A 60,948-nucleotide genomic window follows, 5' to 3' on the forward strand; every position below is an offset into this window, starting at 1 on the left:
GTGTGAGGGTGTGCAGCTCTGTGTGTCTCTCTCTGTGTGAGGGTGTGCAGCTCTCTGTGTCTCTCTCTGTGTGAGGGTGTGCAGCTCTGTGTGTCTCTCCCTGTGTGAGGGTGTGCAGCTCTGTGTGTCCCTCTCTGTGTGAGGGTGTGCAGCTCTGTGTGTGTCTCTCTGTGTGAGGGTGTGCAGCTCTGTGTGTCTCTCTCTGTGTGAGGGTGTGCAGCTCTGTGTGTCTCTCTCTGTGTGAGGGTGTGCAGCTCCGTGTGTCTCTCTCTGTGTGAGGGTGTGCAGCTCTGTGTGTGTCTCTCTGTGTGAGGGTGTGCAGCTCTCTGTGTGTCTCTCTCTGTGTGAGGGTGTGCAGCTGTGTGTGTCTCTCTCTGTGTGAGGGTGTGCAGCTCTGTGTGTCTCTCTCTCTGTGTGAGGGTGTGCAGCTCTGTGTGTCTCTCTGTGTGAGGGTGTGCAGCTCCGTGTGTCTCTCTCTGTGTGAGGGTGTGCAGCTCTGTGTGTCTCTCTCTGTGTGAGGGTGTGCAGCTCTGTGTGTCTCTCTGTGTGTGAGGGTGTGCAGCTCTGTGTGTCTCTGTCTGTGTGAGGGTGTGCAGCTCTGTGTGTCTCTCTCCCTGTGTGAGGGTGTGCAGCTCTGTGTGTCTCTCTGTGTGTGAGGGTGTGCAGCTCTGTGTGTCTCTGTCTGTGTGAGGGTGTGCAGCTCTGTGTGTCTCTCTCCCTGTGTGAGGGTGTGCAGCTCTGTGTGTCTCTCTGTGTGTGAGGGTGTGCAGCTCTGTGTGTCTCTGTCTGTGTGAGGGTGTGCAGCTCTGTGTGTCCCTCTCTGTGTGATGGTGTGCAGCTCTGTGTGTCCCTCTCTGTGTGAGGGTGTGCAGCTCCGTGTGTCTCTCTCTGTGTGAGGGTGTGCAGCTGTGTGTCTCTCTGTGTGAGGGTGTGCAGCTCTGTGTGTCCCTCTCTGTGTGATGGTGTGCAGCTCTGTGTGTCCCTCTCTGTGTGAGGGTGTGCAGCTCCGTGTGTCTCTCTCTGTGTGAGGGTGTGCAGCTCTGTGTCTCTCCCTGTGTGAGGGTGTGCAGCTCTGTGTGTCTCTCCCTGTGTGAGGGTGTGCAGCTCTGTGTGTCTCTCTCTGTGTGAGGGTGTGCAGCTCTGTGTGTCTCTCCCTGTGTGAGGGTGTGCAGCTCTGTGTGTCTCTCTCTGTGTGAGGGTGTGCAGCTCTGTGTGTCTCTCCCTGTGTGAGGGTGTGCAGCTCTGTGTGTCTCTCCCTGTGTGAGGGTGTGCAGCTCTGTGTGTCTCTCTCTGTGTGAGGGTGTGCAGCTCTGTGTGTGTCTCTGTGTGAGGGTGTGCAGCTCTGTGTGTCTCTCTCTGTGTGAGGGTGTGCAGCTCTGTGTCTCTCTCTGTGTGAGGGTGTGCAGCTCTGTGTGTGTCTCTGTGTGAGGGTGCGCAGCTGTGTGTGTGTCTCTCCGTGTGAGGGTGTGCAGCTCTGTGTGTCTCTCTCTGTGTGAGGGTGTGCAGCTCTGTGTGTCTCTCTCTGTGTGAGGGTGTGCAGCTCTGTGTGTCTCTCTGTGTGTGAGGGTGTGCAGCTCTGTGTGTCTCTCTCTGTGTGAGGGTGTGCAGCTCTGTGTGTGTCTCTGTGTGAGGGTGTGCAGCTTTGTGTGTCTCTCCCTGTGTGAGGGTGTGCAGCCCTGTGTGTCTCTCTCTGTGTGAGGGTGTGCAGCTCTGTGTGTGTCTCTGTGTGAGGGTGTGCAGCTCTGTGTGTGTCTCTGTGTGAGGGTGTGCAGCTCTGTGTGTCTCTCTCTGTGTGAGGGTGTGCAGCTCTGTGTGTGTCTCTCTGTGTGAGGGTGTGCAGCTCTGTGTGTCTCTCTCTGTGTGAGGGTGTGCAGCTCTGTGCGTCTCTCTCTGTGTGAGGGTGTGCAGCTCTGTGTGTCTCTGTGTGAGGGTGTGCAGCTCTGTGTGTCTCTCTCTCTGTGAGGGTGTGCAGCTCTGTGTGTCTCTCTCTGTGGGAGGGTGTGCTGCACTGTGTGTCCCTCTCTGTGTGAGGGTGTGCAGCTCTGTGTGTCCCTCTCTGTGTGAGGGTGTGCAGCTCTGTGTGTGTCTCTCTGTGTGAGGGTGTGCAGCTCTGTGTGTCGCTCTCTGTGTGAGGGTGTGCAGCTCTGTGTGTCCCTCTCTGTGTGAGGGTGTGCAGCTCTGTGTGTCTCTCTCTCTGTGTGAGGGTGTGCAGCTCTGTGTGTCTCTCTCTGTGTGAGGGTGTGCAGCTCTGTGTGTCTCTCTGTGTGAGGGTGTGCAGCTCTGTGTGTCTCTCTGTGTGTGAGGGTGTGCAGCTCTGTGTGTCTCTCTCTGTGTGAGGGTGTGCAGCTCTGTGTGTCTCTCTCTTTGTGAGGGTGTGCAGCTCTGTGTGTCTCTCTCTGTGTGAGGGTGTGCAGCTCTGTGTGTCCCTCTCTGTGTGAGGGTGTGCAGCTCTCTGTGTGTCTCTCTCTGTGTGAGGGTGTGCAGCTCTGTGTGTCTCTCTCTGTGTGAGGGTGTGCAGCTCTGTGTGTCCCTCTCTGTGTGAGGGTGTGCAGCTCTGTGTGTCTCTCTCTCTGTGTGAGGGTGTGCAGCTCTGTGTGTCTCTCTCTGTGTGAGGGTCTGCAGCTCTGTGTGTCCCTCTCTGTGTGAGGGTCTGCAGCTCTGTGTGTCTCTCCCTGTGTGAGGGTGTGCTGCACTGTGTGTCTCTCTCTGTGTGAGGGTGTGCAGCTCTGTGTGTCTCTCTCTGTGTGAGGGTCTGCAGCTCCGTGTGTCTGTCTCTGTGTGAGGGTGTGCAGGTCTGTGTGTCTCTCTCTGTGTGAGGGTCTGCAGCTCCGTGTGTCTGTCTCTGTGTGAGGGTGTGCAGGTCTGTGTGTCTCTCTCTCTCTGTGAGGGTGTGCAGCTGTGTGTGTCTCTCTCTGTGTGAGGTGTGCAGCTCTGTGTGTCTCTCTGTGTGTGAGGGTGTGCAGCTCCGTGTGTCTCTCTCTGTGTGAGGGTGAGCAGCTCTGTGTGTCTCTCTCTGTGTGAGGGTGTGCAGCTCTGTGTGTCTCCCTCTGTGTGAGGGTGAGCAGCTCTCTGTGTGTCTCTCTGTGCGAGGGTCTCTGTGTGTCTCTCTCTGTGTGAGGGTGTGCAGCTCTGTGTGTCTCTCTCTGTGTGAGGGTGTGCAGCTCTGTGTGTCTCTCTGTGTGTGAGGGTCTCTGTGTGTCTCTCTCTGTGTGAGGGTGTGCAGCTGTGTGTGTCTCTCTCTGTGTGAGGGTGTGCAGCTCTGTGTGTCTCTCTCTGCGTGAGGGTGTGCAGCTCTGTGTGTCCCTCTCTGTGTGAGGGTGTGCAGCTCTGTGTGTCTCTCTCTGTGTGAGGGTGTGCAGCTCTCTGTGTCTCTCTCTGTGTGAGGGTGTGCAGCTCCGTGTGTCTCTCTCTGTGAGGGTGTGCAGCTCTGTGTGTCGCTCTCTGTGTGAGGGTGTGCAGCTCTGTGTGTCTCTCTGTGTGAGGGTGTGCAGCTGTGTGTGTCTCCCTCTGTGTGAGGGTGTGCAGCTCTGTGTGTCTCTCTGTGTGAGGGTCTGCAGCTCTGTGTGTTCCTCTCTGTGTGAGGGTGTGCAGCTCTGTGTGTCTCTCTCTGTGTGAGGGTGTGCAGCTCTGTGTGTCTCTCTCTGTGAGGGTGTGCAGCTGTGTGTCTCTCTCTCTGTGTGAGGGTGTGCAGCTATGTGTGTCTCTCTCTGTGTGAGGGTGTGCAGCTGTGTCTCTCTCTCTGTGTGAGGGTGTGCTGCTCTGTGTGTCTCTCTCTGTGTGAGGGTGTGCAGCTCTGTGTGTCCCTCTCTGTGTGAGGGTGTGCAGCTGTGTGTGTCTCTCTGTGTGAGGGTCTGCAGCTCTGTGTGTCCCTCTCTGTGTGAGGGTGTGTAGCTCTGTGTGTCTCTCTCTGTGTGAGGGTGTGCAGCTGTGTGTGTCTCTCTCTGTGTGAGGGTGTGCAGCTCTGTGTGTCTCTCTGTGTGAGGGTCTGCAGCTCTGTGTGTCCCTCTCTGTGTGAGGGTGTGCAGCTCTGTGTGTCTCTCTCTGTGTGAGGGTGTGCTGCTGTATCTCTCTCTGTGTGTGAGGGTGTGCAGCTGTGTGTCTCTCTCTCTGTGTGAGGGTGTGCAGCTGTGTGTGTCTCTCTCTGTGTGAGGGTGTGCAGCTCTGTGTGTCTCTCTCTGTGTGAGGGTGTGCAGCACTGTGTGTCTCTCTCTGTGTGAGGGTGTGCTGCACTGTGTGTCCCTATCTGTGTGTGAGGGTGTGCAGCTCTGTGTGAGGGTGTGCAGCTGTGTGTGTCCCTCTGTGTGAGGGTGTGCAGCTGTGTGTGTCCCGCTCTGTGTGAGGGTGTGCAGCTGTGTGTGTCTCTCTCTGTGTGAGGGTGTGCAGCTCTCTGTGTCTCTCTCTCTGTGTGAGGGTCTGCAGCTCCGTGTGTCTCTCTGTGTGAGGGTGTGCAGCTCTGTGTGTCCCTCTCTGTGTGAGGGTGCGCAGCTGTGTGTGTCTCTCTGTGTGAGGGTCTGCAGCTGTGTGTGTCCCTCTCTGTGTGAGGGTGTGTAGCTCTGTGTGTCTCTCTCTGTGTGAGGGTGTGCAGCTGTGTGTGTCTCTCTCTGTGTGAGGGTGTGCAGCTCTGTGTGTCTCTCTGTGTGAGGGTCTGCAGCTCTGTGTGTCCCTCTCTGTGTGAGGGTGTGCAGCTCTGTGTGTCTCTCTCTGTGTGAGGGTGTGCAGCTGTGTCTCTCTCTGTGTGTGAGGGTGTGCAGCTGTGTGTCTCTCTCTGTGTGTGAGGGTGTGCAGCTGTGTGTGTCTCTCTCTGTGTGAGGGTGTGCAGCTCTGTGTGTCTCTCTCTGTGTGAGGGTGTGCAGCACTGTGTGTCTCTCTCTGTGTGAGGGTGTGCTGCACTGTGTGTCCCTATCTGTGTGTGAGGGTGTGCAGCTCTGTGTGAGGGTGTGCAGCTGTGTGTCCCCCTCTGTGTGAGGGTGTGCAGCTGTGTGTGTCTCTCTCTGTGTGAGGGTGTGCAGCTGTGTGTGTCTCTCTCTGTGTGAGGGTGTGCAGCTCTCTGTGTGTCTCTCTGTGTGAGGGTGTGCAGCTCTCTGTGTGTCTCTCTCTGTGTGAGGGTGTGCAGCTCTCTGTGTGTCTCTCTCTGTGTGAGGCTGTGCAGCTGTGTGTGTCTCTCTCTGTGTGAGGGTGTGCAGCTCTCTGTGTGTCTCTCTGTGTGAGGGTGTGCAGCTCTCTGTGTGTCTCTCTCTCTGAGGGTGTGCAGCTCTCTGTGTCTCTCTGTGTGAGGGTGTGCAGCTGTGTGTGTCTCAACCTGTGTGAGGGTGTGCAGCTGTGTGTGTCTCTCTCTGTGTGAGGGTGTGCAGCTCTGTGTGTCTCTCTCTGTGTGAGGGTGTGCAGCTCTCTGTGTGTCTCTCTCTGTGTGAGGGTGTGCAGCTCTCTGTGTGTCTCTCTCTGTGTGAGGGTGTGCAGCTCTCTGTGTGTCTCTCTCTGTGTGAGGGTGTGCAGCTCTCTGTGTCTCTCTCTCTGTGTGAGGGTGTGCAGCTCTCTGTGTGTCTCTCTCTGTGTGAGGGTGTGCAGCTCTCTGTGTGTCTCTCTCTGCGTGAGGGTGTGCAGCTCTCTGTGTGTCTCTCTCTGCGTGAGGGTGTGCAGCTCTCTGTGTGTCTCTCTCTGTGTGAGGGTGTGCAGCTCTCTGTGTGTCTCTCTCTGTGTGAGGGTGTGCAGCTCTCTGTGTGTCTCTCTCTGTGTGAGGGTGTGCAGCTCTGTGTGTCTCTCTCTGTGTGAGGGTGTGCAGCTCTCTGTGTGTCTCTCTCTGTGTGAGGGTGTGCAGCTGTGTGTCCGTCTCCTGTTCTGAGGTCCGGTCTGTGAATCAGGACAGGTGGTGTTCGCCAGCTGACCAGGCGTCGCTGCTCCGCTCTCTAATTGGTCCATGCCTTCACGTACGGAGTAGCCAATTGCAGAGCGCTATTAGGTGGGCGGGGCTGAGATGGGCGGGGTGACCTGGCAGGGGCGGGGCGCGGCGCTTCCGCCTCTGAGTTCCGGGAGTTGGGGAGTGGGGCGGTAGTTGTTGCTGAAGACATTGTAGCCGTGGCGGCTGTGTAGCAGAAATAACGTTTCCGCAGGTCACAGTAACACGGGGCCGGCCTCATCACCGGTGTTAGCCGTGGGTGGCAAGATTTTATCTTGGTTCAGAAGGTTGTGGGTTCAAGTCCCACTCAGCAGACTGGAGCACAAAATCCAAGACCACACCACAGTGCCGTACTGAGGGAGTGTGTCCTGTCAGAGGTGCTGTACTGAGGGAGTGTGTACTGTCAGAGGTGCTGTACTGAGGGGGTGTTGTACTGTCAGAGGTGCTGTACTGAGGGAGTGTGTACTGTCAGAGGTGCTGTACTGAGGGAGTGTGTACTGTCAGGTGCTGTACTGAGGGAGTGTGTACTGTCAGAGGTGCTGTACTGAGGGAGTGTGTACTGTCAGGTGCTGTACTGAGGGAGTGTGTACTGTCAGAGGTGCTGTACTGAGGGAGTGCTGTACTGTCAGAGGTGCTGTACTGAGGGAGTGTGTACTGTCAGAGGTGCTGTACTGAGGGAGTGTGTACTGTCAGAGGTGCTGTACTGAGGGGGTGTTGTCCTGTCAGAGGTGCTGTACTGTCAGAGGTGCTGTACTGAGGGAGTGTGTACTGTCAGAGGTGCTGTACTGAGGGAGTGTGTACTGTCAGAGGTGCTGTACTGAGGGGGTGTTCTACTGTCAGAGGTGCTGTACTGAGGGGGTGTTGTACTGTCAGAGGTGCTGTACTGAGGGAGTGCTGTACTGTCAGAGGTGCTGTACTGAGGGAGTGTGTACTGTCAGAGGTGCTGTACTGAGGGGGTGTTCTACTGTCAGAGGTGCTGTACTGAGGGGGTGTTGTACTGTCAGAGGTGCTGTACTGAGGGAGTGCTGTACTGTCAGAGGTGCTGTACTGAGGGGGTGTTGTACTGTCAGAGGTGCTGTACTGAGGGGGTGCTGTACTGTCAGAGGTGCTGTACTGAGGGGGTGCTGTACTGTCAGAGGTGCTGTACCGAGGGAGTGTGTACTGTCAGGGGTGCTGTACTGTCAGAGGTGCTGTACTGAGGGAGTGCTGTACTGTCAGAGGTGCCATACTGAGGGAGTGCTGTACTGTCAGAGGTGCTGTACTGAGGGAGTGCTGTACTGAGGGAGTGCTGTACTGAGGGAGTGCTGTACTGAGGGGGTGCCGTACTGTCAGAGGTGCTGTACTGAGGGGGTGCCGTACTGAGGGAGTACTGTTCTGTCAGAGGTACTATATTTTGGATGAGAGAAGGTCTGTCCTCAGATGGATGCCAAATATCCCAGGACATTTTTGGACTAAAAGATGGTGAGTACTCTCCAGTTTCCATGTTGTTGCTTACCAATCAACCAACATCATTAATTTTTGAAAAAAATTTAGAATACCCAATTCATTTTTTGCAATTAAGGGGCAATTTAGCGTGGCCAATCCACCTACCCTGCATACCTTTGCGTTGTGGGGACGAAACCCACGCAAACACGGGGAGAATGTGCAAACTCCACACGGACAGTGACCCAGAGCCAGAATCGAACCTGGGACCTTGGCGGCATGAGGCAGCAGTGCCTTTTTAAAAAAAAATTAAATTTAGAGTACCCAATTCATATTTTATTCCAATTAAGGGGCAATTTATTGTGGCCAATCCACTTACCCAGCACATTTTTGGGTTGTGGGTGCAAAACCCATATAAACACGAGGAGAATGTGCAAACTTCACTGAGACAGTGACCCAGAGCCGGGATCGAACCTGGGACGTCAGCGCCGTGAGGCAGCAATGCTAACCACTGCGCCGTTGTGCTCCCCAAGGCAGCAGTGCTAACCGCTGTGACAGTGCTGCCTGAACCAACATCATTAAAATGGGGGCAGCACTGCAGCACTCTTGAACTGTCTGCACGTTCTCCCCGTGTCTCTCCATGCTTCGGTTTTCTCCCACAAGCCCTGAAAGACGTGTTTGTTAGGTGAATTGGACATTCTGAATTCTCCCTCTGTGTACCCGAACAGGCGGCGTAGTGTGGCGACTATGGGATTTTCACAGTAACTTCATTGCAGTGTTAATGTAAGCCTACTTGTGACACTAATAACGTTTTTAGATTATTATCGTTGAACACAAAAATCAAGACTGACATTTTGGAGCAGGGCAGATTAGGTACTGCGCGGCAGGTTAGGTACCGCACTATCAGCGGTGCTGTGTTTGCATGAATTTTTAAAAAATTTACAGTACCTAATTATTTTGTTTTCCCCAATTAAGGGCCAATCCACCTAACCTACACATCTTTGGGTTGTGGGGGTGAAACTCATGCAGACATTGGGAGAATGTGCAAACTCCACACAGACAATGACTCAGGGCCAGGATCGAACCCGGGTCCTCAGCGCCGTAGGCAGCAGAGCACCACCATGCCGCCCTGTATTTTGGATGAAATGTTAAACCAAGACCTATCTGCCTCCGATAGATTAAAAAAATGCCATGGCACTATTTTGAAGAAGAACCGCAAGTTATCTCCAGTGTCCTAACCAATAATTATCTCTTGACCAACATCGCTAAAACAGGTGATCTGGTCACCAGCAATTGTTTGTGGGAGCTTGCTATGCACAAAATGTCTGCCATATTTCCTACGTAATAACTATGACTACACTTCAAATATCACTTAATTGGTTGTGATGCTTTGGGATGTTCTATGGTTATGAAAGGTATTATATAAATTCAAATGTTTTTGTTTCTCCACCCCTACCCAAGAATTGATCTGGTTCATGTTTACACAAGTGGATGCAGAGGTGCAGACAGGAAACATTTTCAACCTAAGCTGGTGAATCCTATGGCTGTGAGAATGAAGCTGACCTCATTAGGGATCCGGCAGAAAGCTTTTGCCTACTCCATGACAACACTCGGATCCAGCTTAATTAACAGCCTGTTTAGCTTCTATTACGTGAAGCTCTTTTTAAATCGGTACAGGATTTCTGAAGGAATGTTCCACCAGGCACAAGTGAGTTTTTATTTTCTGATATGTCTCCATTTTCCATGCCTGAGGCAGTGCAGTGTGTGGTTTGTTGACATTCAAATACACCTTCTGTCATTGTTACCTGTCAGTCTGCGGTGGCCATTTCTGAGGCACTTCAATTTCTTCCAAATCACGTAATCGAATGGGCTTCCAGAACGATGGCTCACAGAATGGGAGGGAAAAATACCACGTCTGTCACCCTGTGTAGCTCTCGTGTTCTTGCAATTAGCTCCAGACAGGTGTTAACAAGGGCAATGACCGGTTTGCAAATTTCGCACCTAGGCAATGAATTGGGAATTTTGCATCAGAGCAAAACACTATTTTCTAAACAAATTTTATATGGGGCACAGTTATTTATTTAATTATTTTACAAATTTAGAGTACCCAATTCTTTCTTTTCCAATTAAGGGGTAATTTAGCATGACCAATCCACCTGCACTGCACATCTTTTTGGGTTGTAGGGGTGAGAACCAGGCAGACACTGAGGGAACGTGCAAACTCCACACAGTGTCCCGAGGCAGGGATCGAACCCAGGTCCTCAGTGTGTAGGCAGCAACGCTAACCACTGCGCCGCCCTATGAAAGGCACATTTATAATCAGAATGGCTGTGTTTTAATATTCCCATGTTGTAGTTGAATGGGTTGACCACTTGGGCCAGTTATTTAGAAACTGGTGTTGAAAAGTGAGATCTGTGGATATCAGCTGAGGCTAGTCAGTGATGATGAGTCTGCCACACTCAGTGGCTAGACTTTTAAACACTGTTGTAATGGCAGGTGGATTATAATCTGATACATCTTTATGAATCACTGATCAGTGCTATGATCATAAAATGTCCTTTGAGCCTGTGCCAGCTCTTTGAAGGAACGAGTCAATTAGTCCCACTGTCCTTTCCCTATAGTTCAGCAAATTCTCTTTTGCACAAATATTTACCCACCCCTCTTTCTGAAAGTTATTGATGAATTTGCTCCACTATCCTTTCAGGCAGCACCTTTCAGATCACCATAACGTGTCACTGGATAAGTATTTTACTTTTCTTTTTAGATTGTCTTCATGCTATGGAATGCTTTCAACGATCCACTTTTTGGGTATCTTCAAGATAATGCCAAGGTTCCATGCTGTGCCAAGCGGCATCTCTCCATATTGTACGGTGCTCCATTTTATGCCATTGCCTTTCTCCTACCCTGGTTCCCATGGCGTGACTACCAGGAAGGTGACTGGCTATGCGGGGTGCAGCTGGTCATTGCTCTATGCGCGTATGATGGGATGTTGACCTTTGTCCTCTTGGCACAGTGTGCGCTCTTTGCTGAGATCTCAACCAAGCATGAGAACCGACTGCAGCTCATCAAATACAACCAAGTGGCTTCATTGGTCGGATCTTCAAGCGTCCTTTTCTGTGGCCTTATCTCAGACAACATGGAAAATATTTTCAACTTCCAGGTATTTGCCCTCTGTGTTGCCATGCTGGCTTTTGGCTGCATGTACTACACGGGCATGAACTGTGTCAGTCAGTATGAGCACGTGGAGAAACTGGAAAAGGACAAGATGGAGGATGCCTCTAATCTCTCCTGGACTTCTGTCTTCTACCTGACCAAACAGATTGTCATGCAGAAGAACTTTCTGCTTTTCATCGTCATGAACTTTTTCCAGGTTTTCCACCTGGCATTCCTGAACAACTTCATGCTGATCTTTGCAGATCATCTGATTCCACCGTATCTGCTTCCAGCGTTTGTAAAGAGCATAATGTATGGAGCTGGATTCATTTGTCCCCAGGTAATCAGAGCAGTTCTAACAGAAAACTTTTTTTGTGCGTGAATGTTCTTCTCTTCTTGCCTCGTTCTCCTGATGTTTCATTGCAGTTGTGTGGGTGAGGCACTCGTAGAACTGACATGCCCCCCCGTGTCTGCGTGGATTTCACCCCCACAATCCAAAGGTGTGCAGGGTAGGTAGCTTGGCCATGCTAAATTGCCCTTTAATTGTGAAAAAAGTATTGGGTACACTAAATTTAAAAAATGAACTGACATACCCAAATGGCTTCTCTTCATGAGATACCAGGGAGATGGGTGGGATAACTCACCAGGTCGTAAACCCATGTCCGGAAACTTTGCTGTCAATTGATATCAACGAGTAATATCGATCGGAGCATTAAATCAGCATTCCCCCTGATCCCATGGGTGTTCACCCAGTGAGTTAGGGTAAATTTACCCTCTGGGTGTTGGAAAGCAATCAACCCCGGGAAGCACGGTAGCACAGTGGTTAGCGCAATTGCTTCACAGCTCCAGGGTCCCAGGTTCGATTCCCGGCTGGGTCACTGTCTGTGCGGAGTCTGCACCTTCTCCCCGTGTGTGCGTGGGTTTCCTCTGGGTGCTCCGGTTTCCTCCCACAGTCCAAAGATGTGCAGGTTAGATGGATTGGCCATGATAAATTGCCCTTAGTGTCCAAAATTGCCCTTAGTGTTGGTTGAGTGGGGTTCTGGGTTATGGGGATAGGGTGGGGGTGTGGACTTGGGTAGGGTGCTCTTTCCAAGAGCCGGTGCAGACTCGATTGGCCGAATGGCCTCCTTCTGCACTGTAAATTCTATGAAATCTATGAAACCATGGGAAATCTGAGGGCTTTGGTTGTTACTAATCATTTTTTTTTAAATAAATAAATTTAGAGTACCCAATACATTTTTTCCAATTAAGGGGCAAGTTAGCGTGGCCAATCCATCTAACCTGCACATCTTTGGGTTGTGGGGGCAAAATCTGCGCAAATACGGGGAGAATGTACAAACTCCACACTGACAGTGACCCGGGGCTGGGATTGAACCTGGGACCTCAATGCCGTAGGCAGCAGTGTTTTTTTTTTCTTTATTTTTAAATTTTAGAGTGCCCAATTCATTTTTTCCAATTAACGGGCAATTTAGCGTGGCCAATCCACCTACTTGCACATCATTGGGTTGTGGGGGCGAAACCCACGCAAACACTGGGAGAATGTGCAAACTCCACACGGACAGTGACCCAGAGCCAAGATCGAACCTGGTACCTTGGCGCCGTGAGGCAACAGGGCTAACCCAGTGCGCCACCATGCTGCCCTTGCAGTGTTAACCACTGTGCTGCCCTTGATATAAATACGATTAGTGTGTGGTGTGTGTGGATGTTGTATGTCCATATATATTGACTTGTATGCCATTAATAGCTGGACATTCGGCTGTTTTGCAATTTTCTCTATCCCAATTACTGGATACGTTTTCTCTTCTCCCAGCTTTTAATTCTCAGTAGCCAATCACTGTTGAGGAAGCTTGGCTATTACAAAATCATCTTGTCTGTCTTCTATGCGGAACTATTGAGTGCAACAGTCATGCTGGTATTGGGCCCGAGTCACCACTATGTGCTGTCTATGTTCCTTGTTGCAAACATGTAAGTAATTAATTTCACATCTATCTGTGTCTGCATGTGCCTGTGTCTGTTCGTGCGCACCTGTGTGTCATCTGCCTTATTTGTCGCTTCATGCTTTAGAACCATGCTTCGGGATGGGTGGATTCAGTTCTTCTTCAATCTGAGAGCATTGTACTGTTCCTGCTCTGAGTCTATTGTGGTTGGAATTGAAAGGAATATGCTGATAACAGTGAGAAAGTACAGAGATGGAGCCAAACCTGCAAACTGACTAGAGGCTGGCCCGTTCTAGGATACTGTCTGGTAACCTTGGGTCAATGGTGTCCTTCTGGATTGCTGTACAAAATGCATCAGATGCTCCATGGAGCTTCCACATACCCCCAGGCACGGGCCAGCGGAGGTCAGCCCCGGGGGGCGGTGGGGAGAAGGCCACACCCTGGATGGGGAGCCATCCCCTGTGTGGGGTGGTGGGGAGGGGGGTCAGGAGCCCAGCATGAATGTGGGGGAAAGGGGAGCATGATCTGACTGTAGAATGTTTCGTATGAATATTTTAATCTAATCCACCATGTTATCATTTTCTCTATTAGGGTAATGGTATCTGCTACATTCAGCCTTTTTAACTTGCCCCTGGCTGATATTATTGATGCTGACCTTCTGAATTATAAACGCAGGTAAGGCTGTGCAACACTCACTGGTTTCTCTTTAAAAAAATATATATTTTGATTCCAAACATTGCAAAAATCTTACATGCACATAAAAAAATCACTCCTATTATACAAACAGTTTGTCATTTTTTTTGTTTTAACCTGGCCACAAACAGGTCCATGAAGATGACAATGAACGGCTTCACCTGGGGTAAAACCCTTCCTCCGACCCTTTGATGGCACGCTTAATCTTTTCCAATCTCAGGAATTCTGATCAGTCCCCTAAACGGACCTAAACTCTAGGTCGCACCGCTGACCTCCGTTCAAGCAGGATCTTTCGACGGGCTATCAGAGCGGCGACGGCCAAGATATCGGCCCTCCTTCCCTCCAGAAGCTTCGGCAAGTCCGACATCCCAAAATTCGACACCCGTGCACACAGCTTCCGCCTAACCCCCACGATTTCCGACATGATCTCAAAAAACGAGAACCAGAACTCCAAGCTATTTTGGGTGGGACCAGAACATGTGTGGATGGTTCACCGGCCCCCTTAGACACCATTCACACCTGTCCGCTACAACCGGGAATGACCCACTCATGCACGCTTTACTTTGTATTGTATTGGCTGGGCAGCACGTAACGGTGGTTAGTGCTGCTGCCTCACTGCACTGAGGACCCGGGTTCGACCCGGCTCCCGGGCACTATCTGTGTGGAGTTTGCTCATTCTCCCTGTGTCTTCGTGGATCTCACCCCCACAACCCAAAGATGTGCAGGGTAGGTGGATTAGCCACACTAAATTGCCCCTTGATTGGAATTTTAAAAAAAAATTGTATCGGGCTCAGCCTGGCGCAAGAGGAAGTGGCATTCAGCCTACACAAAATCTCACTCCAGACCCCTCCCTTCATCCCAGGCCTAATTCCTCTTCCCACGTCCCCTATATTTCTTCCCTGTCTCCAGCAACCACCTATATATGTCAGATACCTTCCAATGATGGTTTCATAGAATCAGTTTTGTTATCTCTTTCATCTTAGTTTTCCACTATCTTCCATGGTGTTTGGTACCAATGCTTTGTTTACTAAGCCAGCGCAGTCACTGGCTCCAATGCTAGTAGTGACCATTCTTAACCAGTTTGACTATGAAAAGCTGAAGGACAACTTTACACATTCCGAGCAGAGGTAAGAATGTGTAAGATTAACTGAATGAGTTACTATTGTAATTGCTGAAAGCTTCAATCTTTGATCTCAACTTTTCTTTTTCAATATCAGTTTCTTTCATCTTTGTTTCTTCAAGACTGCATCTGGCCTCTGGCTTCATGTAGCAAATTGAGGCAATTATCTACAAACTCTTCATTATTATTAAACTCACTATTTTGTCTCAACTGTCTGTACAGATCAAATTCTACTTTTTCAACTCCATTTCTTTCAGTAGCAGTACTGGACACACAATGGCTATAAAATTTCCATCTTTATATTCCGCACCCTTCTATCTGTGTAACTCCTGCTATCTCCAACCTCCTCCAATTCTGGCCTCATGCCCATCCCCCACCCTTCTGTCATCCCATCATTGATGATCATTCCTTCACTTAAAAACCACTTCTTCGACAAAGCCTTCAGCCTATCCTAAAGTAGTTTCCTTTTGACTTGGTGTCAGCTTTTTTGTCTGACTACCCTTGGGATGTTTAATATGTTAAAGGCATTGTCTCAACACAGATTACTGATGTAGTTTGAGAGTTCAATTCTGACCTTCTCCTTTTACTTTGCAGTGCTCTGCAGGACCTGCACGGGGCCATGTTTTACCTGGTTTGTCTGACTCCAATATGCATTGCAGTTCTGCAGATTCTGGCGTGGACCCCATACTCCATTCGGGATAGCCACACTGATGTTGCAAAATATATAGAATCCTAAAGACCAACACTCAACTCGCTCGAGCCAAGTGCCATAAATGAAGATCTTAAAGCCTTTAACTTAATCTTTCAGACTGGAGATCATAATGTTAGGTGTTGTGATTCAGAAGTGGTAGGATATTTTTAGGTATTTTTTTCTTATTTATTCATGGAGTATGGGAGTTGCTGGCAAGGCCACAATTTATTGTCCATCTGGAATTGCTCTTGAAGGTGGTCAGCTGCGTTTCCTGAACTCTTGCAGTTGGTACACCCACAGCTTTGTCAGGGAGGGGTTCCTGGATTTTTCCCCAGTGACAATGAAGGAATAGCAATGGGATGGTGTGTGTCTTGGAGCTGAGTTTGGAGGTGATGGTGTTTCCCAAGCGTAGACTATTCTTGTCTTGAGCGGTTGGGGTTGTTGGTTTTGGAAGGTACTCTTTGAGCCTTGGCAGTTTGCTTCCATGCATTTTGTAGATTGTACACGTTGCTGCCACTGTGTGCCAATGGGAGCATGAATGTTTGAGCTGGTGGATGGACCCAGAACAAACAGGCTGCTTTGTCCTGGATGATGTTGGGATTCTCGAGTGTTATTGCAACTGCCTGAAGAATACAATCATGATGTACAATGTTTTTCCTGGAGCTTTCAACCCACTTGACTAAAACATAATGATTAGGGAATGACCAAATAAAAGACATGGGGCGAGATTCTCTGACCCCCCGCCGGGTCGAGAGAATCGCCGGGGGCTGGCATGAATCCCGCCCCCGCCGGGTGCCGAATTCTCCGGCACTGGATATTCGGCGGGGGCGGGAATCAGCACACACACCCCCCCCAGCTGGCGGGGCACCAAAGGCCTTTTCCGCCTGCTGGCGGGGCGGAAATTCGTCCGGCGCGGGCCTAGCCCCTTAAGGTTGGGGCTCGGCCCCCCAAGATGCGGAGCATTCCTCACCTTTGGGGCGGCGCGATGCCCGACTGATTTGCGCCGTTTTGGGCGCCAGTCGGCGGACATCGCGCCGATACCGGAGAATTTCGCCCATGGTTTCTGAATTAAGGTGCTTAATCTAACTAGGAACTATTATGTACCATGTAAGATTTTATATGGAAATTTGTTTTGATATGTTTCTGGTCCAGACATTCTTCACACACACATACACACACTCATTAGGATTCAAAGAATTGCTTTATTTCCAACAAAATTTTCCTGATGTTTCCCGAATGCAGATTGACACATGGTCCTGTGCTGTGCCAAACATATTCCTGTACTGCTCAATATGTGTAAACCATCTCTAATGTGCTCAGCATACAGCCTTTGCTGAGGGATCTTCATAATCTTTCTGATGCCAAATCTTATGTTAAAATTACACTCTATGCTAATCAGACATATATTTTTGAAAACTCATCATTTTGTTAAACTACACAAAATAGACCAGAATTGTTGATAGGAATTGTGGTAGGAAAGAAAGGCAACTGAGGAATAAGAGGCTGTTCCTTCAGGTCAGGTCTGGATTAGAATTGCCAGATTAATAATAGCTCCTACATGTGTCTCTAAAGTATGAATTTGAAACTACTGAGAATGAGTTAAAATGGACACACTCTTTGGATAAGCTACATTTGTCATTTTGAGCCATTTTGGTCCAATGTAATGATTAAACTGCTTTGTTTACCATACATGCTCCATGTTAGTGATTATGTTGATTACCTTGCATTACTTCAATCTACAGATTTCTGTGTTGAAATTGGCGGGAAACATTGTGACTCTTAGCTATACAACTGAGGAATTCTAACCTTGTGACAGGTTATTGGGTGAGTTAGGGACATTGCACAACTTACCACAAGAAAATGCTCGCCTCCAACGAAACAGTGAAATTAAAGCCACAAATCGCACTCTCTCAAACTGATTCATATGTGCAGAAAAGCAATAGAGATGGTTGGAAGAAATATTTAGATTGGGAGGAGGTTTGTGTGGAATACAAACACTGACATAAGCAAGGTGGGTAGTTCAGCTTATTTGTGTGCTGCCGATTCCACGCAGCTTATGGCCACTTGCATTGGTAGCAATTAATACAGACGGGGGGGGGGGGGGTTTCATTTAAACCAGTAGGTTTCCAAAAGTAAATCCTATGAGGATTGGCCACGCTAAATTGCCCCTTAATTGGAAAAAATGAATTGGGTACTCTAAATTTAAAAAAAATGACAATCTTATTAAATTAGAAAATAGTGAATATAACTCCTCCTTTATTCAAAAAGTGGGGAGACAGAAAGCAGCAGGAAACTACAGGATCGTTAGCTTAACATCTGTCAAGAGGGAAAATATAACCAATTCTTAAATAGGTTTTAGCAGGCCACTTGGGAGAATTCAGGGTAATCAGGCAGAGTCAACATGGTTTTGTGAAAGGGAAATCATGTTTAACCAATTTATTGCAGCTCTTTAAAGAAGTAATGTATGCTGTGGATAGAGGGAAAATTGATGGATATACTGAATTTAATTTCCAGAAGGCATTTGATAAGTGCCACGTCAAAGGTTATTGTGAAAAATAAAAGCTTGTGGTGTAGGGGGTGGCATGGATAGAAGGAAATAGAGCAGGCATAAATGGGTCTTTTTCTGTTTGGTAAGATGTAACATGGTGTGCCATGGGGATCGGTTCCCGGGCTTCAGCTTTTTGCAATTTTTATTAATGATTTGGATGAAGGAACAAAGGTATGGGCTGGGATTCTCCCCTACCCGGTGGGGGGTCGGAGAATCCCGCCCATGGTTGCTGAATTTGCAGATGACAATAGCATGTAGGATAGTAAGATGTGAAGACTATACAAGAGGGTTACAAAGGGATATAGATAAGTTAAGTGATTAGGCAAAGATCTGGCAAATGGAGTATAATGTGGGAAAAAGGGAAATTGTCCATTTTGGCAGGAAAAATAATTATCAGGAAAAAAAGTGATGAAAAATTAAAGAGCTCTTAAGGTGCAGAGAGACCTGGGTGTCTTCATGTATGAATCACAAATGGCTAGTATGCAGGTACAACAAGTAATTAGGGAAACTAATATAATGTTATTTATTGTGAGGGGCATTTAATACAAAAGTAGGGAGGTTAGGCTTCAGTCATATAGGACATTGATCATCTTATTTAAGAAAGAATGCAAAATGTATTGGAAGCAGTTAGAGAAAGTTTGCTAAACCTAAATTGGGCAGGTTGTCCTATGAGGAAAGGTTGGACAGGCTAAGCTTCTATCTGCTGTAGTTTTGAAGACTAAGAGGTAGGCGGCATGGTTAAAGCCCAAAGAAAGATTGTTCCCATTAACCACTCATACATAGACTGTGAGATACAGATTGAAGGTTTTGGGCAACAGATTTTGGGGGGGGGGGGGGGGGGGGAGATTTGAGGAATAACTTTTTAACTCCGTGACTGGTAATGACCTGAACCTTGCAGCCTACGCAGTTGGTGGAAGCGGAAACCGAATTATTTCAAAAGCAAATTGGATGAATAAGCAGTGGTTACCACTGCTGCCTCATAGTGCCGAGGACCCAGGTTCAATCCCGGCCCTAGGTCACTGTCCGTGTGGAGTTTCTCCAGTGTCTGAGTGGGTCTCACCCCCACAACCCCAAGATGTGCAGGGTAGGTGAATTGGCCATGCTCCTTAATTGGAAAAACATTGAATTGGGGTTTTGACAGGTTCATTGTGGAGGGGATGTTTCTTCTTGTGGGGGAAACTAGTACTCGGCCACTTTTTAAATCTAAGGGGTTATTCATTTAACGCAGGGAACATTGGAATTGAACTGGGGTTCCTTGAGCTGTGACGCAGCAGTGCTAACCACTGTGCTGCCCCTCTTAGTATTTTATATACCTCGATCAGATCCCCTCTCATACCCGCTGGAGTTTAGAGGAATAAGCCCAAAGAAAGATTGTTCCCATTAACCACTCATACATAGACTGTGAGATAAAGATTGAAGGTTTTGGGCAACAGATGGGGGGGGGGGGCGGCGGCGAGATTTGAGGAATAACTTTTTAACTCCGTGACTGGTAATGACCTGAACCTTGCAGCCTACGCAGTTGGTGGAAGCGGAAACAGAATTATTTCAAAAGCAAATTGGATGAATATTTCAGGGGAATAAACGTGCAGAGCTCTGGGGATAGAACGGGGAATGGACTGACTGGATTTCTCTAGAGGGAGCTGCCATTGGCTTGATGGACCAAATGACCTCCTGTCTGTTATAACTCTATTGAACAGATTACAGAACATGGAAGATGACTGAGAGTGTGAGGAACAGAATCAATATAAATTTTAAATCTGGAATTGGATGCACACTTAATAAGGAAAGGGCTGCAGAGTTGTGGAGAACAGGGCTAGTGGAGCTAACTGGATGCTCTTTCAAATAACCAGTACATGCAGCTCTTGCTCATGTATTTGCTTTGTTTGGCCCTTGTTCCGCACTGTAACTAATCACTATTTGTCAATGTACTTTGTCGATTATTATTTTTGTCTACTGTGTACCTTCCTTTGGCCTTGGAAAGATACTTTTCACTGTACTTCGGTACATGTGACAATAAATCAATCACAATGGGCTGATGATTTTAAAAAAAATTTAGAGTACCCAATTCATTTGTTTCCAATTAAGGGGCAATTTAGCGTGTTCAATCCACCTACCTTGCACACCTTTGGGTCGTGGGGGCGAAACCCACGTAAACACGGGGAGAATGTGCAAACTCCACACGGACAGTGACCCAGAGCCGGGATCGAACCTGGGACCTCGGCGTTGTGAGACAGCAGGGCTAACCCACTGCGCCACCATGCTGCCCTCTCAATGGGCTGATAACCAGTCATGATGGATTTTATAGTGCCACCCATAATTGAGGCCCGTGGGCCCAGAGCCTTTTGTTGACACGATACCCTCTATCCTGTATTTCTGAAACAGCATCTCAAAGTCTTATTGGGAGTAGCACAGGTACATGTGTATTACACTCTCCTCCTGAAGGGCCCACTCCCCCACCCTTGTCCACTCCCCATCTTTTGCCCCATTCCACCCCCCATTGCACCTTCCCTCCCCTTGACCCCTTTCCTCCCCTCCCCTCGCCCCCTTCCCTTCCCTCCCCTCGCCCCCTTCCCTCCCCTCCCCTCGCCCCCTTCCCTCCCCTTGCCCCTTCCCCCTTTCCCTCACCCCTTGCCCCTTTCCCTCCCCCCTTCCCTCACCTTGCCCCCTCCCTTCCCCATGCCCCCTTCCCTCCCCTTCCTTCCCCTTGCCGCCTCTTCCCCGCCCCTTGCCGAGAGTTGGTCATTTCTGTACTGTGATTTCTAAATAACGAACAGGTCGTAAAACAGCATTATTCTGGCATCGAGTTTGAGTTTTATTGACTCGGAGTGGTTATAGATTTCATTTCTAAACACAGCAACGAGCCAACCAACGCCTGTTATCGGCAGCAGGAAGAGGAAATTGCATTGAAATTGAACGTGGCCCATGTCGCTGGGGCTGGGGAAGGGAGATCTCTGGGCCACAGGAAGTCTGCGTGTTCGGTGAACTAATCACAGGGAATGTGAGGCTCCGGGCTGGATTTATAAACACAAGTTGAGATCGGGATCTAGGGGTGAATTGCACCATTTTGGGTGGGTGGGGACATGCCAGCGAGAGGGGGACACAGAGAGCACTGAATGCATCTACTGACGCTGCTTGCAACGGGGCTGCTGCATTTTGTCCTGCTTTGCAAAATGCTTGACTTCTGTTAACCTGAAACCCCCGGGAGGGAGGGGTCTCGTGCAGAAGTGGGTGGGGGCTCCCTGGGCTGGGGGGTCCCCGGGATTCCCAGCACGGCTGTGACGCGCCTGGCGCTGTTGCTCTGCTACTTTGTTGCACTCTTGCAGCTGAGGAGAATGTGGACCAGCAAATACCTGCGGAGCCCCCTGTCCCGCTCATTGCTCATCAACCTGAGGCATCAGGGCGACGAAGAACACGACAAGCTCCAGGTACATCTCTCGTATTCTGTAGTTGGGGATGGGAGTCTTTCATATATTTTTAAAAATACATTTGACGCCTTTATGGCATTTCCCTCCTGGGGAAAAAAGGTAATGAGTAAAGATTTTTTTCTGAGCTATTCTAAATTACCATGTTTAAAAACCATCTCCTGACGTACTTTAATTCGTTCCCTCTCTCTCCAAATGTCACATTTTGATTTCATGAAGATAGTTATCCTCCTTGGTTCTGTGGTACCCACCCCATTGATCTGAGTCAGGTGATGCTTTATGGGCTTATTCTGGAAGTTAGAGCACCCAATCTAGGCTGAAACTCAATATAGCACTGAGCGAGCCCTGCTCTGCCTGGGACACTCAGTACAGAGGGAGCCCTGCTCTGCCTGGGACACTCAGTACAGAGGGAGCACTGGTCTGCCTGGGACAGTCCGTACAGAGGGAGCCCTGCTCTGCCTGGGACACTCAGTACAGAGCGGGAACAGTCAGTACAGAGTGAGCCCTGCTCTGCCTGGGACAGTCCGTACAGAGGGAGCCCTGCTCTGCCTGGGACAGTCCGTACAGAGGGAGCCCTGCTCTGCCTGGGACAGTCCGTACAGAGGGAGCCCTGGTCTGCCTGGGACAGTCCGTTCAGAGGGAGCCCTGCTCTGCCTGGGACAGTCCGTACAGAGGGAGCACTGCTCTGCCTGGGACAGTCCGTACAGAGGGAGCCCTGGTCTGCCTGGGACAGTCCGTTCAGAGGGAGCCCTGCTCTGCCTGGGACAGTCCGTACAGAGGGAGCCCTGCTCTGCCTGGGACAGTCCGTACAGAGGGAGCCCTGGTCTGCCTGGGACACTCAGTACAGAGGGAGCCCTGCTCTGCCTGAGACACTCAGTACAGAGGGAGCACTGGTCTGCCTGGGACAGTCCGTACAGAGGGAGCACTGGTCTGCCTGGGACAGTCCGTACAGAGGGAGCCCTGCTCTGTCTGGGACACTCAGTACAGAGGGAGCCCTGCTCTGGGACAGTCAGTACAGAGGGAGCCCTGCTCTGTCTGGGACAGTGAGTACAGAGGGAGCCCTGCTCTGCCTGGGACAGTCAGTGCAGAGGGAGCCCTGCTCTGCCTGGGACAGTCAGTGCAGAGGGAGCCCTGCTCTGCCTGGGACAGTCAGTGCAGAGGGAGCCCTGCTCTGCCTGGGACAGTCAGTGCAGAGGGAGCCCTGCTCTGCCTGGGACAGTCAGTGCAGAGGGAACCCTGCTCTGCCTGGGACAGTCAGTGCAGAGGGAGCCCTGCTCTGCCTGGGACAGTCAGTGCAGAGGGAGCCCTGCTCTGTCTGGGACAGTCAGTACAGAGGGAGCGCAGCTCTGTCTGGGACAGTCAGTACAGAAGGAGCCCTGCTCTGCCTGGGACAGTCAGTACAGAGGGAGCCATGCTCTTCCTGGGACAGTCGGTACAGAGGGAGCCCTGCTCTTCCTGGGACAGTCGGTCCAGAGGGAGCCCTGCTCTTCCTGGGACAGTCGGTACAGAGGGAGCCCTGCTCTGCCTGGGACAGTCAGTGCAGAGGGAGCCCTGCTCTGCCTGGGACAGTCAGTGCAGAGGGAGCCCTGCTCTGCCTGGGACCGACAGTACAGAGGGAGCCCTGCTCTGCCTGGGACAGTCAGTACAGAGAGAGCCCTGCTCTGCCTGGGACAGTCAGTACAGAGGGAGCCCTGCTCTGCCTGGGACCGACAGTACAGAGGGAGCCCTGCTCTGCCTGGGACAGTGAGTACAGAGGGAGCCCTGCTCTGCCTGGGACAGTCAGTACAGAGGGAGCCCTGCTCTGCCTGGGACAGTCAGTAGAGTGCGCAGTATTTTTTCCTTTACTCTTTCATGTGATGTGGACAAAATTTGAGTTTATTGCCTGACTTTGATGGCCTGTGTAATCAGTATTTCAGTTTTAAATGTCAACTGCATTCTGTGAGTCTGGAGTCACATGTAGGCCAGACCAGACTATATAAGATTTCCTTTCTGAAAGGACATAATAAAGCAGGTGGGTCCTGACGACAATCATTGATAGTTTTCTGGGCAACATTATTGAGATTAGCTTTATATTGCAGATTTACAGATCCAGTGACCTTACCACTCTGTCACCATGCCCTACTCCCCTCCCCCTCCCCTGGAGGGTCAGTAATGAGGGAGCACTACACTGTCAGAGGGATGTTCTAGCGGAGGTTCCAGAGGTAAGGAGAGTGTGATGTGACCGTGGGAGATTTTCTAAGAAAGGATGAGGATTGAAAAGCCAAGGCATTAACAAGCCAATGTACAGCAGTGAAAGGTGAATGGGACTTGGTGCAATTAAGGACACGGGCAGCAGAGTTGGATGATGTATGATGAGAGGCCAGCCAGACATTGGAATAATCAAATCTGGAGGCAACCAAGGCATGAAGGAGGGTTTCAATAACAACTGTTTTGCAGCATAAGAGTGACAGTCATTTCTATTGAGGGTGCTGATGCTGCTGTCATTCTTTTGCAGTGGTATGCCTGTGACACGGAATTGCTGCCAACATGTCTGCAGCCGCTGTTTGTTCAGAGTTACCTGGATGCGGGGACACGTGTGTTCCTCAGGCAATGCTCAGAGAAATCCGGCTGGCTCTTTGTTCAGATTTATTACTCCCTCGTCACCTCTGTGTTTGGCCTATTCATGTCCAAGACTTCTATCAACGGGTAAAAAGGTCAAAATGTAACTTTTTCACACTGGTGTTTCTGATTCCCCGTGGGGGTGACCAGGCTGTCTGATATTGATGTGAACTCTTCATCTTCCCCCCCACGCACCCACCACATGGTTTTATAACCAGAGTTAATTAACAATGCGAGAACCAACTAAAAAGAGCATGAGTTTTTAATAACCCATTTGAAAATTAATCCGCCCTGATGATCAGCACTGTTTTGGTTACATTTTGCAGAAAAGCAGGGGAGTTCTCTCCTGGTGTCCAGACCTACATTTATGCCTCAACCAACCTAAAACTGATGATTTGGTTATTTACCACATTTCTGTTGTGTGGGGGCTAGCTGTGTGCATATTGACTGCCACGATTCCTTTATTACAGCAGTGATTAAACTTCAAATGTACTGACGTAATTGGTTTAAAGCACTTTGGAAAATCCTGGGGACTTGAAAGGTGCGAGAATGCACACCCTTTCTTATGCGAGATCAGAATGCAATCCCACATAATGCCACTAGGTATCAGTGGAATGCTGTGTCACTTGGCCATTTCTTTAAGGCATTTTGTTTTCAAACTTGTGTGTTTAGGGGCAGTGAATGTGTTAAAAAAGATTGAAAATGCATTCTTCTTTCTCGATGTGTATAGAAAATGCATGTCATTAGCAAGTTAAAGCACAGTAGAAATCATTTTTGAAGGGTAAATGTACCACCTGTTACATGGAAACAGAAAATAGCAGCAGGAGTAGGCCATTCGGCCCTTCAAGCCTGCTCCGCCCTTCAACACCATCATGGCTGATCCTCTATCTCCGAGATCAGAGGAGATCGGGCGTTTTCAGACTAGTATGGCCATAGGCATTTGATCCTGTATCTCAACACCATACTTCCGCACTCTATTTTGAATGATTTCAGAGTTTATTTCCTTATCTGAGGCATTGAGGCCAATGAAAGCACAGTGACTGATCCTGGACCAGACCCCAAACGTTGCTAGGATAGCGGACAGAAGCCCCAATATTTTATTCAGTTTGTAAAACTGAGGAAAGAATACTTTAGAACATAGAACATAGAACATTACAACGCAGTACAGGCCCTTCGGCCCCCGATGTTGCGCCGACCTGTGAAACCACTCTAAAGCCCATCTACACTATTCCCTTATCGTCCATATGTCTATCCAATGACCATTTGAATGCCCTTAGTGTTGGCGAGTCCACTACTGTTGCAGGCAGGGCATTTCAATCCCTTACTACTCTCTGAGTAAAGAACCTACCTCTGACATCTTGTTGCTCTTTTTAACCTTAGTCTATTTGCTCTGTTTCGGTCACCTTTGCTCATGAGTCGCCAGGTATCTTTATGATACCGCCACGTGGTTCAAGTTTGGGTTATGATTAATAATACAGCACACCGCTTCGTAAGGATTAAAACAACGGTCATTTATTATATACAACAAGCAATATTAATACCCTAATACTACTATTTATATAATAAACCTATCACTACTGGCCAATACTTAACTTAGGAAGAGCCCACCAGGTCAGGGAAACGAATGGCTTGTCCAATCAAATCTGGCCCGCGCGATTCAAAAGGCTGCTACAGGTCGGTGGCTAGATGTCTCTACCGGACAGCGATCGCTGGATTCAAACTTACTATTGCCGGTGGCTGGTCTTGCGAAGGTCTCGAGCAGGCGAAGATGAGAGAGAGAGAGATCTGAACTTGGACCCCCACTTTTATAGGGCCCAGGGGCTTCCCGCCTCCCGGGGCGGCCCTTGACACTGAGTCCCAAGTGATTGGATCTGTCCCCAATGTGCAATCCCCAATCGATGTGTCCAATGGTGAGGCGATTCCTTGATCGGGGGGTGGTCGCTTACCTGTCTTTGTTTCGGCCACTGCAGGCGCCGACAGGTCTGGCCCGGTATTCAATTGCTAATATGTTGCAATTGTTCCCGGGGATAGCCGATTTAACTGTGGATGTCTGAGTAGATTAGGTGTAAACAGTCCTGAATGCAACTGCAAATACCTGGGTTGATGGGCTGTTGATAGCCCTGAGTATCGATCTGGGCTAACTTCCCAGAGCCGAATATGCAAAACTGTCTGCAGCTGTCTTCTTGACTGCTTTTCCCAGCAGTCTTTCGGGTTAGCCATTTTAAACTGGGTTTTGGCCAGATTAATCGGAACGCAGCCATTTTACATGGCTACAATCTGTCCTATATCTATCTCCCCTCAATTTAAAGCTATGTCCCCCCGTGCTAGACATCATCATCCGCGGAAAAAGGCTCTCACTGTCCACCCTATCCAATCCTCTGATCATCTTGTATGCCTCAATTAAGTCACCTCTTAACCTTCTCTCTAACGAAAACAGCCTCAAGTCCCTCAGCCTTTCCTCATAAGATCTTCCCTCCATACCAGGCAACATTCTGGTAAATCTCCTCTGCACCCTTTCCAATGCTTCCATATCCTTCCTATAATGCGGCGACCAGAATTGCACGCAATACTCCAAATGCGGCCGCACCAGAGTTTTGTACAGCTGCAACATGACCTCATGGCTCCGAAACTCAATCCCTCTACTAATAAGAGCTAACACACCGTACGCCTTCTTAACAACCCTCTCAACCTGGGTGGCAACTTTCAGGGATCTATGTACATGGACACCGAGATCTCTCTGCTCATCCACACTGCCAAGAATCTTACCATTAGCCCAGTACTCTGTCTTCCTGTTATTCCTTCCAAAATTAATCACCTCACAATTTCCTGCATTAAACTCCATTTGCCACCTCTCAGCCCAGCGCTGCAGCTTATCTATGTCCCTCTGTAACTTGTAACATCCTTCTGCACTATCCACAACTCCACCGACTTTAGTGTCATCTGCAAATTTACTCGCCCATCCTTCTATGCCCTCCTCCAGGTCGTTTATAAAAATGACAAACAGCAGTGGCTCCAAAACATATCCTTGTGGTACACCACTAGTAACTGGACTCCAGTCTGAACATTTCCCATCAACCACCACCCTTTGTCGTCTTCCAGCTAGCCAATTTCTGATCCAAACTGCTAAATCACCCTGAATCCCATGCCTCCGTATTTTCTGCAGTAGCCTACCGTGGGGAACCTTATCAAACTCTTGACTGAAATCCATATACACCACATCAACTGCTTTACCCTCATCCACCTGTTTGGTCACCTTCTCAAAGAACTCAATAAGGTTTGTGAGGCACGACCTACCCTTCACAAAACCGTGTTGACTATCTCTAATCAATTTATTCCTTTCCAGATGATTATACATCCTATCTCTTATAAACCTTTCCAAGATTTTGCCCACAACAGAAATAAGGCTCACTGGTCTATAGTTACCGGGGTTGTCTCTACTCCCCTTCTTGAACAAGGGGACAACATTCGCTATCCTCCAGTCTTCTGGCACTATTCCTGTAGACAAAGATGACTTAAAGGTCAAAGCCAAAGGCTCAGCAATCTCCTCCCTAGCTTCCCAGAGAATCCTAGGATAAATCCCATCCGCCTCCCCCTTAAGGATCCCGAAAACACGATCCGAGACATCACGCACCCTGGCACCTGGGAAGCAACACACCAACCGCAAGTCTCTCTCGTTCCCACAGAATCTCCTATCTATCCCCCTAACTATGGAATTTCCAATGACTAATGCTCTACTCCTCTCCCCCCTTCCCTTCTGAGCAACAGGGACAGACCTGAACCCCATGGCTTACCCCTAGTAAGCCCCCCCCCCCCCCCCCCCCACCCCCCAACAGTATCCAAAGCGTTTTACTTGTTACTAAGTGGAACGACCATAGGGGATCCCTGTACTGACTGCTTCCTCCCAGCCCCTCTCGCCGTCACCCATCTATCTTTATTTAGATCGTAATTAAGAAAGCAAATGCAATGTTGTCATTCATCTCAAGAGGCTTGGAATATAAAAGCAGGGATGTACTTCTGAAGCTTTATAAAGCATTAGTTAGGCCCCATTTAGAATACTGAGAGCAATTTTGGGCCCCACACCTCAGGAAGGACATACTGGCACTGGAGCGGGTCCAGCGGAGATTCACACGGATGATCCCAGGAATGGTAGGCCTAACATACGCTGAACGTCTGAGGATCCTGGGATTATATTCATTGGAGTTTAGGAGGTTGAGGGGAGATCTAATAGAAACTTACAAGATAATGAATGGCTTAGATAGGGTGGCTGTAGGGAAGTTGTTTCCATTAACAGGGGAGACTAGGACCCGGGGGCACAGCCTTAGAATAAAAGGGAGTCACTTTAGAACAGAGATGAGGAGAAATTTCTTCAGCCAGAGAGTGGTGGGCCTGTGGAATTCATTGCCACAGAGGGCGGTGGAGGCCGGGACATTGAGTGTCTTTAAGACAGAAGTTGATAAATTCTTGATTTCTCGAGGAATTAAGGGCTATGGAGAGAGAGCGGGTAAATGGAGTTGAAATCAGCCATGATTGAATAGTGGAGTAGACTCGATGGGCCGAATGGCCTTACTTCCACTCCTATGTCTTATGGTCTTTATTCTTCGGAGTAACTACATCCCTGACGCTTCTATCTATGACCACCTCTGCCTCCCGAATGATCCGAAGTTCATCCAGCTCCCTAACGCGGTTTCTGAGGAGCTGGGTGCACTTCCCACAGATGAAATCAGCAGGGACACTGACGGCGTCCCTCACCTCAAACATTCTGCAGGAGGAACATTGCACTACCTTCCCTGCCATCCCCTCTAGATAAAAAAAGAAAAAGAAAGACAGAGCTTACCTGTTATTCACTCCCCTTCTCAGCAAGCACTCACTCAGCAACCTCTGTGCCCTGCACGATAACACCTGAGGGAAAATAAAAGAAAACCTACTTACCAGTCACCAGCCAGTCCCTTACCTGCAGGCTGTGCCGTCACAGTTCAACTTCTTTCGACTTCTACCTGCCCTCGAGCCTTCCTCTTGACCTTTACAGCGGTTGTTTTTTTTGGGGTTAGAGGAGCGGGTAGGGAGGGAAACACTGAAGAAGTGTTTCGGGTTTATGTGTCACTTGACAACAGCTCCTCCACAAACCACCTTCAAGTTAGGGTGAGCATACGGACACATGCAAATTTCCCTGGCAACAGCCAATCAGCAGTTCCACTCTACTGCCCTCTGCTGGATGCCTGTCTTCACTTGAACAGCTAGGGTCTCTTGCTGCGGTACACCTTCAAGTTAGGGTGAGCATACGGACGTATGCAAATTCCCCCAGCAACCGCCAATCGGCAGCTCTGCTCTACTGCCCTCTGCTGGATGCTTGTCTTCACTTGAACAGCTAGGGTCTCTTGCTGAGGTGCACCTTCAAGTTAGGGTGAGTACATGGACGTATGCAAATTTCTCCGGCAACAGCCAATCAGCAGCTCCGCTCTACTGCCCTCTGCTGGATCGCTCCAGGAGTGATTTCATGCACAAATAGGGATACGGTATATTAAAACAAACTATTACAAACCCAATATTACTAACTTTAATATCATAAAGAACAATACAATGAAACAATAACCCTTAACTGCTATCTTTATCTCCACTCAAACAAAACCCATCTCAGGTCAAAATCACTTTCAAATACAGTTAGCAGACTCAGGAATACTTGCTGGAAAGAGATATCTTAGATAAACCACTTTGAGAAAGAGAGATTCCTCGGGACCCAGCTTGCAGAATTCTGCCTGTCTCAAATTACTGTTTAAACTGCCAGCCTTTCCAGAAGTTGCTGTTCTATTCACAGGCAAAATCTTTTTAACTAAACTGCTTTGAGAAAAACTGCTGGTCTCTCCACAGTCAAATCTTTAACTGACCGTTTCTCCAGAAACTGCTAGTCTGCTCACAACTGTATTGAGAGCACAACCTCTTGGGGGGGGGGGTGGAGGAGGCTAAGGTGCAGTGTAAGCCTCAGCCTAGCCCAGCTGGACCGAATGGACTGTTTCTGTGCTGTTCATTTTATGTCTCTGCCTCTCTGTATTGGTACAGGCTGCTGGGGAGAGGATCGATGTTTGTCTTCTCTGAGGAACAATTCCTTCGGCTGCTGAGGGTGGCACCAGATTGGAGGGCCACCAGGGTGCTCGATCTTGGGGCTGGAGATGGAGAGGTTACTAAGATCATCAGCCGCCATTTTGAAGAGGTCTATGTGACTGAAGTGTCTCCCACCATGAAATGGCAACTTAAAAAGAAACAGTACAGGTAAAAAACAAACTGTTCCTTGTAATTACCTGGGTTTCTACAGAATGATTAGGGGGAACATCTGTTTGACCAGGAGATATTTAAAACAATATATTCTTGAGATGCGGACATTGCTGGAAAAGCTGGCATTTATTATCCATTCCTATCCCTGGGAGAGATTTTCATACAACTGAGTGACTTGCTGGGCCACTCCAGAGTGAATCAACTAAAGAAAGTGGTCCGTGGGGAGTTTGCACGTTCTCCCCGTGCTTGCGTGGGCCTCACCCCCACAGCCCAAAAGATGTGCAGGCCAGGTGGATTGGCCACGCTTAATTGTCCCTTAATTGGGAAAACAAAAGAATTGGGTACTCTAAATTTTTTAAACTAAGGAAAGTGGGACTGGAGTCACATATAGCCCAGGCCAGGTAAGCACGGCAGGTCTCCTTCCCTATAGGCCGGAAGTGAACCAGTCAGGTTTTTAAAGCACAATTCGACAGCTTCAAGGTCACTCTTGCTGATCCCAGCTTTTTATTCTCAAGTATTTCAAATTCTCAAACTGCTATAGTGGGAGTTAAACTCTCATCCTACTGAATTATTAGCTCAGGCATCTGGATTACTATTCCTGTAACATACCCCCTACATCACAGGTGACAGTCCATGCCTTTGTTACCTTTAGACTTTGCTGATCTAACGCACTCCTAGTCAGCCTCCCATTTCTACCCTCCATAAACTTGAGGTCATCCACAGCTCTGCCACGAGCTAGTCAGAGTAGGAATGCAAGGATAGAGAGGATGAATACGTGGCTCGAGAGATGGTGCAAGAGGGAGGGATTCAAATTCCTGGGACATTGGAAACGATTCTGGGGGAGGTGGGACCAGTACAAACCGGACGGTCTGCACCTGGGCAGGACTGGAACCGATGTCCTAGGGGGGGTGTTTGCTAGAGCTGTTGGGGAGAGTTTAAACTAATGTGGCAGGGGGATGGGAACCGATGCAGGAAGTTGGAAGGTAGTAAAACAGGGACAGAAATAAAAGGCAGTAAGGGGGAAAGTGTAAGGCAGAGAAGCCATAGTCAAAAATCAAAAAGGGCGACAGTACAAGGCACAGTGACTGATGGGAGCTCAATGAATAGGACCAGGAATACTAAAAGGAATAAAACGGGAAGTGAAAACATTAATGGTAAGCGATGCGGCAGGTTGTTACAGGAAGATATGGGTTCAACGACAAGGAAAATTAGGAGAAAGGTTAAGAGGAAATATAACTTAGGAGAGGTTACTGATCGAGGTGTTAAGATTAAGAACAGAGGTAAAAAAAGCCAACATAAGTGTACTTTACCTGAATGCTCGTAGTATTCGGAATAAGGTAAATGAGTTGATGGCGCAAATCATCGTGAATGACTATGATTTAGTGGCCATTACTGAAACATGGTTAAAGGATGGTCACGACTGGGAGTTAAATATCCGAGGGTATCAAACTTTTCGGAAGGACAGAGTGGATGGTAAGGGAGGTGGTGTAGCTCTGTTATTTAAGGATGACATCCGGGCAACAGTAAGGGATGACATCGGTGCTGTGGAGGATAAGGTTGAATCCATTTGGGTGGAAATCAGGAATAGTAAGGCTAAAAAGTCACTGATAGGAGTAATCTATAGGCCACCAAATACTAACATTATGGTGGGGCAGGCAATAAACAAAGAAATAACAGATGCATGTAGAAATGGTACAGCAGTTATCATGGGGGATTTTAATCTACATGTTGATTGGTTTAACCAGGTCGGTCAAGGCAGCCTTGAGGAGGAGTTTATAGAATGTATCCGCGATAGTTTCCTCGAACAGTATGTAATGGAACCTACGAGGGAACAAACGGTCCTAGATCTGGTCCTGTGTAATGAGACGGGATTGATTCAGGATCTCATAGTTAGGGATCCTCTCGGAAGGAGCGATCACAATATGGTGGAATTTAAAATACAGATGGAGGGTGAGAAGGTAAAATCAAGCACTAGTGTTTTGTGCTTAAACAAAGGAGATTACAATGGGATGAGAGAAGAACTAGCTAAGGTAGACTGGGAGCAAAGACTTTATGGTGAAACAGTTGAGGAACAGTGGAGAACCTTCCAAGTGATTTTTCACAGTGCCCAGCAAAGGTTTATACCAACAAAAAGGAAGGACGGTAAAAAGAGGGAAAATCGACCGTGGATATCTAAGGAAATAAGGGAGAGTATCAAATTGAAGGAAAAAACATACAAAGTAGCAAAGATCAGTGGGAGACTAGAAGACTGGGAAATCTTTAGGGGGCAACAGAAAGCTACTAAAAAAGCTATAAAGAAGAGTAAAATAGATTATGAGAGTAAACTTGCTCAGAATATAAAAACAGATAGTAAAAGTTTCTACAAATACATAAAACAAAAAAGAGTGGCTAAGGTAAATATTGGTCCTTTAGAGGATGAGAAGGGAGATTTAATAATGGGAGATGAGGAAATGGCTGAGGAACTGAACAGGTTTTTTGGGTCGGTCTTCACAGTGGAAGACACAAATAACATGCCAGTGACTGATGGAAATGAGGCTATGACAGGTGAGGACCTTGAGAGGATTGATATCACCAAGGAGGTAGTGATGGGCAAGCTAATGGGGCTAAAGGTAGACAAGTCTCCTGGCCCTGATGGAATGCATCCCAGAGTGCTAAAAGAGATGGCTAGGGAAATTGCAAATGCACTAGTGATAATTTACCAAAATTCACTAGACTCTGGGGTGGTCCCGGCGGATTGGAAATTAGCAAACGTGACACCACTGTTTAAAAAAGGAGGTAGGCAGAAAGTGGGTAATTATAGGCCAGTGAGCTTAACTTCGGTAGTAGGGAAGATGCTGGAATCTATCATCAAGGAAGAAATAGTGAGGCATCTGGATGGAAATTGTCCCATTGGACAGACGCAGCATGGGTTCATAAAGGGCAGGTCGTGCCTAACTAATTGAGTGGAATTTTTTGAGGACATTAACAGTGCGGTAGATAACGGGGAGCCAATGGATGTGGTATATCTGGATTTCCAGAAAGCCTTTGACAAGGTGCCACACAAAAGGTTGTTGCATAAGATAAAGATGCATGGCATTAAGGGGAAAGTAGGAGCATGGATAGAGGATTGGTTAATTAATAGAAAGCAAAGAGTGGGGATTAATGGGTGTTTCTCTGGTTGGCAATCAGTAGCTAGTGGTGTCCCTCAGGGATCAGTGTTGGGCCCACAACTGTTCACAATTTACATAGATGATTTGGAGTTGGGGACCAAGGGCAATGTGTCCAAGTTTGCAGACGACACTAAGATAAGTGATAAAGCAAAAAGTGCAGAGGATACTGGAAGTCTGCAGAGGGATTTGGACAGGCTAAGTGAATGGGCTAGGGTCTGGCAGATGGAATACAATGTTGACAAATGTGAGGTTATCCATTTTGGTAAGAATAACGGCAAAAGGGATTATTATTTAAATGATAAAATATTAAAACATGCTGCTGTGCAGAGAGACCTGGGTGTGCTAGTGCATGAGTCGCAGAAAGTTGGTTTTCAGGTGCAACAGGTGATTAAGAAGGCAAATGGAATTTTGTCCTTCATTGCTAGAGGGATGGAGTTTAAGACTAGGGAGGTTATGCTGCAATTGTATAAGGTGTTAGTGAGGCCACACCTGGAGTATTGTGTTCAGTTTTGGTCTCCTTACTTGAGAAAGGACGTACTGGCACTGGAGGGTGTGCAGAGGAGATTCACTAGGTTAATCCCAGAGCTGAAGGGGTTGGATTACGAGGAGAGGTTGAGTAGACTGGGACTGTACTCGTTGGAATTTAGAAGGATGAGGGGGGATTTTATAGAAACATATAAGATTATGAAGGGAATAGATAGGATAGATGTGGGCAGGTTGTTTCCACTGGCGGGTGAAAGCAGAACTAGGGGGCATAGCCTCAAAATAAGGGGAAGTAGATTTAGGACTGAGTTTAGGAGGAACTTCTTCACCCAAAGGGTTGTGAATCTATGGAATTCCTTGCCCAGCGAAGCAGTAGAGGCTCCTTCATTAAATGTTTTTAAGATAAAGATAGATAGTTTTTTGAAGAATAAAGGGATTAAGGGTTATGGTGTTCGGGCCGGAAAGTGGAGCTGAGTCCACAAAAGATCAGCCATGATCTCATTGAATGGCGGAGCAGGCTCGAGGGGCCAGATGTCCTACTCCTGCTCCTAGTTCTTATGTTCTTATGCTGTCTGTGTCCTGACTTGCACCAACTCTCGTTCGCCCCAGTGCTCACTGGCCTACACTGGCTCCGAGAGGTTGAGCAATGCCTCAGCTTTAAAATTCTTCTTTTTTTTTAAAATTAATTTAAAAAAAAATTTAGAGCCCAATAAATATTTTTCCCCAATTAAGGGGCAATTTAGCATAGCCAACCCACCTAACCTGCACATCTTTTGGGTTGTGGGGGTGAAATCCACGCAGACACGGGGAGAATGTGCAAACTCCACACGGACAGTGACCCAGGGCTAGGATTTGAAACCGGGACCTCAGCGCCATAGGCAGCAGTGCTAACCACTGCCACCGTAGTTAGCTTTAAAATTCTAATCCTGGTTTTCAAATCCGTCCACGGCTTTTCCTTTCCATTTCTCTGTAATCTCCTCCAGCTGCTTGGGCCAACCATCTTCAGATCGCTGCGCACCTCTAATTCTGGTCTTTAGAGGATTCACGATTTTAATCGCTCCACCATTGGTGGCTACGCCTTCAGATGCATGGGTCCTAAATTCTGGGATTCCCTTCCTTCACCTCTCCGCTTCTCTTTACTCCTCTAAAACATTCCTTAAAAACAGGTTATTTGGCTGAGTCTGGGTTCAGCTGCCCACTTGCGCAGGCTGGTGTCAAATTTAGTTCATTATGCCTCTGCGCAGTGCCTTGTGATGTTTAAATACGTTAAAACATGCTGTATAAATGCAAGTTTTGTTGTAATGGTATGGAAGGCAATAGGGTCCTTGCATGTAACTAAACATTTCTTGATTAAAATATTACAATCATTTCAAGAGTATTTTGCATTTAATTTACTCATGATATCACACAGAGCAAAAGCAATTTAATTGGATACAATTAAATATTGTAACAGTTACAGCTATGAGAAGACCTTCGGCCCATCGAGCCCACCTATCCATCATTTCCTAGGTGCATTTTTAATCCTGGATTCCATTGCTTGGTGAACAATCTATTTTCTTCTTGAAACCCTTTAATATTTCTTGTTTGTCCCTGTATCTGTAATCTCTTCCACACACTGTCCAGTCTTTTAGTAAATAGTACAAATATGTTTGCATGCATTTCCTTCAGGAGCAGATTGTGTAACCAAGCCATGTATGCAGGCGCCTTCTTATGGGTTGTTTCTCTCAGAATGTGAGCAATATTGGCAAGGCCACATTTACATTTCCCACATTTACATTTGCCACATATCTGGTGATGGTGCGTCTCACAGAGCCAGTATTTGGACGAGCAGTTGCTAGTCTACTTCAGAGTAACCCTCACAAGGTCAGCAGTTGTTTCCCATCTCTAATTTCCCTTCAATAAGGTGGTGATGAGCTGCCTTCTTGGATAGCTGCAGAGTGTGTTACGCAGTGTGTGTGTGTTCTTAGGGAGGGAATTCCAGGAATTTCACCCAGCAAAAATAATGTAATTTCAAGTTGGAGCGCTCTGTGACTTGGCGATGCTGGTGTCACATTCAAGCCATATTGAGCAGAGATGCTGGACTCCCTTTCCTGAAGGATAGTTGTTAGATCTTTATGGAAATTCTGAAAATGTGGTGGCCATTTCTCTGGTGGCAGACCATGAGTGATCTGTATTATTGAATTCAATTTCACAGTTTACTCTGGTGGGATTTTTGATATTGTGACCGCTACGTCATTACATCAGTATTATTGTTTGGTTATGGCTCCCTAGCCTGGTTGACTACATTGAGTACCGGAAAATATCAATAATGGCATGGAAGCCCACCCAGATCCGGACCCTAACCCTACTCTGTTGAACCATTTATTGTGCAGTCCCAGACCACTACAGAGGATTTGACTAAGATAAAATATGACACCAGCTGGGGATTTCTCCCAGTCACTTTTTTTCCTACACCCTCTTCTGAAGGTGGTGAGCTGCCACCTTGAACCGCTGTAGCCGGGTGTCAGTACATCCATCAAGCTGTTTCGGAGGGAGTTCCAGGATTTTGACCCAGCGACAATGAAGGAACAGCAATATATTCCCAAGTCAGGATGGTGTGTGACTTGGAGGGGAACTCACAGGAGTCCGTGTTCCCATGTGTCTGCTGCCCTTGCCCTTCTAGAGTGAAGACGCTGCATTGAAATATTATTCCCTTGTATTTTGTAGAGTTCTGGGGATCGATGAGTGGCAGGATACTGGCTTTCGCTACGATATGATTAGCTGCCTGAACTTGCTGGATCGATGTGATCGGCCCCTGTCCCTACTGAAAGACATCAGGAATGCTCTGGAACCAAGTAAAGGCCGACTGATACTGGCCATGGTCTTGCCCTTCCAACCCTATGTGGAAAATGGTAAGTTCCACAAAATAATTGGAGATGTGGGAGTGCGGCATGGAACTGGACACTGCAGCTTTTAAGTTGGCTCAGTCAGAAATATTCTGCTGTGCAAAACAAGCGTGAGAAAAGAGAATAGGAAACCCAATCCCAGTGTCAATCCAGATTAGAAAGAAATGTAATTTTATTAGAACAATCTTTGTGCAAAATTCAATCTAGATTATTTTTCCTTCCCAACATTCCTCTGACTAGAGGTGTGGGACTGTCCAGTTTATAATGAGTGTCCATCATTCACATGGAATTGTCGCTGGGCTTTTTAGTGCAGGGTTGTCCAATCCATTTGTTGCTTGCCACATGTGATCCAAATTCTTCTATTCAGTGTGAACTTCAACCTTGTGCGTGTGCATGCATGAGATGAAAAGCAGGGAATTGTGTTTTTTATCACTGTGGCTGGTTTATTTCCTTCGTCATGGTTTAAATTGTCAATAAACGATTTAGATCGTTTGGAGACTTGGGCGGAGAGATGGCAGATGGAGTTTAATCCGGACAAATGTGAGGTAATGCATTTTGGAAGGTCTAATGCAGGTAGGGAATATACAGTGAATGGTAGAACCCTCAAGAGTATTGACAGTCAGAGAGATCTAGGTGTACAGGTCCACAGGTCACTGAGAGGGGCAACACAGGTGGAGAAGGTAGTCAAGAAGACATACGACATGCTTGCCTTCATTGGCCGGGGCATTGAGTATAAAAATTGGCAAGTCATGTTGCAGCTGTATAGAACCTTAGTTAGGCCACACTTGGAGTATAGTGTTCAATTCTGGTCGCCATGCTACCAGAAGGATGTGGAGGCTTTAGAGAGGATGCAGAAGAGATTTACCAGAATGTTACCTGGTATGGAGGGCATTAGCTATGAGGAGCGGTTGAATAAACTCTGTTTGTTCCCACTGGAACGACGGAGGTTGAAGGGCGACCTGATAGAGATCTACAAAATTATGAGGGGCATAGACAGAGTGGAGAGTCAGAGGTTTTTTCACAGGGTAGAGGGGTCAATTACTAGGGGGCATAGGTTTAAGGTGCAAGGGGCAAGGTTTAGAGGAGATGTACGAGGCAAGTTTTTTGCACAGAGGGTAGTGGGTGAAAAGGTGCCTGGAACTCGCTACCGGAGGAGGTGGTGGAAGCAGGGACAATAGTGACATTTAAGGGGCATCTTGGCAAATACATGAATAGGATGGGAATAGAGGGATACGGACCCAGCAAGTGTAGAAGATTTTAGTTTAGACGGGCAGCATGGTCGGCACAGGCTTGGAGGGCCGAAGGGCCTGTTCCTGTGCTGTACTTTTCTTTGTTCTTTGTTCTTTGGTGGCAGACAGATATTTGTTGAGCAAATGTCCTTATGTGAGGAACATTTAACTGGCACCTGCTCTTTGAGAGATAGAGAGAGGAGGAGAGGAACGGACCTGTGGGAGAAACACAAACCAGAGAGTGGATAAATAAAGCCAGAGGAGTGAGGCCTACAGTGCTTCAAGGAGAGAGGCAAAGGGGTTCAGGAGCCCTCTGGGTTTGACAACAGTAGCATCGCAGGAAAGCTGTAAATTGATTGGCCGGTGAGTATTGCTGCTTCGGGACTGAGTCGAAACAACTGGGAGTTTAACAAACATTCAAAATATTAATTATGAATTACAAGTAACAAGTGAGTAGCTGGTGAATCTTATATTTTAAGCAAGGTTTAATACCACTAGTAAGATATATTAAGTAGTAGTGGGGTCTATCAGTACTGGTAAGGTTTATTAATGGTTGTAAGCTTTATTAGTGTTGCTAAGGTTTATTACCAACGGTAAAGTTTATTGGTAGTAACAAAGGTTATGAATAAGTGAAGTAATGGTAGGGCTGCCCCAATCTTTGGAGTGCACAACGTGTGCTACATTGCAACTCCAGAATACTTCCTATGTCCTGGGTCACCACTTGTACAGGAAGTGTCATCCGTTGCAGCAGTTTGAGCTCTGTGCTTCGGAGGTTCAGCTGTGCATCTATGAGGCTGACCTCCAACCAGAGTTAAATTCTGAATATGGCTGAGAGTGATGGTTCACTTGGGGAGTGCAGCCAGAGTTTAGGGAGCTAGGTAGGAAATCAGCAAGTAGGACTTCAAAAGTAGTCACCTCTGGATTACTTCCAGTACGATGTGAAAGTGAGTATAGCGATATGAAAATAAAAAAGATGAATGTGTAGCTGGAAAGATAGTGCGGGGATGCGGGCTTTAGATTCTTAGGACATTGGCACTGGATTTGCAGAGATTTGGATAGAATGCACCTGAACAGAGCTGGAACTGAGTTTCTTGAGGGAATTTTCTTATTGGGAAGGATTGAAAGTACCTTGGCAGGGGTGTGGGAACCAGGAGATAACGTCATAGAGGAATACCAAAGTGCACATGGAGAGATAGGTACCACGCCAATAAGGAATAGCAAGTTATTAGGTGCGTTCAGAGTAAGGGAGAAAGTAACAAAGAGTAAATCAGGGTTACTGTGAATGCACAGAATATGGGAATTAAGATTAGTGAGTTACAGGAAGATTGCATTGTGGAAATATGTTTTGGCAAAACAGACCTGGCTCAAAAAAGGGCAGGACTGGGCGTTAAATATTTCTGGGAACAAAGTGTTCAGGAAAGGAAGATAAAGAGGAGGTCAGGCAACATTGATTTCTTAAAAATAAATTTAGAGAATCCAATTCATTTTTTTTCCCAATGAAGGGGCAATTTAGTCTGGCCAATCATAATAATGATCTTTATTAGTGTCGCAAGTAGGCTTACATTAACATTGGAATGAAGTTACTGTGAAAATCCCCTAGTCGCCACACTCCGGCGCCTGTTCGGGTACACAGAAGGAGAATTCAGAATGTCCAATTCACCTAACAGGCACGTCTTTTGGGACTTGTAGGAGGAAACTGGAGCACCCGGAGGAAACCCACGCAGACACGGGGAGAACATTGCAGACTCCGCCTACCCTTCACATCTTTGGGTTGTGGGGGTAAGACCCACGCAGGCAAGGGGAGAGTGTGCAAACTCCACACGGGGCGGGATCGAACCCGGGTCCTCGGCGCGTGAGGCAGCGGTGCTAAACATTGCACCACTGTGCCATCCTGGCAGGCAGCATTGATTAAGATGAACATTGTCGTGCTGGAGAAAAAAATGTTTTAGTAGAGTCAAGGATGGAATCTATTTGGCTAAAGCCAAGGAACAAAAGAGGTACAATTGCATTGCTTGGCATTGTCTATTGGCCACCAACGAGTGGGGAGGATTCAGAGGAAACAATTTGCAAGGAAATTACAATGAGGAGCAAAAATGATAGAGTAGTTACAGTAGGGTCTTTAATTAACTGAATATAGAGTGGGATAGTAGTAGTTTATAGGGATGTTACAAGAGCGTGTTCAGCAAAGCAGTATATTTTCAGTCCAGCAAGAAAGGAGGAACCTCGAGACCTGGTTCTTGGGAATTAAAACGGGCCAAGTGGACAGTGATCAATCTTTCATAAGGTTTAGGCTGACGGTGAAGAAAGGCAAATAACAATCCAGAGTACCAATAATTAACTGGGAAAAATCCAACTTCAGTGGGGTAAAAACAGATCTGGGACAGTAAATTGGAGTCAAAGATTGGCAGGAAAAAAGTTAGCTGACCAATGGGCTACCTTCAACAAAGAAATAGTTTGAGCACAGTCAAGATACATTCCCTTGAAAGGGAAAAGTAGAGCAAACAAATCCATAGCTCCTTGGATGACAAAAGAGATAGAAATTAAGATGAAGAAGAACACGTTTGCTCATGACAATGTTGGGTAGAAAATATAATTGCGAACCAGGCTGAATACAGAAGGTTCAGAGGGGAGGTGAAAAAACAGCGAAGAAAAGTAGAAGAGGGAGCATGAAAAGAGACTGACAGCTAACATAAAACCCAAAGTCTTCTATGAGCTTATAAATAATAGAAAGTTGGATTAAGACCTATAAAAGGGTTTATACATGGAAGCAGAGGACATAACTGAGGTATTATTACTTTGCATCTGTCTTTACAAGGAAGAATATGCTGCCCATGTCATGGTGAAAGAGGAGCTAATTCAGATGTTGGAAGGGCATAAAATCAATAAAGAGGCTGGATTGGATAATTGGATAGGCTGTCCGTACTTAAAAGTTGACAGGGCACCAGTCAGATGAGATGCATTCAAGGATACCTAAGGAAGTGAAATTTCGGAGCCACTGGTTGTAATTTTTAATTCTTCTTAGACTCGGGGAAGGGCGGGGGTTGTCAGGGGAATGGAGAATTGCAAACATTACACCCATGTTCAAAAAGGGGGTAAAGGTAAGTGCACAACTATAGGTCAGCCAGTTTAACCTCGGTGATGAGGACATTTCGAGAAACAATAATTTGGGATAAAATTAATAGTCACATGGACAAATGCAGGTTAAGTAAAGACAGCATGGAATTCTCAGGGAAAATCAAATAACTTGCTGTAGTTTTTTAAAAAGGTAACAGAAAGAGTCAATGAGGATGATGCTATTGATGTACATGGACTTTCGAAAGGCATTTGATACAGGCCTACACAACAGACTTGTCAGCAAAGTTATAGGACATGGAACAAAAGGGACAGGAGCAACATGGATACAAAATTAGCCGTGTGACAGTAAACCAAGATTAGCGGTTAATGGATGTTTTTCAGGCTGGAGGAAGGTTTGTTGTTCCGCAGGAGTCAGTGTTGGGACCTTTGCTCTTCCTGATATGTATTATTGTCCTAGATCCTGGTATAATTTTGAAAAATGGAGCTGATACAAATCTTGAAAACATTGTGAGGAGGACAGTATAGAACACCAAATCGACACAGACAGGTTTCTGGAAGGTGCGGCCAGGTAGTCGGTGAATTTCAATGCAGAGAAATGTGAAGTGATTCATTTTGGTAGGAAGAACATGGAGAGGCAATAGAAAGTATGGTGGCACAGTGGTTAGCATTGCCTCATAGCGCCAGGGTCCCGGGTTCAATTCTGGCCTTGGGTGACCGTCTGTGTGGAGTTTGCACTTTCTCCCTGTGTCTGCCTGGGTTTCCTCCAGTTTCCTCCCACAGTCCAAAGATGTGCCGGTTAGGTGAATTGGCCGTGCTAAATTGCCCCTTAGTTTCCAAAGATACACAGGTTAGGTGGGGTTCTGGGGCTGTAGGGATGGGCCTAGGCAGGGTGCTTTTCAAAGGATTGGCACAGACTCGATAAGCCAAATGACCTCCTCCTGCACTGTAGGGATTCTAATTCTAAAATAAGGGGTGCAGCCCTAAAAGAAGGTGCAGGAGGGACCTGGTTGTACACATACATAACTCATTGAAGGTGGCAGGACAGGTTGAGAGCAGCTGATAAAGCATTTGCTATCCTCGGCTTCATTAGTAGCAGTATAGTGTGCAAGAGCAAGGGGTTTATAAGTGTCTTGTATAAGACACTTGTTTGACCTCAGCTGCAGTACTGCATCCAGTTCTGGGCCCCACACTTGTGAAGATATTGGAGAGAGTGCAGAAGAGATTAATGAGAATGGTTTCAGGGATGAGGAACTTCAGTTGGAAGTAAGATTGGAGGAGTTGGGTCTATTTTCCTCGGAGAAAATAAGATTGAGATGAGAATTGACTGAGGAGTTCAAAATCCATGAGGGGTCTGGACAAAGTAGAAGGGGAGAAACTGTTCCCGCTCGTGAAAGGAGAATGGGAGCGCACAGATTTAAAGTAATTTGCAAAAGAGATGTGAGAGAAACAAACACTCGCTATGTGAAAAAGTTCAGGTCTGGAATGCACTGCCTTAATGTGCGGACAGGTTCAATCACAGCATTCAAAGGGGAATGTGAAGGGTTACAGGGTGAAGACGGGAAAATGGCACTGTGAATTGCTCATTTGGAGAGTTGGTGCACACGATGGGCCAAATGGCCCCCTTCTGCACTGTAACAATTCTGTGATTGGACGCGTGCTTGTAGTGTGTGTGTCAGAGTGAGTGGTACATCTAACTAGCACAATAGCACAGTGGTTAGCACTGCTGCCTCACTGCAAGAGACCAGGGTTCAATTCCGACCTTGGGTGACTGTGTGGAATTTGCATGTTCTCCCCGTGTCCGCGTGGGTTTCCTCCAAGAGCTCCGGTTTCCTCCCGCAGTCCGAAGATGTGCAGGCTACATGGATTAGCCATGGTAAATTGCCCCTTAGTGTCCAAAGATGTGCAGGTTAGGTGGAGTTGCGGGGGAGTGGGTTGGTGCTCTTTCAGAGGGTCAGTGCAGATTTGATGGGCCTCATGGCCTCATTCTGCACTGTAGGAATTATTTTTTTGTCTCTAAATTTAGAGTACCCAATTCTTTTTTTTTTCCAATTTTGGGGCAATTTAGCCTTGCCAATCCACCTATCCTGCACATCTTTGGGTTGTGGCGGTGTGACCCACGCAGACAGAGGGAGAATGTGCAAACTCCACATGGACGTACCCGGGGCCGGGATCGAACCCGGGTCCTCGACGCAGTGAGGCAGCAGTGCCAACCACTGCGACACCATGCCGCCCCACTGTAGGAATTCTAAGGTTCTTAAAAACAAACACTCCACTGAGCATCATCTAATTATGCCAAAAAAATAACAGTACAATCACAATACAGCAGTTGATTGTGTTGCTCAACACTGTGCTTTGCTGAAATCTTTGTGACACTTTCTGCTAGCACAGGCCAGGTTCCCTGTGTTCTTCTGTGCCCATCCATCATGATGTGAGGTGGTGGGTGACAGCTACTGTAGTCAAGAAGTTTTGTTCTCTCGAATGTTTTTTGAAAATCATTTCTTGGGTTGTGGGTGTCACTATCAAGGCTGGCATTTAATGCCCATCCCTAATTGCCCTTGTGAAGGCGGTTGTGAGCTGCCGCCTTGAACCGCTGCAGTCCACGTGGTGTAGGTACATCCTTGGTGCTGTTAGGAATCAGTTCCCAGAGTTTGATTCAGGGACAGTGAAGGAACGGCGATTATAGTTCCTAGTCAGGATAATAAGTAGCTTAGGGATGAACCTGCAGCTGGTGGTGTTTCCATGTGGCTACTGCCCTTGTTCTGCTTGGTGGTATATGGCGCAGGTTTGTAAGATGCTGTGAAAGGAGAGTTGGTGAGTTACTACAGGGTGTCTTCCAGATGGTACAGTGGTGAATGGTATGAGTGTCTAAGGTGGTGGATGGGGTGCTGATCAAGCGGGCTGCTTTGTCTTGGATGGTTTTGAGCTTTGAAAGTTGTAGCTGTATCTCCGGATTCTGTTCAGAACCAATGAAAACCCTCTGACACATTGAGCAGCAGATAACCCTGGAAACAAAAGATTTTGGCGTTGACCTCCGGTCAATCTGACCCACGTTAGCAGTTAGCAATTCATAAAAGTTTCAGATACAGGTTTGAAGTCCATCAGTGCAAGGGTAGTTGAAGTGTAGAAAAGCAATGTTTTCCAGATACAACAAACTGGTTACATCAGAGTTTAAAAACTGCTCTTTCCCGGATTAAAATCTTCCTACGTTGCTGCTTGATGATTAAGCTTGTTGACTGTGGATCTCCTTTATTTTATTTTCTAGTCACAAGGAAGTCCATTATCACCGTTGAAACAAAATGATTGGGAGAAAACCCAATCTGGTGTCATTATATTTTACCTTTAATCAAATTTTCTGTAGTGCCCTGGAACTGAACATTCGGCCCTCATGTTTGGCAATTGAACCCTCAGGCATTCTGATAGATGGCGTCATTGTTCTCAGCACAATGGGTTTGTACCTCTTGCTACGAATACAAAGAACAGAATTGACCATGTTAGAAATGGCATTAAAGCAGCCAGCACTCCCCAGCCTAGAGGCAGCACAAGTAGAACTGGGTCAAAGTTTCCCCCAGCTGTTCTTGAGAGTGAACATGTTCCTCACTGTTTCAACGCAGGGCTCAGGCTGCACTTTGCTTTGTGTTTGATCGAGAACTAAGTCAAGTAGCTGTGAGGGAAGGGAACTGATTGGGATGGGGCATTAAGGTGGGTGATGGGAGGGCACATTGATGGTTGGTGACGTGGAGCAAGATGAGAGGACAGTGACACACTCACTAAGTGTGCGTCCCAACTGCTGGCCCCCTTTCCAATCAGTCCAGCTGAGATTGGGGAATTCCCCGGAAGTGTCATGGTGGTACATTTTCTTGCCACATCTTGTGGTCTACCAGCTAGAAATGCCACTGCTAAATCTTGGTCCACTTTCCAAACTGTGACTGGCTAAATTTGAGCCAGTTTCAAAGGATCACTTTATTGAGACCAGCAGACTCCTGCCTAATGAAGTGGGACGTGTGATGCAGTACTCTCCACTCTGAATGGGTACGCTGAAGAAACTCAACCCCCTCCAAGACAAAGCAGCCCGCTTGATTGACACCCCATCCGCCACCTTAAACATTCACTTCCTCCGCCATTGGCACACAGTGGCAGCAGTGTGTACCATTTACAAGATGCATTGAAGCAACTTGCCAAGCTTTCTTCAACAGCACATTCCAAATCCCTTGACCTCTACAACTTCAAAGGACGAGCGGTTCAGTGGTTTACACTGCTGCCTCATGGCTCCGAGGACCCGGGATCGATCCCTTCCCCGGGTCACTGTCCGGTTGGATTTTGCACATTCTCCCCGTGTCTCCATGGGTCTCACTCCCACAACCAAAAAGATGTGCAGGGTAGGTGGATTGGCCTCGCTAAATTGCCCCTTAATTGGAAAAAAAGAATTGGATACTCTAATTTTTTTTTTTTTAAAACAACTTGAAAGGACAAGGGCAGCAGACATCAGGGAACATTGCCACCTTCAAATTCCACTCCCAATCGCACACCATCCTGACTTGATGTCAGGATATCCCATATTGCCGTTCCTTCACTGTCACTGGGTCAAAATCCTGCGACTCCCTTCCTAACAATACTGTGGGTGTATCTGCACCACACACATCGTTGCAGTTCAGGGAGATGGCTAAGCACCACATTCTTGGGACTATTTGGGATGGGAAATGAATGCTACCCAACCCAGCGACACTCATATCCTGTGAAAGTGTGAAACTAAATGTTTCTTTATGTTCACAGATTAATCCTCAGGTCAGTAATTGATCCCATAACCATCAGCTGCCAGATATAATACTGACATTGTCAGGCAGGTACAAGGGGATATTATCAGAAAATATTATGTGCAGGGGTACACACCCCTTCAGTTTTCTGGTCCTAGTATTCCATTATTCTGGTTTCTGATGCTATTTAATTATCTAACTGTGTGTGTGGGATCCACAGAGCAACATTTTTCAGTGTTTGTCAGAGGCCACACTGAAACCCCCTCGAAGAGACAGGTATATTAAAACCTCATGGGACGCTTGATTTTAACTCTGTTCAATTGAGCGAGTTCTGAATGAGTTACAATCTCGCCCAGGTGAGTCAATGACTCAATTCAGCAGGAACCTGCTTTCTCTCATTCTCTAAACTCTCTGGCCAGAGTTCTTTACAAATAGAGCCTGGATCCACCCGGATTCTCACTCATACTGCACTTACTAAAGTTGTCTGCTGGTTTTTATTTTTGTATTTTCTGTTGAACTCCATTGCAAGGTCTTTGCAAACTTTGCTCTTCTCCTCTTCGTTAGGCTGTGGGCAGTGGACAGAAAACAGTTAGACACAGAAGGGGAAGTTGGAGGGAGAAATTGAGAAAAGAAGACTTGCATTTTGGTTGAGGCTTTCACAATTACCAGACACTTTGAAATCAATTAAATACTTGTTGCGTAGTCACTGTTGTAATGTAGGAAACATGATGGCAATTTGTACAAAGAAAGCTCCCACAAAACAATTTGCCAATGGCCAAATAATCTGTTTCAATAATCTTTATTAGTGTCACAAGTAGGCTTACATTAACACTGCAATGAAGTTACTGTGAAAAGCCACTAGTCGCCACAATCCGGCGCCTGTTCGGGTACACAGAGTGAGAATTCAGAATGTCCAATTCACCTAACAAGCATGTTTTGGGACTTGTGGGAGGAAACCGGAGCACCCAGAGGAAACCCACGCAGACACTGGGAGAACATTGTAGACTCCGCACATACAGTGACCCAAGCCGGGAATCAAACTCGGGTCCCTGGCGCTGTGAAGCAACAGTGCTAACCACTGAGTTTGCACATTCTTACCGTGCCGCTTCTTTGAGGAATAAAGACATTGGGATGAACACCCCTGCTATTCTTCAAACTTGTGCCTTCTATACCCAACCAAGGGGCAGACAGGGCCTTGGTTTAACATCGGCACTGAAAGATGGTAGCCTCCAGCAGTGCAACACACTCTCAGCATTGGGACTGTCAGCCTTGTTTTTCGTGTTCAGTCTTTGGATTGGGATTTGAACCCACAACCTTCTGACCTGGAAGACAGAGTGCTCCCCATTGAACCATGACTGACATTGGTGTTTATCAACTGGTGTCCTGGCATAAGGGGTAGGATAGGCACAACTTGATTATGAAATATCTAATTGAGGGCAAGTGGAGGGTTATTTGACTCTGAAAGAAAGGATCTGCCTTTATATAGCACCCCCTCAGGATGACCCAGCAGATGAGCAATGTTTTGAAGTAACAAAGGTATCTGCCAATTGTTACCCAGAAAGGTCCCAATAGTTAGAGTTAAATGAGCTGTTAATCTGTTTGCTTTTCTTGCAGGTGGTAGTTGGGGGGGGGGTGCATTCCTTGGACTTCCAATGTCCTGGTACCATGGAATCTTTCCTGTCCACCAGTATAGAAAGGCAGAGCCTCAACACCATAGAACATAGAACATTACAGCGCAGTACAGGCCCTTCGGCCCTCGATGTTGCGCCGACCTGTGAAACCCCTCTAAAGCCCATCTACACTAGTCCATGATCGTCCATATGTCTACCCAATGACCAATTGAATGGCCTTAGTGTTGGTGAGTCCACTACTGTTGCAGGCAGGGCATTCCACGCCCTTACTACTCTCTGAGTAAAGAACCTACCTCTGACATCTGTCTTATATCTATCTCCCCTCAATTTAAAGCTATGTCCCCTCGTGCTAGACATCCCCATCTGAGGAAGAAGGCTCTCACTGTCCACCCTATCCAATCCTCTGATCATCTTGTATGCCTCAATTAAGTCACCTCTCAACCTTCTTCTCTCTAACGAAAACAGCCTCAAGTCCCTCAGCCTTTCTTCATAAGATCTTCCCTCCATACCAGGCAACATTCTGGTAAATCTCCTCTGCACCCTTTCCAATGCTTCCACATCCTTCCTATAATGCAGTGACCAGAATTGCATGCAATACGCCAAATGCGGCCGCACCAGAGTTTTGTACAGCTGCAACATGACCTCATGGCTCTGAAACTCAATCCCTCTACCAATAAAAGCTAACACGCCGTATGCCTTCTTAACAACCCTCTCAACCTGGGTGGCAACTTTCAGGGATCTATGTACATGGACACCGAGATCTCTGTGCTCATCCACACTGCCAAGAATCTTACCATTAGCCCAGTGCTCTGTTTTCCTGTTATTCCTTCCAAAATGAATCACCTCACACTTTTCTGCATTAAACTCCATTTGCCACCTCTCAGCCCAGCGCTGCAGCTTATCTATGTCCCTCTGTAACTTGTAACATCCTTCTGCACTGTCCACAACTCCACCGACTTTAGTATTATCTGCAAATTTACTCACCCATCCTTCTACGTTCTCCTCCAGGTCATTTATAAAAATGACAAACAGCAGTGGCCCCAAAATAGATCCTTGTGGTACACCACTAGTAACTGGACCACAGTCTGAACACTTCCCATCAACCACCACCCTTTGTCTTCTTCCAGCTAGCCAATATCTGATCCAAACTGCTAAATCTCCCTGAATCCCATGCCTCCATATTTTCTGCAGTAGCCTATCGTGGGGAACCTTATCAAACGCTTTACTGAAATCCATATACACCACATCAACTGCTTTACCCTCATCCACTTGTTTGGTCACCTTCTCAAAGAACTCAATAAGGTTTGTGAGGCACGACCTACCCTTCACAAAACCGTGTTGACTATCTCTAATCAAATTATTCCTTTCCAGGTGATTATACACCCTATCTCTTATAAACCTTTCCAAGATTGTGCCCACAACAGAAGTAAGGCTCACTGGTCTATAGTTACCGGGGTTGTCTCTACTCCCCTTCTTGAACAAGGGGACAACATTTGCTATCCTCCAGTCTTCTGGCACTATTCCTGTAGACAAAGATGACTTAAAGATCAAAGCCAAAGGCTCAGCAATCTCCTCCCTAGCTTCCCAGAGAATCCTAGGATAAACCACTGCATTTCCAATTAAAAGGTTAACAATATCTACATACAATGTTGCTGTCGTGGTTGTGAGCAGAATTAGCCTTCTTCATTGACCTGATGGTTTGCTGCAAAAAGATAAAGACAGGTGAGATATGGAGGCTGTTCCATTCATCTTTGTTACACATTTTCACTAGTTCAGTCCTCCCCATGTAAACCTCCCAAATCGGGAAAATGGCACTAACCCATTTCCATTTACTGCTATTGTCAGTTGCAGCATGTTAAGCATGGCAATAGCTTTGGGCATTACAGGCTATGTTGCTCAACTAGTAAGCCAGAGGCTGGGGCTAATAAGTCAGGGAATTTGAGATTTGAATACAGTTTAAGAAAAATAAGTTGGAAATAAAAATAACTGGGATCAATCAAAGTGATCATGAACCTGGTTGGACTTTTGACAAAGCCAACGGGTTCACTGTTGTCCCTTAGGGAAGGAAACCTGATGACCCTCCCTGGTCTAGAATTATATGTGACTCCAGTCCCACCCCAGTACGATTGACTAAGGGGCCTAGCAAGTCATTCCATTGCACCCTCATGTTCTCAGGGCAATTAGGGATAGACAATAAATGGTGGCATTGACACTATTGTCCGCATTATGAGAATAACATTTTAAAAATATTTGCAACAATGGTGTAATTTTTAATGGGTTCAGGAAAAGAGACACTTGGGGATCACATAAACAAGTCTTTAAAGTTGTAAAGGTCTTTGTAAAAACTCAAAATGGACCCATAGCGATATAAACCGAGGCATTGCGTACTAAAGCAAGGAAGTTATGGTAAACGTTTAATAAAACACTGGTTGAGCTCCAACTGGACTATTGTTGCCAATTCTGGGCACCGTACTTTAGGAAGGCATTGAGGGCTTGGAGAGGATGCAAAGGGGATCTACTGGAATGACAAGCTGGAATGAACGACTTCAGTATGTGGAGAAACTGGGATTGGTCTCCTTCGAACAGAGAAGGCTAAGGGCAGATTCAAAATTGAGAGATTTTGCTAGAGTGAATGAGGAGAAACAGTTTTTAGTGGATAGGCAATTAATTGCGGACTTGCCACATCCCGAGAATTAAGTTTTTTTTTTTTTTTTGTTTTGTTTTTTTAAACCCTGAGCTGCCCCGAAATCCCAATTTTTCTTTATGCTTGTTCATTTTCTCTCTCCAAATTAACTTTCTTTAGATGACAATAGAGAAGAGGTTGAAATGCGCTGTCAACAACTCACTACAAGCAGAATGGTGATGCAGATGGTGTATAGGGAGAGAACGATTATCAGTGTTGATTGGAGCCATAGATCTGATCCCATGTCACCTGCAATTAAAAATACACAGATCGCTTCTTTAATCTTTGCTGGCTTGTGTTATCTTTCTATTGCAATTTGGTTTGTTGTATTTCTTCGATCAGAGTTGTCACAGTTCCTGAAATTCCTCTACTTCCTAGGAGCTCTGGTCGGGAGTGGGTCAGGACAATGAGATGGCAGCCTGTCGAATACATTGTCACCTGTCCCAACAGAGGGCGGTAGTTCGGACCAGCCTGGAATGGTCCTGATCAGAGACAGGGCAGAGGAGAAAGGAGGAATTGCATGTAACACAGCACGGAAACAGGCCATTTGGCCCAGCTAGTTCTCACTGGTATTTTACGCTCCAGCCAAGCTTCCTCCCACACTCTGTATATCAGCACATTCTTCCATTGCTTCCTCCTTCATATCTTTATCTAGCTCCCACTTAAAATGCACCTATACTATTTACCTCACTCGGTTCAGATGCTAATTTTTGTTTCTGCAAGCGAGTGAGAAGGTAAATTTCACGTGCGGCTGATCAAGCGAATGAAAACTGCACTGAAACCTGCGTAAAAGGACCACCCCCACCCCAATAAAAAGATGCCTGCAAAAACCATACACTTGTTGAGATACCTAAATAATCAGCATGGTAAACGGTGCAAGAGGAACTCTGAAGCCATGGGGCGCTCACAAATTCTAAACTCAGACAGCTCTCACTGTATCTAGCCCTTTAAACAACTTCTGACACCCATACACAACACCCATACACAAGTTAAGATGAAGTGGTAGTTTATAGACCTTACAAATGGAGACTATCATTTTATGCTGTGATATAACATCATCGGAATTGCCAAATAAACATTTAAACTTTTTTTACTGCTGATTATATAGTCTTTCATGATGTGCAAGGTTTATCTAGGAACATAAGACCAGGAGGAGGCCATTTAGCTGCTGGAGCTAACTCCATATACCCACCCATGCCCCATATCCCTTAATGCCTTTGACCAAAATCTATCAATCTCAGATTTAAGATTAAAAATTAATCCAACATTAATTACAGTTTGCATAAGAGTATTCCAAACTTTTACCACCGTTTCTGTGTAGTTGCGTGTCCGATTTCACACCTGAATAACCTGGTTTGAATTTTTGGACTCAGACCCCCAACCAGCGGAAATAGTTATTCCCAATCCAGCCTACTTGTTTCCTTTAATAACATGAAAATCTTGATTTACCGCCCCCCCCCCCCTTCTAAATTCCAGGGAATACAACCCTAATTGTGCAAGGTCTACTTGTAGCTTAACCCTTGAAGTCCTGGTATAATTCTGGTAAACCTATGTTGCTTCAGCCCCCGCCCCCCCCCCAGTCCAAAGTTTTTCTGTTCCATTCCATTATAAATTGTTCATGGAAAGGCGGCGCAGTGGTTAGCATTGCTGCCTATGGCACTGAGGACCCGGGTTCGAATCCCGGCCCTGGGTCACTGTCCATTTGAACATTCTCCCCGTGTCTGCGTGGATTTCACCCCCACAACCCAAAGATGTCAGGGTAGGTGGATTGGCCATGCTAAATTGCCCCTTAATTAGAAAAAATGAATTGGGTACTCTAAATTTCTTTTTTTTTTTAAATAAGTTGTTCATGGATAAAGTGAATAGTTGAGGCCCTGGTAGACCCTTGCAGATACAACTCGCCACATCCTGCTAATTAGAATACATACTCTCAGTCTCCTTCCACTCTACTAATTTCCCAACCAGGCCTTCAATTTGATTCCACCCACTGTCCACCCCGACACACCCTTTTGCCACTGTTATTTTCATTTCAATTCACTCCCATTCACTTAATCTGTACAAATGTTTCAAAATGTGGACAGGTTGGCGCAATGCTTAATACAATGTGTTATTGGTTTTTTAAAAAATATATATTTATTAAAGTTTTTTAACACAATTTTTCTCCCTTACAAACACTAATCCCCCCCTATCGTAACAAAAAAAAAAGAGAAATCGCGCAGAGCAAGATATATACATGGCAAAATGATATATTTACACAGCTTTGTACACTGGCCCTCACCCGTACGTGCCAGTTTCCCCAACCCTTCATGTTATCTCTTGCTCATCCACCCTCCCAGGCAGTCCCCCCTTCCCCCCCCCCCCCTCCCAGGACGTCTCCCCCCCCCCCCCCCCCCCCCAAGGTTGCTGCTGCTGCTGACCGACCTTTCTCTAACGCGCCGCAAGATAGTCTAGGAACGGTTGCCACCGCCTGTAGAACCCCTGCGCAGACCCTCTCGAGGCGAACTTAATTCTCTCCAACTTTATGAACCCAGCCATATAATTTCTCCAGGCTGGGGGGCTTCGCCTCCTTCCACATTAGCAAGATCCTTCGCCGGGCTACTAGGGATGCAAAGGCCAGAATGCCGGCCTCTTTCGCCTCCTGCACTCCCGGTTCGTCCACTACTCCAAATATTGCTAGCCCCCAGCTTGGCTTGACCCGGACTTGTATCAGGCTGAACCTGGCACACGAGGAGGAGGAATTAACCCTACCTAGGGCATCAGCCCACAGACCTTCCTCGATCTCCTCCCCCAGCTCCTCCTCCCATTTACCCTTCAACTCTTCTACCAGCGCTTCCCCCTCTTCTTTCAACTCCTGGTGTATTTCCGACACCTTGCCCTCCCCGACCCATACACCCGAGATCACCCTATCTTGAACTTCTTGTGCCGGGAGCAACGGGACAATGTGTTATTGTAACCCTGTCCAGTGCACTGACAGCAGCTGAGTCCGTTTAAAAAAAAATAAAAAAATTTATTAAAGGTTTTCATAAAATATCAATAACAAAATGAGGAAAAAAAAAAGGAACCCAACAGGGTTAAGTACAAAACACAATCTAGAAAAGCAACCCCCCATACCCCCCCCCCCCCCCCCGTACATAAATAATAAATTAACATTAACACCTCAACTTAACCCAACAGGTGTATACACTCCCTCTGACCCTTCAGTGTAAATAACAAAAACAATAATAAAGTTTAAACCCCCCCCCCACCCGATCTGCTGCTGCCATTGACCAGTGTCTATCGTTCTGCCAGGAAGCTGAGTCCGTTTCTAGGAAACCTCAAACCTGTGTAACTGACCTTTGACCACAACCATTGTACCGTTTCCCGTTTGTTTGGACTTGGCGATGGAGGACCCCTGGAAGGCGATACCACAGTAATACATGCCATTGTCATTTTGGGTCACATGTTGAATTCTCAAGGAGGCAATGTCTCTCGGGCCGGACAGAGAAAACCTCTCCTTAGTCTCTGTCTTTGAACAGGCTCCCGAACACAGATTTATCGTCTTGTTGGTGTTGATACTGAACCACAGCACTTTAGCTTTACCCATGCAATGGAAAGAAGTGAAATTGCAGCTAATTGTCATGTTATGGTTCACGCGTCCTTCAATGAAAGGTTCTTGGTTGACGGTTACAGTACATTCTTGAGCAGCAAAGCCTGTTGGGAATACACATTGTTATTTAATTCCGTCTTTTCTTGCTGCTGAATATTAAGTGTAAACACAGCATGCAAAACCATTAATCAGCCCATCCCGGCTTGCGCTGATAGGTGGCGAACATCATTTTTGCGCTACACGAGTTCCAGGGAGTTAGCAAATAAATGAGAATTTCCCCATCCTCCCTTTACATTCACTGCGTTATCTCTGTTGAATCCTCCTCCATCAGCACTGTGGGGGTGACCATTCACCAGAAACTCAACTGGACCAGCCATATAAATGCTGCGGCTTCAAGAGCAGGTCAGAGGCTGGGTATTTTCTTGCTGGGTTACTCGCCCCCTGACTCCCCAAAGCTTTTCCACCATCCACAAGTCAGGAGTGTGACGGTGTCCTCTCCACTCACCTGAATGAGTGCAGCAATAGTCAAGAATGTTAAACTTCTGATACCTAGATGGTGAAGTATGAAACCAAATGCCAATCGTTTAACCAAAAACTAGATTTATTTGCAGGACGCAACTTTACAAATGTCTGCCTCCTCCCTAACCGACACCCAGTGGCCCATGACCTTCTCTTTGGATTTTTTTTGAATTAACATTGGATCAGTTTTGCAGACACGTGTTCCTTAAATGGGTTCTTAGTTCCACCTTTTAAGATGATGGGTTGGAGAGTTCTCATATTCAAAAGCTCAGGTCTGTGAAAGTTGCTCAGTCCACATTACACTTTTAGCTTGCTTGGGGCATGGTCTCCATGGAAAAATATTTGACAATTCCTTTTCTGGTTGACTACGAGTGCTCAACATAAGGATGCAATTGTCATTGTGACATGTCCATTGTGATAAAGCCAGTGTTTGTTGTAGCACTGTACCATGTAGATTCACAGACCCAAGTCTGTGCTGGGAGACGGAGCAAGAGGAGGGATTAGACAAAGCAGGATTCTTTCCCTTAATTGCTCTACAGTGGCCCACTACCAGCAGCCCGCGTGTCCACCGAGGGTGGGGAATTGGACTCAGCTGTGAGGCCCGCACCCTCCCTCTGAACACAACGAACTAGCTGGTGACACCTCCCGTCAAAGCCCGTGAGGAAAGGATCTTGGGGAAGCCTGTGTGATATGGCTTGAAGCCAAAATTGATTTTTTTTTTGCAAAGAGTTTTTTTTCACCTCAAAAGGCAGTGATTTCATGTGAGCAGAAGTTATGCAATCGTACGGATAGCAGAATTGAGTTCCTGGTATTGAACTGCATTCTGTATAAATAGTCCAATGTTGGGCAACTGAGGAAGTGAGGGCACATAACTGCAGAACTAATCATTTTTAGTGGCAATTATATTCAAAGACGTTTTTGCCAGACACCAGTTGACTATGCTCCTTCAGAGAGACAGCACAAATACGACAGACCAAATAGCCTATTTCTCTGCTGTAACTATTCTGGGATTCTGTGGCTTCTCCTAGACAAAAGCCAGATTTTTCATCATTTCATATTTTACTTACTGTCTTTAAAGCAAATGTTGTTCTCCTTTTTGCCTTTTCTTTGCTAAAAGTTTTTGAGAGCTATTTTGGCCCTCGCTAAACACTGTAACTCACAAATCGCCAGCTCCTGGTGAAATATTTTTGTTCCAAAAAATTATCCCATCCACCTGGTTAGAAATGGTTTTAAGACGTGCTTAATCCTTTTTAAAGAAAACAATAGGAGATCTGCTGATGTTCTTAGTTACAGCCGCCCATCTCTGAAGGAGCTGGCTCTTTTCAGTATTAAAAAAAAACAGAATTCTGACTCAAGCTGCCACCAGCAACAACTTCACAACAAAAAATAATTTTGTTGTTCTATGTCCCACTGCTTACCAAAAAAAAAGGTGGATTAGCGCCTAGAGTAAACATAAGGGACATTTAAACAGACTGTTACAAACTCTCAAAAATTTAAAGCACTTCATGTAGAAAGTGTTACAATATGTTGTTGCTGTTCTTGTGTTGAAAAATGACATCCATTTTGTGTACAGTAAGATCTCTAATAATCTTTTATTGTCACAAGTAGGCTTACATTAACACTCAATGAACTTACTGTGAAAATCCCCTAGCCGCCACACCCCAGCGCCTGTTTGGGTACACAGAGGGAGAATTCAGAATGTCCAATTCACCTAACAAGCACATCTTTCGGGACTTGTGGGAGGAAACCGGAGCACCCGGAGGAAACCCACGCAGACACTGGGAGAACGTGCAATAATCATTCCATTTATTTTTAGTATAATAATCGCTTATTGTCACGAGTAGGTTTCAATGAAGTTACTGTGAAAAGCCTTGCAGGCAAAATGTTGATTAAGGCACCAGAACGCTCTACTCTTGGAATATGACCTAGGATCCTTCACACCCACCTGAACAGGCAGATGAGACCGGGTGTAATATCTCACCTGAATGACTGCATCTCCAATAGTGCAGCGCTGCCAGGACAGGTCAGCAGAGGGTTCGATACAGGGTAAAGCTTCCTCTACACTGTCCCATTAAACACTCCTGGGGCAGGTACAGCACGGGGTTAGATATAGAGCAAAGCTTCCTCAACACTGTCCCCATCAAAACACTCCCAGGCCAGTTACAGCACGGGGTTAGGTACAGAGTAAAGCTTCCTCTACACTATCCCATTAAACACTCCCAGGGAAAATTCAGCACGGGGTTAGATACAGAGTAAAGCTTCCTCTGCACTGTCCCATTAAACACTCCCAGGACAGGTTCAGCATGGGGTTGAATACAGAATAAAGCTTCCTCTATTCTCTACCTAGTAAACACCCCCAGGACAGGTATAGCACGGGGTTAGAAACAGAGTAAAACTTCCTCTACACTGTCCCATTAAACATTGGGCACAAACTGGGTTGAGCTTGGCAGTGATACCACTCATGGTTAATCTGCCTTGCGTATTCACCGTCAAGGCTCAAACACAAAGAGAGGGGAATATCTAGGGAATATTACAATTCATTCAGTGCCCACGCTATCATACGGCAGGCTCGTCATTTGGAGGAGGCTCGGCTGGAAAGTAGAGTAAAATGAGTTGGCAAATTTCTCACCTGTTGTGTGAAGGCTGGCAGCTTGAAGGTAAAAGAAGAGAATCTTTCCAAGTCTCATCAGGAGCGCCATTGTTCAACCACTTTGAACTGAACTTGGGAACTACGTGTGACTGTTTCTAATTGCGAAATTATTTCCGTTCTGAAGCTGTAGCTGTAACATCACACAGAGAGGAAGTTGTGTCTCTAAATGGCAGTGATTCTGTGCGTGTGTGTGTGTGTATGTATATGTGTGTGTTCATATCCTTCTACAGATGCTACTCAATACTGCACCAGAGGCACAATCTGAAGACATTGTGGTGTTGAGGTTTGACTCGGGTCCTTAAGTCTTGTGAGCCAGTGGGTGGGTCAGCTCACTGAGTGTGTATGTAGATTCTGTGTATAGATTGTGTATGTTTATATGTGTACATAGGTTTTCGCAATAGTTTGTGCATGGAATATCAGTGCTATGTATCCATATAGATTCTATACCTGCAAATTGTATGGATTATCAATGTTTTTGCCTGTACAGGTTCTCTGTAAATTGTGTTATGAACATAAACAGATCAAGTGGGTGCATTTCTGTGGCTGAATTAAATGCTGTATCTGCAGATTTTGTGCCTCTTGGCATGACTTGTGTTACAAATAAGCAAAGTTATTTGTTGGTTCCTTTCAATATTCTGTCTTATGGAAGTAAACCAATTTTTAAAGTTATTTACCCAGGTTGTTTTTTTTTATTGCTAAAGAGCAGTCCCAAGGGCACCTGATTTTGGAACAAGAATTGAGCAGTGAACTTCTCTCACTTTTACCAGGTTTTCCCTTCTTATCCTGTTAGCAGGTCTGTTCCTGGGATGCATGATCTGGCTCCTCTTCCCCGATCCGTCCACCTACCCGATTATTCTTTTCATATATAAACACAGACTGCTGGTGCTGGGAGGCAATTCCACTGTGGGGAGAATCACAACTGAGCTCAACTGTCACAAGGTGACAAGTTAATGACGGATTTGGAAGGACATTCAGCCCATCTTAACACTATCCATTCTAGAGAGACCCTACTCTGCATGAGGGAAATATCTAGCTGTCTCTTAAATGATTCCCAGGCTCCTGCCTCCATTCAGACTCCATTCCCCATGTTGACCACTCTTTGTGTCTTCTCAGTCCGAAATTTACATTTTACTAGTTTGACACCATGGCCCATATCCTACTCTCCGTTTAATTAAGTTTAATTTAAATTAAGTTAACATTTTCCAGTACCCTTAACTATGTATCATGCTCAGGCTCTCCTTTTGCAGGCTGAGAGCCCAGGTTTCTCCAGTCTTTCTTCATAACTCAGAATCCTGGCACACAGATCGTCCTCCTTACTCTCCTCTCCCAGCAAATATTTAAAAAGAATTTTAAAAAAACATTTAAAAAATAAATTTAGAATACCCAATTTTTTTTTTCCCAATTAAGGGGCAATTTAGCATGGCCAATCCACTTACTCTGCACATCTTTGGGTTGTGGGGTTGAGACCCATGTAGACACGGGGAGAATGTGCAAACTCCACATGGACAGTGACCCGGGGCCGGGACCGAACTTGGGGCCAGGATTGAACTCGGGACCTCAGGGCCATGAGGCAGCAGTGCTAACCACTGCGTCACCGTGTCGCCCCCTCTCCCAGCAAGATATGGTGTCCCCTGTGGTTGAACAACCCGCAGCAACCCTTGTTATCTGTGATCACTGGTGTGGAATGGCAACTTTAGCGAGGGCCACTGGCACTTACAGAACTACGTAAACTGAGCTGGGAGATAATCGGAAATACTGGTTCGTTTTTTAAAGTCATTCATGGGCTGCGGGTGTCACTGGCTAGACCAGCATTTATTGTCCATCCCCAATTGTCCTTGAGAAAGTGGTGGCGAGTTACCTTCTTGAACTGCTGCAATCCATGTGTAGTAGGAACAACCCCAGTGCTGTTATGAAGTGAGTTCCAGGACTTTGACCCAGTTATTTAATCTGGTTGATTTTATTTTTTCTAGGTGGTAAGTGGGAGAGACCGTCAGAATATTTGGAGGTGACGGGAGAGACGTGGGAAGAGCAAGTGGCCAGTTTTAGTAATGACGTGTTCAGCAAGGTGGGATTTGCCATTGAATCCTTCACCCGACTCCCATATCTGTGCGAAGGGGACCTGCACAATGACCACTATGTCCTGGATGATGTGGTGTTCATTCTTAAACCAGTTTAACGTGGCACTGCCCAGAAATTTCACAGCAAAGAACAAGACTTAACAATTTCGATCAGCTAGAATGGACTCTTAATTTCTAATCTGTCGAATAATGTTAAAACGCAACTTGTTTAACTTTAAGTATATTCAAATATTTTGTGAATTATTTGATAGAGAGCGGCGGTACAATCTTTTATATATTCGACTCCCTTTCTGGCCAAAATCATTTCTGCTCCTCCGTCACAAGGTAGTTCTTGGCTGGTGGAGTATTTCACCCATTTCATCCTCCCTTGTCTCTTCCTGTTGTTACTGCGCCCAGAGCCTCTCCTTCCTCAATGCTTCATGTTTTGTTGAGGGATTAGATTGGGTGCCAACTCTCCAAGGTTGGCCTGGATTCTGCAGGAATTAAAGGTCAAACAGCCGGACAGTACTTCCAACAGAATCTGGGGGGTGGAGACACAAGCTGAGCTAAATCATAGAAGCATCGCCTCCCACCCTCCCAAAAAATTTGTGCTTTTTAAAAATCTCCCATTTCCTTTGAATGCCTTTTGTTTATCAATATCGAGAAGGCGGAAATCTCCAAGATGACATCCAACCTTAGGGTTCATAATCCTCGGGGTCGAGAGAATTTTGATGGTGATTTCAGCCTTTCCAAGAGGTGGTTCTCTGTTCCAGCACTGTAACATCTAGCCAACAAAGTCAGAGATGGAAACATTTAGCCAGCGATGGGGAAACTGATCCAAACAATCATTCAAAATGCATTTTGGAAGGGCTAATGCAGGTAGGGAATATACAGTGAATGGTAGAACCCTCAAGAGTATTGAAAGTCAAAGAGATCTAGGAGTACAGGTCCACAGGTCATTGAAAGGGGCAACACAGGTGGAGAAGGTAGTCAAGAAGGCATACGGCATGCTTGCCTTCATTGGCCGGGGCATTGAGTATAAGAATTGGCAAGTCATGTTGCAGCTGTATAGAACCTTAGTTAGGCCACACTTGGAGTATAGTGTTCAATTCTGGTCGCCACACTACCAGAAGGATGTGGAGGCTTTAGAGAGGGTGCAGAAGAGATTTACCAGAATGTTGCCTGGTATGGAGGGCATAAGCTATGAGGAGCGATTGAATAAACTCGGTTTGTTCTCACTGGAACGAAGGAGGTTGAGGGGCGACCTGATAGAGGTATACAAAATTATGAGGGGCATAGACAGAGTGGATAGTCAGAGGCTTTTCCCCAGGGTAGAGGGGTCAATTACTAGGGGGCATAGGTTTAAGGTGAGAGGGGCAAGGTTTAGAGTAGATGTACGAGGCAAGTTTTTTACGCAGTGGGTAGTGGGTGCCTGGAACTCACTACCGGAGGAGGTAGTGGAAGCAGGGACGATAGGGACATTTAAGGGGCATCTTGACAAATATATGAATAGGATGGGAATAGAAGGATACGGACCCAGGAAGTGTAGAAGATTGTAGTTTAGTCGGGCAGTATGGTCGGCACGGGCTTGGAGGGCCGAAGGGCCTGTTCCTGTGCTGTACATTTCTTTGTTCTTTGTTCTTTGTAAAAAGACATTCAGTCCTCTACCTCACTATAACTGGGGCAGCACTGACAGAGTTTAATCTGAACCGTAAAAATGTGAATGATTTGTTGAAAATGTGCCTGATCATGTGTTATTCTCTTGAGCTGCTTAACTTTAAAAAAGCCTTAGAACCTGGTTTTGTCTGTAAAATACCTTCTTCAGGTTTTCACAGGAGGTGATGAATGATAATGGTCTGCGTTTAAATGGAATCATTTAAACAATCTCGGATGTTTCACAATGCCTGTTTAACAAGCAGTCATTCGATCTCATCACAAGAACTAAATGTGAATCTTTAATAATACCTTACATTCCAAAGTTTAATTTTTTTAATATTGGAGGATATTCACTTTGGAGACACATGTGGGGCTGGATGTGAGGAATCACCTACAGGTGTAAGGGATTGCCATGTGCAGATTCACTCGATCTGATTTTTAAAAATATTCTGTGTTATCTACAATCGCTGCAATTGAAGACAAATAAACTTTCCTTACATTTGAAGTTGTAATGTCTAGCATGGAGCATCATAATAGACTAATTCGAATTTTATTATAATCTTTATTGTCACAAGTAGGCTTACGTTAGCACTGCAATGAAGTCACTGTGAAAAGCCCCTAGTTGCCACATTCCGCCGCCTGTTCCGGTCGACACAGGGAGAAATCAGAATGTCCAATTTAGCTAACTGAATGCTGGCCTACCCAGCGACACTCATATCCTGTGAAAGTGTGAAACTAAATGTTTCTTTATGTTCACAGATTAATCCTCAGGTCAGTAATTGATCCCATAACCATCAGCTGCCAGATATAATACTGACATTGTCAGGCAGGTACAGGGGGATATTATCAG

General features: G+C 46.6%; 2 protein-coding genes across 10 annotated transcripts; both read left to right on the forward strand.

Moving 5' to 3' along the window:
• Positions 1 to 6,032: 6,032 nt before the first annotated feature.
• Positions 6,033 to 16,598, forward strand: mfsd13al (major facilitator superfamily domain containing 13a-like). 7 transcript variants are annotated; one of them, XM_072481495.1, is made up of 9 exons: positions 6,033 to 6,335; positions 6,492 to 6,556; positions 6,622 to 7,354; positions 8,777 to 9,023; positions 10,080 to 10,808; positions 12,279 to 12,433; positions 12,997 to 13,080; positions 14,082 to 14,225; positions 14,813 to 16,598. In XM_072481495.1, exons 4-9 carry the CDS (start codon positions 8,856 to 8,858, stop codon positions 14,952 to 14,954), a joined length of 1,422 nt encoding a protein of 473 aa, XP_072337596.1. In that variant the 5' UTR covers positions 6,033 to 6,335; positions 6,492 to 6,556; positions 6,622 to 7,354; positions 8,777 to 8,855; the 3' UTR covers positions 14,955 to 16,598. The 7 variants fall into 7 exon arrangements, with proteins under 7 accessions (XP_072337596.1, XP_072337595.1, XP_072337593.1 ...); XM_072481494.1 differs by having other exon boundaries at positions 6,033 to 6,833; positions 6,867 to 7,354; XM_072481492.1 differs by having other exon boundaries at positions 6,033 to 6,702; positions 6,736 to 7,354.
• Positions 16,599 to 20,215: 3,617 nt separating this feature from the next.
• On the forward strand, positions 20,216 to 60,603 carry mettl9 (methyltransferase 9, His-X-His N1-histidine). 3 transcript variants are annotated; one of them, XM_072481501.1, is made up of 5 exons: positions 20,216 to 20,882; positions 23,374 to 23,572; positions 29,532 to 29,741; positions 36,083 to 36,267; positions 49,751 to 50,713. In XM_072481501.1, the coding sequence occupies exons 2-5, from the start codon at positions 23,406 to 23,408 to the stop codon at positions 50,038 to 50,040; spliced, it is 852 nt and encodes a 283-aa protein (XP_072337602.1). In that variant the 5' UTR covers positions 20,216 to 20,882; positions 23,374 to 23,405; the 3' UTR covers positions 50,041 to 50,713. The 3 variants fall into 3 exon arrangements, with proteins under 3 accessions (XP_072337602.1, XP_072337600.1, XP_072337601.1); XM_072481499.1 differs by having other exon boundaries at positions 20,219 to 20,882; positions 23,374 to 23,564; positions 49,751 to 50,710; XM_072481500.1 differs by lacking the exon at positions 49,751 to 50,713 and adding an exon at positions 58,356 to 60,603 and having other exon boundaries at positions 20,230 to 20,882; positions 23,374 to 23,564.
• The last annotated feature ends 345 nt before the right edge of the window (positions 60,604 to 60,948 follow it).

Source organism: Scyliorhinus torazame, chromosome 17 (genome assembly GCF_047496885.1).
Source record: "Scyliorhinus torazame isolate Kashiwa2021f chromosome 17, sScyTor2.1, whole genome shotgun sequence".
NCBI lineage: Eukaryota > Metazoa > Chordata > Chondrichthyes > Carcharhiniformes > Scyliorhinidae > Scyliorhinus > Scyliorhinus torazame.

Bases quoted from the DNA above. Each gene is read 5' to 3' on its own strand.
- mettl9 (XM_072481499.1), top strand. From the start codon at position 20,790: ATGTGGACCAGCAAATACCTGCGGAGCCCCCTGTCCCGCTCATTGCTC. The intron at 29,742-36,082 runs GTAAAAAACAAA...TGTATTTTGTAG, and splicing joins CTTAAAAAGAAACAGTACAG to AGTTCTGGGGATCGATGAGT. The intron at 36,268-49,750 runs GTAAGTTCCACA...AACTTTCTTTAG, and splicing joins CCAACCCTATGTGGAAAATG to ATGACAATAGAGAAGAGGTT.
- mfsd13al (XM_072481494.1), top strand. From the start codon at position 8,856: ATGGCTGTGAGAATGAAGCTGACCTCATTAGGGATCCGGCAGAAAGCT. The intron at 9,024-10,079 runs GTGAGTTTTTAT...TTTTCTTTTTAG, and splicing joins GAATGTTCCACCAGGCACAA to ATTGTCTTCATGCTATGGAA. The intron at 12,434-12,996 runs GTAAGTAATTAA...TTTCTCTATTAG, and splicing joins ATGTTCCTTGTTGCAAACAT to GGTAATGGTATCTGCTACAT.